General features: G+C 45.0%; 2 protein-coding genes across 4 annotated transcripts; one reads left to right on the forward strand and one right to left on the reverse strand.

The window, feature by feature from the left end:
* Window positions 1-7,319: 7,319 nt before the first annotated feature.
* Window positions 7,320-13,798, reverse strand: LOC311427349 (endoplasmic reticulum aminopeptidase 1-like; the record flags this gene model as incomplete). Its single annotated transcript, XM_084504660.1, has 8 exons — window positions 13,640-13,798; window positions 11,816-11,950; window positions 11,114-11,234; window positions 10,598-10,752; window positions 9,932-10,045; window positions 8,115-8,246; window positions 7,449-7,569; window positions 7,320-7,330 (listed from the first exon to the last, which is right to left on the reverse strand). The coding sequence occupies exons 1-8, from the start codon at window positions 13,646-13,648 to the stop codon at window positions 7,320-7,322; spliced, it is 798 nt and encodes a 265-aa protein (XP_084360786.1). The 5' UTR covers window positions 13,649-13,798.
* Window positions 13,799-26,834: 13,036 nt separating this feature from the next.
* On the forward strand, window positions 26,835-47,171 carry MELK (maternal embryonic leucine zipper kinase). 3 transcript variants are annotated; one of them, XM_084504257.1, is made up of 18 exons: window positions 26,835-27,008; window positions 27,142-27,242; window positions 27,504-27,589; window positions 28,041-28,157; window positions 28,722-28,865; window positions 30,184-30,252; window positions 31,402-31,494; window positions 32,298-32,396; window positions 34,992-35,060; window positions 35,630-35,728; window positions 36,619-36,705; window positions 37,843-37,971; window positions 40,653-40,799; window positions 41,522-41,747; window positions 43,454-43,547; window positions 43,994-44,165; window positions 45,532-45,635; window positions 46,745-47,171. In XM_084504257.1, the coding sequence occupies exons 2-18, from the start codon at window positions 27,179-27,181 to the stop codon at window positions 46,920-46,922; spliced, it is 1,977 nt and encodes a 658-aa protein (XP_084360383.1). In that variant the 5' UTR covers window positions 26,835-27,008; window positions 27,142-27,178; the 3' UTR covers window positions 46,923-47,171. The 3 variants fall into 3 exon arrangements, with proteins under 3 accessions (XP_084360383.1, XP_084360385.1, XP_084360384.1); XM_084504259.1 differs by having other exon boundaries at window positions 43,997-44,165; XM_084504258.1 differs by lacking the exon at window positions 26,835-27,008 and adding an exon at window positions 27,011-27,043.
* The last annotated feature ends 24,173 nt before the right edge of the window (window positions 47,172-71,344 follow it).

A 71,344-nucleotide genomic window follows, 5' to 3' on the forward strand; every position in this document is an offset into this window, starting at 1 on the left:
TGCACGTCATGATCCCATGGGCCCTGTTGGCCACGAGGGCACACTGCTGGCTCATGGCCAACCTGTCGTCCACCAGGACCCCCAGGTCCTTCTCCTCAGAGCTCCTCTCCAGCAGGTCATCCCCCAGCCTGTACTGATACATGTGGTTGTTCCTTCCCAGGTACAGGACTCTACACTTGCTCTTGTTAAACCTTGTTAGAAATGTTTTAACAATTCGTGTCCATAAAGAACAGTCCTGTCTGCCTCTGGGCCCTGCACTGGCAATTTAATTCTTGAACCACAGATGCAGTAGTGAGAGTGGGTAGCAAATACGAGTACTGCTGGCATATGTCTGTCTATGAGGAAGCCCATTCCTGCTTGTACTTGCTGCTCATCACTGCCCCCACTCAATATCTCCCTATCGAATTAATGTGATTCCAGCGGGTAACCTTACTTCTTCTAATGTCTTAGCCAATTCAGCATGTGTTGGTGCAGGTCTGTGCTTAAACCTCTGGGGTAAATGAGCAAAAAAATGCTCTATTACTTCCAAAGTAAAAGCAAATTTGTCTTGTCCCTGCCATGGTAATGTGACCAAAAGATATCTCGAACACCAACGACAGCCATCCTTTAAATCCTCCTGTATTAAGCAGATTAGGTATGTCAGACAGACTGGGTGCTGTGACAGTCAATGGTTTAGTAGCTGCATTCAACTTTCTGTAGTTTACTGTAAGCCATCATGTCCTTAACACTTGTAACTGGCCGTACTGGAGAATTAAAAGGGGAATGGATTTTTTTAACAGTTTCCCTCTCCACCAAATATTTTGTTAATTCACCTTTCACTGTCATCGCTAATTCTGGGGACAATCCCTTATTATACCCACACCAGAGGCTCAAACAGGTGCAGGAATCACCTCATCACCTACTTTTTTAAATCATTACCCTCATGGTCAACTCAGGGCCAGGAAGGTTTGACAGACCACCATTGTTCCTGTATGTGCTGGATTGGTTGTGATAGATTTAATTTTGTCCATAGTAGCTCATGTGGTGCTATGTTTAGATTTTTAATGGAAGTAGTGCTGATAACAGACCAATGTTTTAGTTGTTTCTGTGTAGTGCGTACACGGAGTCGAGTTCTTTCCTCTTCCCAGGCTGCCTGCTAGCAAGTTGACTGGGAGTACAACAAGAAAAATTTTTTTAATCAACATTTGGTGTGATTTTCAGTATCACAACTGCTATGAGGACTGCAAGAAAAATGCTTGCCAGGTTTGCAGCATAATACCATTAGCCTGAATAAGTTATAAGGCAATAGAAGTCCCCTAGTAAAGGACGGTGTAAATGCCAAAACTTAATTGGACAAGCTGTTTCCTCCCGTGAGCAGATTATTCAGATTATTTCCTGTATTTCCTGTAACTGAAAAACAAACAAACAAACAAACAAAAACAAACAAACAAACAAACAACAATGTTTACTCCAAAATTTATCCATTTTAAGTAGAACACATACTTTAAAAGTCTGTTTCTGCTACAGTTATGTGAAAGATTTGATCCCAAGTCTTCATTCTATACAGTAGAATAAAAAAAAATAAATTTCAAAGGACAATTTTCAGCTTCACATTAAGGCCGGAGTCCACCTCATCTTGTAAGTCTCTTCTACCAGGTTAGAATATCACCACTAACACATTGGTACAATTCCTCTACAGCTAGTCAGCTCAGCTTTTGACATTTTTATTCCAATGGGACAGGAACTGATTCACTTCTTTCAAAGTTTGTGAAAAGTAATTCCCCCACGCTTATTTTATAGCCTGGCTGAGCGACGCACTGAAAGTTTTCCCTCCGCTATCAGAACATTTCAAAGCACGGAGTTCAGCCAGTGCATGAAATCTGTTGTTCAGCCAGACATCTTTAGGGCGAGTCTATTTTGCCTTTCAGAAATTCATAAGGATATCAGCATGGTAGAAAATATCAATAAAGTTTAGGAAACACAATGAAAGGAGGAAAAAGAAAAGGCAAATTTGAGCTTCAGAGCTGTACTGACAGATCTGAAATTCTGTGGGGATTCCGTAGGTTGGAAAAGCACAGCAAAACTCACGCCTGAGAATAAGGGACCATGAGGCTGCCAATACGCTAAGGTTACTTACTGTATCAGCATGCTTAATTACAACAAAGTAACAACGTGTATTTCTTACCTCTGATATTAATTCCGATATACTCTCCCTGCTCTGGTTGTGAAACACGGAAAGCTCTGTCACGCAGTCCTCGTCAAGGTGTCGCTGCTGCAAGAACACGCACTACATTCAAGCATGAGGCTTTCAGGTTGTCTCACCGAGACACATCTGACCATGACACTGTTGTGATATGCCGCAGGCGGAGTCCCTAATTATCCAAGATTTCACATTTTGTATTTTAGTTAGCATCACGGCTAAATGTTGCCGTGAGTAAACGGAGAAAGTCACATAACTTCAGCAACTTCAGCATCTCGGCCCTCCTTGGTGAGAGGTTCTGAACTCACATAGGAAAGGCTGTGTGCAGATGAGATTTTTCACTTGAGTGGAAGCTACACTTTTATCTCTTCTTAAATATGCAAAGCTACATCAGGCATGCACGTCTTTGCCAGAGCCGCTTAAAACTGACGGTGCGTGTGCAACAAGCTGTTCTTTACCTAGACAAACAGCGGCAGCCAGTGGCCAGCAGGAGGCATTGGCAAACAATTGAGAGACGGTCAGGACAAACGCTTTCAAAGTGGCCAAATTGTTAGCCGAACAAGCAACTCTCTGAGACATAGAAATGAGATAAACCATAAGCACGTCCAACATGCTTGTATGAAAACTTGTGTTTTGCTCCATCATGGGTTCCTTTCCACGGAGGAAGAATTTCAATCTTGTCTTCAAAAACCCATTAGGGAGATCCTTAGAAATGCATTGTAGGCAATTTCACAATGCTCAGGGGTTGGGGCCCTTGCTCAGTGAGGAGGGGCTGAGGCAAAGATGTGTGGTCAGACTGCAGAGGAGCCTCAGGGCAGCCTTCTCGTAACTACAAGGAGGGCAGCAAGACAAAGCCAAGCTATCTCAGCAGGGCATGGTGCGATGATGACAAACAGCAGGCACGGTGGTACAAATCACCACAGGGAGATGGCAATTCTTTGGGTGTTATATAAGGGTGTTCTGGTGTCGCACAGACCTTGCTGATGCTGTTTTAAAATAATTAAAAAAGCGAGGTAGGAATTAAAATTAGTTCACTTATTGCGAACCCAGAAGAGTGGCTATTATTAAATTGGGAGAGAAAATACAGCACAAAGAGGCTGGAGATGAGAATGGTTGAATTAAAGGGCAGGGGAATGGGGAGAAAAAGAAACAAAAGAAACAATAAGGCCGCGGGGAAGCGCAGAGAGAAGGAAAAGGAAATATTCTCTACTTCCCATCAACGAGCGATGTTCAGCCATGGCCTGGGAAGCAGGGCATCAAAACACGTAGTGGTTGTTGAGGAGGAACAGCCCCCTGCCCCACGGCAGCTCCCCTGTTTATTGCTGAGTGTGGCATCAGGTGCTCTGGAATGTCCCTTTGGTTGGTTTAGGTCAGCTGCCCTATCGATGTCCCCTCCCCATCACTTGCCCACCCCCATTGATTTCTTTTGATGAAGTGGCCAACCATCTGGTTGCCCAAGGGAAGCCAGCTGATGGCACCTGTTTGGCTTTCAGCACAGCTTCAAGACTGTTTCTCCCTGTCTCCTTCTGGACAAATTGGGCAGCACACAGCTAGAGCAATGCATAATGCGATGGGTGAACAAGGGGCTGACGGGTCGCGCTCCAAGGGTTCTTGTAAATGGGGTTGCATCAGGCTGGTGGCCAGTCATAGGGGCTTGTGCAGGCCTCCGTTTTAGGGCCTGTTCTCTTCAGCGTTGTCCCGACTGACTCGCATGTAGGACTTGAGGGCATATGGAGTCCGTTTAGGCATGATGCTAAACAGGAAGGAGTGGCTGACTCCATCGAGGGGAGGAAGGCTTTGCAGAGAGACCTTGACAAAGCAGAGAGCTGGGCAATCCCCAAGCATATGAGGTTTAGCAAGAGCGAGTGAGGGATTCCACGCCTGGCAAGGGGCAACCCTGGCTGTATGGACAGTCGGGGGGACGAGAGGCTGGAGCGCAGCCCTGCAGAGAGGGATCTGGGCGTTTTGGTCGATGGCAAGTTGAACGGGATTCAAGCAGGGGCCCTGGCAGCCAGGAGGGGCAACAGCATCCTGGGCTGCCTCCAGCACGGCATCGCCAGCTGGGCGGGGGCAGGGATTGCTGTGCTCTGCTCTGCGCTCTTTCAGCAGCGCCTCGAGTCCTGTCCTGGGTGCACTTTTGGGCAGCACACTAACAGAAGGACATCAGGTTATTGGAGAGTGTCCAAAGGAGGGCTTCGAAGTGGTGAAGGATCGGGAGAGTAAGATGGATGAGGAGCACATGAGGTCCGCGTGTTTGCTCAGCCTGCACGAGACTGAGGGGAGGCCTCATGGCGGCCAGCAGCTTCCTCACCAGGGCAGCAGAGGGGCTGGCGCTGAGCTCTGCTCTCTGGGGCCACTGACAAAACTCGAGGGAATGGCAAGGAGATGGGACAGTGGAGGGTCTGGCTGCAGGCGAGGAGAAGATTGTACACCAACACGGGGCTTGGCCACTGAAACAGGCCTCCCAGTGAAGTGGTCATGGCAGCCAAGCTGCCGGGGTTCACCGAATGTCTGGCAAGTGCTTTCAGACATGTGCTTTGGTTTTTGGGGGTCACCCAGAGCGCTGGGCTCTGAGGTCACCCAGCGATGGGCTGTGAGGTCAGCCAGCAATGGGCTGTGACCTCACGGCCCTCGCTGCTTATCTTGGGGCGCCGGCAGAGCCTGGCCCAGCCTGGCTCGTGCCTGGACTCCCGCTGAGCGTGTGTGCGAGGCTTGGAGTGCCGAGCAAGGATCTCTCGTGAGACTTGTTGGAGCTGTGCTGTGGGGCCGTCGGCAACTGCTCTCGGTGCCCGTCCCCGCAGCCAGTGCCTGCGTTTCCCCGGCCCTGCCTGGCTCAGGCAGCCGGGGCTGTGGAGGGAGTGCTCGCAGCAGTGCAGGTGAGCTGTGCGGGGACACGTGCCCCGGGGCTCGGCTTGGGGTTTTGTCCTGCTGAGGGGCCGGGGCACTGCCGCTGCCTGCCCTGGCTCAGCCACTGACCCTGACCTCTCTCCTTCTTGCAGCGCACATCAGCTGTCGCAGCGGTGCCAGCCAGGGGAAGCAGCTCCCCATCTGCAGCTCTCCCCAGCCCGCTGCAGCGAGCCGACACCATGGCAAGTGAGGCCCAGGACATCACTTGCCCTGTGTGCCAGGGGGTCCCCAAGGAGCCCAGCTACGTCCTCCCCTGTGTGCACCACTTCTGCTTCGGGTGCATCATGCGCTGGGCCAAGAGAAGCAGCACCTGCCCCCTCTGCAGGCAGCACATCACCTCCATCCGCTACTCCATCTGGGCGGAAGACGACTTCCTGGAGGTGCAGGTGGCCCCCGATGCAGAGGCGCAAGACGACAGCCCCCAGGACGAGCAGGGGGCTGCAGAGCCCATGCCCCAGCCTGCCGTGAGAGGCCTCCCGCCCGAGGAATGGGCAGCCCTCTTCAGGGAACACCTAGAAGTCCTCGGTCCGCTGCGCTCCTGGGTGCGCCAGCAAGCCAGGGAGCTGTTCGACGCTGCCTGGTGGGACCAGGACATGCTGGAGGCCAACATCGTCGCTTGGCTGTGCCGCTGTGGGCTCGATGAGCACGCCTTGGTGCAGGAGCTGCAGCCGTTGCTGCAGGGCCACACGGTGAGCTTTGTGCAGCGGCTCATCTCCATCATGGAGGAGACGTGCAGCGAGGAGTTCCTCGAGGAGCTGGGCTTCCTGGAACCGCGTCCTGCCAGCCAGCTCTACGTGTACAACGGCCCTGAGGTGGACCTCGAGGGCTCCCAAGACACCTGGGAGCCCGAAGACAGCCTGGAGGCCACCCCCAGCCCTGCTGCCTCCCCCCGGGACACTCCTGTCACCAGCCTGCTCTCCTCCAGCAGCGCGGAGGATTCGGACATCGAGGAGCTGCCCAGCACCTCCAGTGCCGCCCTGCCTGGGGGTCCTGGCCACCCGCGCGCTGCACCCATGCCTGAGGAGCAGGAGGAGCTCTTCTCAGAGCCTGAAGAGGAGGAAGCAGAACAGGCTGCGGTGCCGGGCACAAGCCACGGGCCCTCTCCTCCTGGCCAGGGCAGGGACAGCTCACCTGGGGGGCCGCGGCGCCCCCCGAAGAGGAGAGCCGACAGCGACCCGGACTCTCCCCAGCCCTGCAAGAGGCCCCCGCGCCTTTAGCAGGGCAAATGTGGTTGTCATCCCAATAAAGAGTTGTGACCCTGCCACAGACAGTGTCTTGGTCTTCTTCATAGAATCACGGAATCCTACAGTCATAGAAATGTCGAGTGGCTCAGGTTGGAAGGGGCCTCAAAGACCACCTAGTTCCACTCCCCCTGCCATGGCCAGGGGTGCCACCCACTGGATCTGGTTGCCCAGCCTGGTGATGGGCAATGCCTGCCCACTCGCTCAGGACCCGCAGATCCATCTCCTCAGGCCCCCTGGCCTTGCGCATCACCATGTTCCTCCTTCCCCACCCTCCCCCAGACCCCGCAGGGTGCAGAGCAGCAGCGCCGACCCTCCCAACATGGCCGCCCCGCTGCGCCTCCCTCCCTCCCTCCCTCCCTCCCTCCCTCCCTCCTTCCCTCCCTCCCTCCCGTTGGGCGCCGCGCTTAAATGTCCGTGTTTGCACTTTTAGGTGGGTTTGCAAAGGTAAAGCTTGGACGACATCTTCTTACCGGTGAAAAAGTTGCAATAAAAATCATGGACAAGCTTGGATACGTAAGAAGAGGAGGAAGATGGAGTGCATAGACAATGAATTTAGTAGCTAAGAACTTCATAAAAACTGCTGTAAATTTGTAAGCTCAGCATAGTTAAGTTTCGATTGGAACATGGGATATCAATGACAACTCTGGCTGTTCTTTTTCGGGACACTTTTACATAGTTAGTGACATCTCTTTAAATAGTGCTGTTTTCCGGTCAGCCCTAGGCACAGAGGTAGGATTTCTGTCTGTACACAAACCGATGCCACAGCACAGTATAGTAACATGAGAGGACTCAGATAAATACCAAACTCTCAAGTACTGATGAGTAAAAAACTAGATGCTTACTGCATTTGAAGATGACTGTTGATTCCTTCTGCAAAAGCCATCACCTTGTTGTTCACTTTTATCGGTACCTGCTGTGGGACAAATCTGTAGAAGAAAGTTTTGGTCATCTGTTTTTGATATCATTACCATAAGTATTGGTCACAGGCCTCATTGATATACTACAAAAACACACTATTCACAAAAAGCTATGAAATTTGGGGGGAAAAAAAAAAAAAGTAAAAAAAAAAAAAAAAAAAGAAAAAAAAAGAGAATAAGAAATACTTGCATTTGTCATACTGTTCCACAAATCTTCACTTTTTGCGTTTTGATAGCTGTACTTCTGCAGGTACTGCACAAGTCCAGCTTTAAAAACATCATCAGTCAGGTAGTCTTTCAACATATTTAATATATAGGATCCCTGAAAAAAAGTGTGACAAAATGTTTACAAAACCACTCCCTAGATAGCAAGATGCTTCTTTCAGAAATTTTTCAGCAGGCTAACCTAAACAGCAGTTCAATTTTGTATGTCTGTCTGATGAGAAATAATTGGGGTTTATATATATTTAAACGGTAATTTGGCTTTCCTTATTTCCTTAAATATATTTTGGATTGAGTAAAATATGTTATTATTTTTTCAATTACTATATAGAGCAGGCTCCAATGAAAAACGCTGGTTGGTTTAAGCACCTAAAATAATGTTTTAATGTTTAAATTGATACACAATAGGTAAGAAGGGGCAAAAACCTCCTCTTTTTATAGATGGAACAGGAAACCACAATTTGAACTACATGCAGGAGTTTTGGACTAGGATTGAGATAGAATATAAAGATCAGAACAACATTAAAAATTATATTAACACCACGGTTCAGGGATGTTTTGTATAAAGGACTGACTGAAATCAGTACAATGCAGATGTATAGTACAATCAGTACAACTGAGAATGAAATCAGTTACAGATTTTACCTTCACATAAGAAACATCATCAAACATTTCTAAAATTTGAGCTGGATCTTCCACAGGAGTAGACACAGGATGTAATGAATTTAATGCATCCACTTCCATGGCATCAAAACAGTTTGATAAGAAATAATCTTCCTAATAGGAGACAAAAATGATTATTACTACCAAATTTTGCTTAGTGACTACTGAATTCCTATTAGTTCATATTTCAGTCCATTCTACATGATGTTGAAATCCCATAAGGAAAGCCAAACATATCTTTGGTTTCATTACAGAGCTGGACAGGATAGGCAAGGCAAGGCAAGGCAAGGCAAGGCAAGGCAGGGCAAGGCAAGGCAAGGCAAGGCAAGGCAAGGCAAGGCAAGGCAAGGCAAGGCAAGGCAAGGCAAGGCAAGGCAAGGCAAGGCAAGGCAAGGCAAGGCAAGGCAAGGCAAGGCAAGGCAAGGCAAGGCAAGGCAAGGAAAGGAAAGGAAAGGAAAGGAAAGGAAAGGAAAGGAAAGGAAAGGAAAGGAAAGGAAAGGAAAGGAAAGGAAAGGAAAGGAGAAAGGAAAGGAAAGGAAAGGAATATAGAGAGGCAAACTACCTCTACCCTTCTAAACCAACTTTAATACTCCAGCTAGTGAGACTTAAAAATAACTCCAAAAAGACATGCACACGTTCCAAAAGTTTGATGACAAAATGAATGGTTAGTAACCACAAAACAAAGCAAAGGGGAAAAAAAAAAAAAAAAAAAAAAAAAAAAAAAAAAAAAGCAAATGATGAATTCCTTCATTATTATATTGCTTCATTATTTTTCCACTGCAGTTTTATGGCAAGTTTCTGCATAGATCTTCCCAGTGCACTGTTCGTTTCACTACTTTGAACTAGGCATACTTGCAAAGTTTCATATATTGAACCTGTGCTAAAGCTAGCGGGAGGATTTGGGGGTCTTCGTTAGGATTTAAGTCTGACTATACATGAGGGAAAAAAAATACATAATTTCATAGAATCATAGAATACCCCGAGTTGGAAGGGACCCATAAGGATCATCAAGTGCAACTCCTGGCACCGCACAGGTCTTCCCAAAAAGTCAGACCACATGACTAAGAGCACAGTCCAATCGCTCCTTCAACTCCGACAGGCTTGGTGCTGTGACTACTTCCCTGGGAAGCCTGTTCAGGTGTGCGACTACCCTCTCGGTGAAGAACCTCTTCCTGTTGTCCAGCCTGAACCTCTCCTGCCACAGCTTGACACCATTTCTGCAGGTCCTATCACTGGTGATTACACAGAATAGGTCGGTGCCTGCCTCTGCACTCCCCCTCGTGAGGAAGCTGTAGACCGCGATGAGGTCCCCCCTCAGCCTCCTCTTCTCCAGGCTGAACAGGCCCAGTGCCCTCAGCCTCTCCTCATACGTCTTCCCCTCTAGGCCCTTCGCCATCTTTGTAGCCCTCCTCTGGACACTCTCCAACACTTTTGCATCCTTTTTGTACTGCGGTGCCCAGAACTGCACACAGTGCTCGAGGTGAGGCCACACCAGCGCAGAGTAGAGCGCGACAATCACCTCCCTTGACTAACTAGCAATGCCTTTATACTTTCCGAAGTCTAAATAGCTTTTGAAAAGAGAATATACTTTGATTGCAATCATTAACTTCCATCACCAGTTTTTGAAGTAATTAGATACAATAAAATCAATATTCTTACCCTTCGAGTTAAGATCAGACAATTCTTTCAAAGGGAAAGCAAAAACTATTTCACAGCACAAACATGCTTGGCCTTCACCCTTACAAATTAGTGGACTTAGAATGCAAATATAAAATAAAAATACAGTAAATGCTGCTTACAGCTTTCAGTTCTGGATGGGTAATGTTGACCGACACAAACTCCATGAATTTTGCAAACCCTTCATTTAACCACAGGTCATTCCACCACTCCATGGTAACTAGGTTGCCAAACCACTGAAACAACAGCAACAACAATTTTAATTTAAATACACGGTTTTTCACAAAAGCTGCTACTGACTGATATGAAATTGAATTTATAGCATGTCACTGACATTTAAGGCACATTTTTGTAGTAATGCAGCTTACTCTGGCCTCTTTCTATTTCATTTCTTATTTTAATGGTAATACTCTACAGCATGGGTTTCCATTACAATTCCATGAAACTTTATACATAAACCAGGTTTGATAGGAGAGCCACGCATAAACCTGTAACAATTCTTAACTTTTTTACCTATATTCATGGCTTGCAATTAATTTCAAGGGTTAGCAATGGTGCAAAGTCCCCAGAGCACTACAGCTACTGAACTATACAGATTTTGGTTACAGCCCTGCATGTCTATGAAGCCCAACGAGACTTTATTGGGAACAGTCGCGTGATTCACGGATGAACACCCTCAAACCGAAACAGCTCTTTTCAGTCTATATTCTCAAATATCTCTCCATCCACACAGCTGTGACAACTCTGTGGGTCCCTTCTGATCCTTTATTGTTGCTCCTAAATCTCACCTGATGAGCCAGTTCATGGGCTATTATCATAGTAATCCAAAGTCTAGAAGATGCTGAGGATTTATCAGGGTCATACAACAATGCGGATTCCCAATATGTGGTCAGTCCCCAGTTTTCCATAGCACCAGACTGGAAATCAGGAATAGCTGCTAAATCTGGTGGAGGGGGGAGGAAGGAGGAGGGGGGGAGGGTAGCATTAATAAACTGCTAGGATTGTTTGACCCAGTAAAGAACCCAGTCACCTGCTCATCCCACTTCACAACAGCTCCCACATCACACCTTCTTTAAGGCTTCTCCTAAATGTAACAGCAAAAACATACCTTTAACAAGTTCTCTATAGAAGGATTTTCCATTCTCAGTGAAGCTTTTCAACATACTCTTAAGTTACACGAAGCAGACAGTTTAAAAACATGGGAGCCAAAATTGTCCCAGTCTTACCTAACTCATTGATTTTATGCAATTTTACTCTCTATTCTTAATGCTATTCTTGAATACATTAAATTAGGTAACACTTACCTTGTTTAGGTAAGGGATATGAAATGCTGAAGTAATCCTCATAAAAGTCTAAAAGTTTTACTGCCGCATCCAGGGCATAATCAGCTTGGTGGATCTTCTCTGGTACCGTGTATACAGAAATCTACAGTAAACAAGCAGGCAGTATTTAAATGCCAGCATCAAAAGTTTACAGAATTTGTTCTTTAACATAGGTGCGTGAGTGGTCATGAAAAGTGACAGTAGAGCACATACCTAACAGCTTTCATACAAAAGTTACTTTTAAAAAATCCAGATACAGATATGTTCAAAATTAGAAATGAGAATTTTACTTTATCCTCCAGAACCACCATGCCTGTAAAAGGACATCTATACCTTCCATCCCCTACCAAGACAGAGCTGTTTAACTACCACTGTTCTGTTTTATTCCTGATTCTCCTATAAAACTATATTTAATTTCCTTTTAATTAAACAGTCTTACCTGAAACAACATTACCAATGCACGTAAGTATATAAAAAGAAAGCATATTACCAAAAACTTTTGGAATTAGTAAAATTAGTCTTAATGCAAACTAATAATCCAATTACAAAGTCAACGTTTTTCTCTCCTCTCGTTCATGTAAAACTTCACAATGTATAAATCCAACAATTTAGCTTGAAAGTACACTATATGTTTCCATATAGATTTTGTTATAAAATAAGCTCTTAGAAAATCAGAATAGTTACATTAACTCCATGACTGGATATTTTGCTGATGGACTTGAAATCGGAAACAATAAAGGCCACGAGGTAGGTACTCATCTTGACACTGGTATCAAAATGGTCTTCAACAAGCCATGAATTTATATTCACAGTCTTCATCTAAAAAAAGACAAGCACAGCTCATCATCCGGTAGTACCTCTAAGGACTTTGGCACCAAAAATCAATGTGTTTCTTTTCAGTTGCACTAAGACAATTTTAAAGACAAGTTGGAAAGAAGTCAACCTTGTGCCAGCCCGTCCCCACACAAAGAAAACAGAAACATACAGGTAGTTTCACTCGTAAGTGTTACTTCAACATTGCTAAAACTAGATAAAGATACTCATTCAAAAGCTTTAATTTTCCTCAGTGTCTGCCAGCACATCGATCTAATTAAGATCACACTTGAGTTGATCAGAAGTTGTCTAAATCTAAACATCACTTGTTACACATGAGAGAAATAAATTACTCCAAACAATGACTCAGCTCTCTCAGATATCTATTTCAAGACAAAATGAGTCGCCTGTTAGAGTTTTCCCTTTTGATTCGCCTTAGGTAACTAACATAGACTTGGAGTATATTTAGCCACATTGGAATACTAATACTGGCACCCACCATTCATTCATTATTTTATCCACTTTTCAATGCAAGAACTGTTTTGTTTGATAGTTTGTTTTTAACCAACTTCCAAAAGACTTCATTTTTTTGAAATGTACTTGGTGTATGGGGAGGCGTTATTCCCTCATTTAAAAGGGTTAGTTTCCTGGCAAATAACGAATCAACAATGCAGAAGAATTTGTGAAGAATCTCTTATGCACAGAGTAAGACCAAATGTATGACATGTGACCCACCCTACATACGCCTACATATTTGTAACTGCAAACCATATTTGTAGGTATTACACATACTCCACTTTCACAGACATTTTTTGAAGGCCAAAATAACCTTTTTTTGTTGTTGTTTAATATATATATATATATATATATATATATAGTTATATATATATATATATATATATATTGTTATATATATATAATATATATATATAACAATATATATATTATATAATATATATAATATTATATTATATATATTATTCAGGACCATATATATATATATATATATAAAAATATATATATATATATATATATATATATATTTATATATATAATATATAAATATATTATTATTTATCCCTGGAAGTCTTCTATCCCTGGAAGTCTTCAAAAGACGCTTAGATGTACAGCTTAGGGATATGGTTTAGTGGAGGGCTGTTAGCGTTAGGTTGGAGGTTGGACTCGATGACCTTGAGGTCTCTTCCAACCTAGAAAATTCTGTGATTCTGTGATTCTGTGATAATATATATAATATTATATTATATATATTATTCAGGACCATATATATATATATATATATGGTCCTGAATAATATTGTGTCCGTATTCAGATACATTTTAATATTAATTCTTATAGAATATAAGATACATTTACACTTATAGATACATTTTAATATTAATTCTTAAAATCTAAGACAAAGACTGAAAGCATTTTATGGGTAAAATAAAGGTTAGCGAGATTACATTGTTCTCAAACCACTGCAGAGAACAGGAACCCCTAGGATGCAACATCTGTTGCATTCCTTTATAACTGTGTATCAACACTACCAGCAATCATTTACTCTCAGAAAAGAACTGACACAATCTTTAGCTCAATATTCCCATGAACAGCAACTTCCTAGGTATTCTCTTCTCCTTTTACTTTCTTTTTTAAAGGTCATCAAGCAACAGCACAACATTGAATGTATCCACCTACAAGGGGCATATTGGACAGCGCAAGGTGCTTTGGTTCCCTCCTAATCTTAACTGAAAATCTGGCTTTGAAAGCTGCTTCATCGAAACACGGGAAGGCTGTTCTTGCAAATGTTGGCTCAAAATGCGTTGCTGCGAGCACTCTAAGGAAAAAAGAGAAAACCTTTAGTCCACATGCCTTCATATGCACAGTGTTCACCACCTTGTGTGAAAATCAAGTAATTTCACAGAATCACAGAATTTCTAGGTTGGAAGAGACCTCAAGATCATCGAGTCCAACCTCTACCTAACGCTAACAGTCCCCACTAAACCATATCCCTAAGCTCTACATCTAAACGTCTTTTAAAGACTTCCAGGGATGGTGACTCCACCACTTCCCTGGGCAGCCTGTTCCAATGCCTAAAAACCCTTTTAGTAAAGAAGTTCTTCCTAAGATCCAACCTAAAACTCCCCTGGCGCAACTTTAGCCCATTTCCCCTCGTCCTGTCACCAGGCACGTGGGAGAACAGGCCAACCCCCACCTCGCTACAGCCTCCCTTGAGGTACCTGTAGAGAGCGATAAGGTCGTCACTGAGGCTCCTTTTCTCCAGGCTGAACAAGCCCAGCTCCCTCAGCCGCTCCTCGTAGGACTTGTTCTCCAGGCCCCTCACCAGCTTCGTTGCCCTTCTCTAGGCCCGCTCGAGCACCTCGATGTCCTTCTTGTAGCGAGGGGCCCAAAACTGAACACAGTACTCGAGGTGCGGCCTCACCAGAGCCGAGTACAGGGGGACGATCACCTCCCTAGCCCTGCTGGCCACACTGTTCCTGATACAGGCCAGGATGCCGTTGGCCTTCTTGGCCACCTGAGCACACTGCTGGCTCATATTCAGCCGACTATCCACCATCACTCCCAGGTCCTTCTCTGCCTGGCAGCTCTCCAACCACTCGTCTCCCAGCCTGTAGCTCTGCAATAAGCGCCCCAGGTGCAGGACCCGGCACTTGGCCTTGTTGAACTTCATGCAGTAGTCCTCAGCCCATCGATGCAGCCTATCCAGATCCTCCTGCAGAGCCTTCCTACCCTCGAGCAGATCGACACACGCACCTAACTTGGTGTCATCTGCAAACTTACTGAGGGTGCACTCGATGCCCTCGTCCAGATCATCAAGATATTAAAGAGGACCGGCCCCAGCACCGCGCCCTGGGGGACGCCACTAGTGACTGGCCTCCAACTGGACTTGGCTCCATTCACCACGACTCTTTGGGCCCGGCTATCCAGCCAGTTTCTAACCCAACGAAGCGTGCGCCACTCCAAGCCAAGAGCAGCCAGTTTCTTGAGGAGAATGCTGTGGGAGACGGTGTCAAAAGCCTTGCTGAAGTCAAGGTAGACCACATCCACAGCCTTTCCCTCGTCCACCCAGCGCGTCACTTTGTCATAGAAGGAGATCAGGTTCGTCAAGCAGGACCTGCCTTTCATAAACCCATGCTGACTGGGCCTGATCGCCTGCTTGCCCTGCAAGTGCTGCGTGAGGACTCTCAAGCTAACCTGCTCCATGAGCTTCCCTGGCACTCAGGTCAAACTGACAGGCCTGTAGTTTCCCGGGTCTGCCCTCCGGCCCTTCTTGTAGATGGGCGTCACATTTGCTAGCCGCCAGTCAACTGGGACCTCCACCGATCGCCAGGACTGCTGATAAATGATGGACAGTGGCTTGGCCAGCTCCTCTGCCAGTTCACTCAGTACCCTTGGGTGGATCCCATCCGGCCCCATCGACTTGTGCACATCCAAGTGCCGTAGCAGGTCACCAACCAGCTCTTCATGGATGGTGAGGGCCACATCCTGCTCCCCATCCCCTTCCACCAGCTCAGGGTACTGGGTATCCAGAGAACAACCGGTAGTGCCGCTAAAGACTGAGGCAAAGAAGGCATTGAGCACCTCCGCCTTTTCCTCATCTCTTGTAACTAAGTGCCGTGGTTCCGCTGGAGTGGGCAGCCGAGCTCCGCCACAGCCGCTCTCTCACTCCCCCTCCTCAAAGAGGAATGGGGAGAAAATATGTGAAAAGGGCTCAAGGGTTGAGACAAGGATGAGAAAATCACTCAGTAATTATTGTAACGGGCAAAACAGACTCGGCATAAGGAGATAGTAAGATTTATTGCCTATTAACTAACAAGCTAGAGAAGTGAGAAACAAAGGAAAGAAACCAAAAGCACCTTCCCCCCATCCACCCTCTTCCACCTCCTCCCCCCAAGCGGCGCAGGGGAACGGGGGAATGGGGGTTATGGTCAGTCTACAGCGCTTCTTCTCTGCCGCTCCTTCTCGGTCACTCTCGTCCCTTGTGCTGTGGGGTCCCACCCACGGGATGCAGTCCTTGATGAACTGATCCGGCGTGGGCTTCCCACAGGCAGCAGCTCTTCCAGAACTGCTCCAGATATGGGTCCGTACCACGGGGTCCATCCCTCAGGAGAAAACTGCTCCAACCTGGCTCCCCTACGGGCAGCAGCTCCTGCTGGGTCACCTGCTCCTTCGTGGGCTCCTCTCCACGGGCCACAGGTCCGGCCCGGAATCTGCTCCGGCAGGGGTCTTCCACAGGCGGCAGCCTCCGTTGGTGCAGGGCCACCTACTCCACCGTGGTCTCCTCCACGGGCTGCAGCGGGGGACCCTGCTCCACCGTGGTACTCCATGGGCTGCAGGGGGACATCCTGCTTCGCCATGCTCCTCACCACAGGCCGCAGGGGACTTCTGCTCCGGCGCCTGGAGCACCTCTCCCCCTCCCTCTACACTGACCTTGGCACCTGCAAGGCTGTTCTCTCAATCCCGGCTGCTGTGAGGCGCAGCGTTTTTTTCCCTGTCTTAAATATGCTCTCACAGAGGCGCAAAACAACATCGCTTACTGGCTCAGCTCTGGAAAACAATGGGGCCCTTCCCAAACATGGGGCAGCTTCTAGATCTTTCTCACAGAAACCACCCCTATGGCCCCCTGCTACCAAAACCTTGCCACGTAAACCCACTACACCAAGTTTCCCCCCGCATCCAGTAAAGGATGGAGATTCTCCTTAGTCCTCCTTTTTGTGTTGATGTATTTATAGAAACGTTTTTTGTTATCTTTAACGGCAGTAGCCAGATTGAGCTCCAGATGAGCTTTGGCCTTCCTAATTTTGTCCCTGCACGGCCTCGCTACATCCTTATAGTCCTCCCTAGTGGCCTGCCCACTATTCCAAAGATTATAAACCCTCTTTTTTCTCCTAAGATCAAGCCACAATTCTCTGTTGAGCCAGGCTGGTCTTCTTCCCTGCCAGCTCGTCTTTGGGCACGTGGGAACAGACCGTTCCTGCGCCATTAAGATTTCCCTCTTGAAGAGCGCCCAGCCTTCCTGGACCCCTCTGCCCTTCAGAACCGCCTCCCAAGGGTCTCCACCAACCAGTGTCCTGAGCAGCTCAAAGTCAGCCCTCCGAAAGTCCAATACAGCGGTTTTACTGGTCCCCTTCCTGGCCTCGCCAAGAATAGTGAACTCCACCATTTCGTGGTCACTCTGCCCAAGACAGCTCGCGACAATCACATCCTCCACCAGTCCTTCTCTGTTTGTGAAGAGAAGGTCTAGCGGGGCGCAACCCCTGGTAGGCTCACTAACCAGCTGCGTCAGGAAGCTATCTTCCACACTCTCCAGAAACCTCCTGGACTGCTTTCTCAGGGCTGTGTTGTGCTTCCAGGATATGTCAGGGAAGTTGAAGTCCCCCACGAGTACAAGAGCTGACGATTTCGCAACTTCTGCCAGCTGCCTGTAGAACTCCTCATCAGTCTCCTCATCCTGGTTCGGCGGTCTATAGCAGACCCCGACCAGGACGCTAGCCTTGTTGTCCCTGCCGATCCTAACCCAAAGGGACTCGACCTTGTCATTCCCAGCCTCGAGTTCTACAACATCGAAAGGCTCTCTAATATAGAGAGCCACAGCCCCACCCCTTCTGTGCTGCCTGTCCCTTCTGAAGAGCTTATAGGCAGGCATTGCAGCACTCCAGTCATGAGACTGGTCCCACCACGTCTCCGTGATGGCAACCAAGTCGTAGCCTGCCTGCTGCACGATGGCTTCCAGCTCCTCCTGTTTGTTACCCATGCTGCGCGCATTGGTGTAGATGCACTTCAGCTGGGCCATTACCTTATCCCCCGGCCTTGCCATTGCTCCCCCTGGCACAGCCCCAACAATCCTTGCTTCAGCCCCATCCCCCTTCCTACCTAGTTTAAAGCCCTCTCAATGAGCCCTGCCAGCTCCTGGCCCAGGATCCTTTTTCCCCTAAAAGATAGCGACCCGTCTGAGGCCATCAGGCCAGGTGCTGAGTCAAGTGCCCCATGATCGAAAAAAAACAAGATTTCTGCGTTGGCACCAGCCCCGGAGCCACGTGTTTAACAGGTGGGCTTTCCGTGTCCTCTTTGTTCCCCTCCCTGCCACCGCAGGGATGGATGAAAACACCACCTGCACTCCCGCTCCATCCACTAACCGACCCAGCCCCCTAAAGTCTCGTTTGATAGCCTTCAGGCTTCTCTCCTCAATGTTGTCACTGCCCGCCTGGACTACCAAAAGAGGATAATAGTCAGAGGGGCGTACCAGGTTGGGAAGCTTCCTGGCAACGTCCCTGACCCTGGCCCCAGGGAGGCAGCACACTTCCCTACGGGTAGGGTCAAGCCGACAAATAGGGCCCTCTGCTCCCCTAAGAATCGAGTCTCCAACAACAATAACCCTCCTGTCTTTCTTGGTGGAGGCAGTCCTGAGGCGTGGAGTCGACCTCCTCGCCCTAGGCATCCTCCTGGGCCCGACCATCCTCTCTCTGCCCGACGGCTACAGGGCAGGGGGTCCACCCCCATTTGGGATGTCTCACCTCGGTACCTCTCCTTGAGGCCCTGCAGGGAGTTACTGCACAAGTCTATCTCTCGCTCACACTCCCTGATGGCCCTCAACCTCTCCACCTCCTCCTTGAGCTCCGCCACCATGCGGACCAGGTCATCCACCTGCTCGCACCTCACGCACGCACTTTCTCTGCCTCCCGCCAATGGCAGCAACAGGTTCAGACACTCCTCGCATCCGGAGACCTGAACTGCTGCATAAATTTCACATTTATGAGATAATTTAAGTACTTTCAAAATCTTTGGCATGCTAAGAATTATCATTTCTCAATCAGTGGTGGGAAACAGAAGTGGATACATAAAGCTTCTTGACCAACCCCCTGATAAGGGGTTCTGCAATAAGAGACAACTTGTCAGAGCCCAGCGAGTCCCCGGACTCTTCCTCTCCCATCACTGCAGGACGGCTGGACGTGTTGGTGGATTAAGGCCTGCTAAGGCTACAGCCAAGAACCCCACAGCCCAGAAAAGGACCCAGCTCTCCAGCTTCACACAGGGCTTCGCCAGCCATCAGCCTTCCTTGCTGCATGGGCACACAGCTGGCTTATGTTCAACGTGGTGTCCACCAGGAACCTCAGGTCATTTTCTGCCAGGCTGCTCTCCAGCAGGGTGCCCATAGCATGTCCAGGTGCCTGGCGTTGTTATTCCACAGGTACAGGACTTGCAACAGCTCCACGAGATTCCTGCCAGCCTTAAAGGAGTCCTTGCAAAGGAGTTCAAATGAAAATACGCTCTGTCATCACGGTGGGCTGGTGGTCCGTTCCAAGCGTTTCTAACCACTCCTGTGGCACAGAAGTAAGTTCCTGGGTCCATGTGTACCACTGCTGAAGGACAAAACCACCCAAGGAATGCTGGAAACTCTAGGATGACCAAGGCAGATGACCAGAGCAGAACAACTACCAAAAGAGTTTCTCACCCTAGAGATCTTTTTACTAGAGATCTGCAGCAAGAGCAGATCTCTAGTAAAGGACAACAGGCTCAGATATCTCTGCAATAAGAACTGACAATGGAAAAGAAGGTCCTCGGTGGTGGTGCTGGTAACCTCTCCCCAGGAGCATCACCAACATCAGGACGAAGGTACAATTTGAGATCTCAGATACAGACCTGCTAGCCTGGTAGCCCGATCTTTTTCTTCTCACAGAATCACAGAATTGAAGGGGTTGGAAGGGACCTGAAGAGGTCATTGGGTCCAACCCCCCTGCCAAAGCAGGTTCCTCAGAGCAGGCTGCCCAGGGAGGCATCCAGATGGGCCTTGAATATCTCCAGAGAAGGAGACTCCACAACCTCCCTGGGCAGCCTGTCCCAGTGCTCCGTCACCCGCACCATGAAGAAGTTCTTTTGTATACTCATGTGGAACTGCCTGGGCTCCATTTTGTGGCCATTGCCACTTGTCCAGTCCTCACAAACCACTGAAGAGAGGTTGGCCATGTTATAAACATAAATAGGATCCCTCCCTCAGTCTTCTTTTCCCCAGGCTGAACAGACCCAGGTCTCTCAGCCTTTCCTCATAGGGAAGATGCTCCAGGCCCCGTATCATCTTCCTTGCCCTCAGCTGGACTCTTTCCAGGAGATCCCTGTCTTTTTTGTACCGGGGAGCCCAGAACTGGACACAGTACTCCAGGTGAGGCCTGACCAGGGCAGAGTAGAGAGGGAGGATCACCTCCCCTGCCCTGCTGGCCACGCTCCTTTTCATGCACGTCATGATCCCATGGGCCCTGTTGGCCACGAGGGCACACTGCTGGCTCATGGTCAACCTGTCGTCCACCAGGACCCCCAGGTCCTTCTCCTCAGAGCTCCTCTCCAGCAGGTCATCCCCCAGCCTGTACTGATACATGTGGCTGTTCCTTCCCAGGTGCAGGACTCTACACTTGCTCTTGTTAAACCTTGTTAGAAATGTTTTAACAATTCGTGTCCATAAAGAACAGTCCTGTCTGCCTCTGGGCCCTGCACTGGCAATTTAATTCTTGAACCACAGATGCAGTAGTGAGAGTGGGTAGCAAATACGAGTACTGCTGGCATATGTCTGTCTATGAGGAAGCCCATTCCTTCTTGTACTTGCTGCTCATCACTGCCCCCACTCAATATCTCCCTATCGAATTAATGTGATTCCAGCGGGTAACCTTACTTCTTCTAATGTCTTAGCCAATTCAGCATGTGTTGGTGCAGGTCTGTGCTTAAACCTCTGGGGTAAATGAGCAAAAAAATGCTCTATTACTTCCAAAGTAAAAGCAAATTTGTCTTGTCCCTGCCATGGTAATGTGACCAAAAGATATCTCGAACACCAACGACAGCCATCCTTTAAATCCTCCTGTATTAAGCAGATTAGGTATGTCAGACAGACTGGGTGCTGTGACAGTCAATGGTTTAGTAGCTGCATTCAACTTTCTGTAGTTTACTGTAAGCCATCATGTCCTTAACACTTGTAACTGGCCGTACTGGAGAATTAAAAGGGGAATGGATTTTTTTAACAGTTTCCCTCTCCACCAAATATTTTGTTAATTCACCTTTCACTGTCATCGCTAATTCTGGGGACAATCCCTTATTATACCCACACCAGAGGCTCAAACAGGTGCAGGAATCACCTCATCACCTACTTTTTTAAATCATTACCCTCATGGTCAACTCAGGGCCAGGAAGGTTTGACAGACCACCATTGTTCCTGTATGTGCTGGATTGGTTGTGATAGATTTAATTTTGTCCATAGTAGCTCATGTGGTGCTATGTTTAGATTTTTAATGGAAGTAGTGCTGCTAACAGACCAATGTTTTAGTTGTTTCTGCGTAGTGCGTACACGGAGTCGAGTTCTTTCCTCTTCCCAGGCTGCCTGCTAGCAAGTTGACTGGGAGTACAACAAGAAAAATTTTTTTAATCAACATTTGGTGTGATTTTCAGTATCACAACTGCTATGAGGACTGCAAGAAAAATGCTTGCCAGGTTTGCAGCATAATACCATTAGCCTGAATAAGTTATAAGGCAATAGAAGTCCCCTAGTAAAGGACGGTGTAAATGCCAAAACTTAATTGGACAAGCTGTTTCCTCCCGTGAGCAGATTATTCAGATTATTTCCTGTATTTCCTGTAACTGAAAAACAAACAAACAAACAAACAAAAACAAACAAACAAACAAACAACAATGTTTACTCCAAAATTTATCCATTTTAAGTAGAACACATACTTTAAAAGTCTGTTTCTGCTACAGTTATGTGAAAGATTTGATCCCAAGTCTTCATTCTATACAGTAGAATAAAAAAAAATAAATTTCAAAGGACAATTTTCAGCTTCACATTAAGGCCGGAGTCCACCTCATCTTGTAAGTCTCTTCTACCAGGTTAGAATATCACCACTAACACATTGGTACAATTCCTCTACAGCTAGTCAGCTCAGCTTTTGACATTTTTATTCCAATGGGACAGGAACTGATTCACTTCTTTCAAAGTTTGTGAAAAGTAATTCCCCCACGCTTATTTTATAGCCTGGCTGAGCGACGCACTGAAAGTTTTCCCTCCGCTATCAGAACATTTCAAAGCACGGAGTTCAGCCAGTGCATGAAATCTGTTGTTCAGCCAGACATCTTTAGGGCGAGTCTATTTTGCCTTTCAGAAATTCATAAGGATATCAGCATGGTAGAAAATATCAATAAAGTTTAGGAAACACAATGAAAGGAGGAAAAAGAAAAGGCAAATTTGAGCTTCAGAGCTGTACTGACAGATCTGAAATTCTGTGGGGATTCCGTAGGTTGGACAAGCACAGCAAAACTCACGCCTGAGAATAAGGGACCATGAGGCTGCCAATACGCTAAGGTTACTTACTGTATCAGCATGCTTAATTACAACAAAGTAACAACGTGTATTTCTTACCTCTGATATTAATTCCGATATACTCTCCCTGCTCTGGTTGTGAAACACGGAAAGCTCTGTCACGCAGTCCTCGTCAAGGTGTCCCTGCTGCAAGAACACGCACTATATTCAAGCATGAGGCTTTCAGGTTGTCTCACCGAGACACATCTGACCATGACACTGTTGTGATATGCCGCAGGCGGAGTCCCTAATTATCCAAGATTTCACATTTTGTATTTTAGTTAGCATCACGGCTAAATGTTGCCGTGAGTAAACGGAGAAAGTCACACAACTTCAGCAACTTCAGCATCTCGGCCCTCCTTGGTGAGAGGTTCTGAACTCACATAGGAAAGGCTGTGTGCAGATGAGATTTTTCACTTGAGTGGAAGCTACACTTTTATCTCTTCTTAAATATGCAAAGCTACATCAGGCATGCACGTCTTTGCCAGAGCCGCTTAAAACTGACGGTGCGTGTGCAACAAGCTGTTCTTTACCTAGACAAACAGCGGCAGCCAGTGGCCAGCAGGAGGCATTGGCAAACAATTGAGAGATGGTCAGGACAAACACTTTCAAAGTGGCCAAATTGTTAGCCGAACAAGCAACTCTCTGAGACATAGAAATGAGATAAACCATAAGCACGTCCAACATGCTTGTATGAAAACTTGTGTTTTGCTCCATCATGGGTTCCTTTCCACGGAGGAAGAATTTCAATCTTGTCTTCAAAAACCCATTAGTGAGATCCTTAGAAATGCATTGTAGGCAATTTCACAATGCTCAGGGGTTGGGGCCCTTGCTCAGTGAGGAGGGGCTGAAGCAAAGATGTTTGGTCAGACTGCAGAGGAGCCTCAGGGCAGCCTTCTCGTAACTACGAGGAGGGCAGCAAGACAAAGCCAAGCTATCTCAGCAGGGCATGGTGCGATGATGACAAACAGCAGGCACGGTGGTACAAATCACCACAGGGAGATGGCAATTCTTTGGGTGTTATGTAAGGGTGTTCTGGTGTCCCACAGACCTTGCTGATGCTGTTTTAAAATAATTAAAAAAGCGAGGTAGGAATTAAAATTAGTTCACTTATTGCGAACCCAGAAGAGTGGCTATTATTAAATTGGGAGAGAAAATACAGCACAAAGAGGCTGGAGATGAGAATGGTTGAATTAAAGGGCAGGGGAATGGGGAGAAAAAGAAACAAAAGAAACAATAAGGCCGCGGGGAAGCGCAGAGAGAAGGAAAAGGAAATATTCTCTACTTCCCATCAACGAGCGATGTTCAGCCATGGCCTGGGAAGCAGGGCATCAAAACACGTAGTGGTTGTTGAGGAGGAACAGCCCCCTGCCCCACGGCAGCTCCCCTGTTTATTGCTGAGTGTGGCATCAGGTGCTCTGGAATGTCCCTTTGGTTGGTTTAGGTCAGCTGCCCTATCGATGTCCCCTCCCCATCACTTGCCCACCCCCATTGATTTCTTTTGATGAAGTGGCCAACCATCTGGTTGCCCAAGGGAAGCCAGCTGATGGCACCTGTTTGGCTTTCAGCACAGCTTCAAGACTGTTTCTCCCTGTCTCCTTCTGGACAAATTGGGCAGCACACAGCTAGAGCAATGCATAATGCGATGGGTGAACAAGGGGCTGACGGGTCGCGCTCCAAGGGTTCTTGTAAATGGGGTTGCATCAGGCTGGTGGCCAGTCATAGGGGCTTGTGCAGGCCTCCGTTTTAGGGCCTGTTCTCTTCAGCCTGTTCTCTTCAGCGTTGTCCCGACTGACTCACATGTAGGACTTGAGGGCATATGGAGTCCGTTTAGGCATGATGCTAAACAGAAAGGAGTGGCTGACTCCATCGAGGGGAGGAAGGCTTTGCAGAGAGACCTTGACAAAGCAGAGAGCTGGGCAATCCCCAAGCATATGAGGTTTAGCAAGAGCGAGTGAGGGATTCCACGCCTGGCAAGGGGCAACCCTGGCTGTATGGACAGTCGGGGGGACGAGAGGCTGGAGCGCAGCCCTGCAGAGAGGGATCTGGGCGTTTTGGTCGATGGCAAGTTGAACGGGATTCAAGCAGGGGCCCTGGCAGCCAGGAGGGGCAACAGCATCCTGGGCTGCCTCCAGCACGGCATCGCCAGCTGGGCGGGGGCAGGGATTGCTGTGCTCTGCTCTGCGCTCTTTCAGCAGCGCCTCGAGTCCTGTCCTGGGTGCACTTTTGGGCAGCACACTAACAGAAGGACATCAGGTTATTGGAGAGTGTCCAAAGGAGGGCTTCGAAGTGGTGAAGGATCGGGAGAGTAAGATGGATGAGGAGCACATGAGGTCCGCGTGTTTGCTCAGCCTGCACGAGACTGAGGGGAGGCCTCATGGCGGCCAGCAGCTTCCTCACCAGGGCAGCAGAGGGGCTGGCGCTGAGCTCTGCTCTCTGGGGCCACTGACAAAACTCGAGGGAATGGCAAGGAGATGGGACAGTGGAGGGTCTGGCTGCAGGCGAGGAGAAGATTGTACACCAACACGGGGCTTGGCCACTGAAACAGGCCTCCCAGTGAAGTGGTCATGGCAGCCAAGCTGCCGGGGTTCACCAAATGTCTGGCAAGTGCTTTCAGACATGTGCTTTGGTTTTTGGGGGTCACCCAGAGCGCTGGGCTCTGAGGTCACCCAGCGATGGGCTGTGAGGTCAGCCAGCAATGGGCTGTGACCTCACGGCCCTCGCTGCTTATCTTGGGGCGCCGGCAGAGCCTGGCCCAGCCTGGCTCGTGCCTGGACTCCCGCTGAGCGTGTGTGCGAGGCTTGGAGTGCCGAGCAAGGATCTCTTGAGAGATTTGTTGGAGCTGTGCTGTGGGGCCGTCGGCAACTGCTCTCGGTGCCCGTCCCCGCAGCCAGTGCCTGCGTTTCCCCGGCCCTGCCTGGCTCAGGCAGCCGGGGCTGTGGAGGGAGTGCTCGCAGCAGTGCAGGTGAGCTGTGCGGGGACACGTGCCCCGGGGCTCGGCTTGGGGTTTTGTCCTGCTGAGGGGCCGGGGCACTGCCGCTGCCTGCCCTGGCTCAGCCACTGACCCTGACCTCTCTCCTTCTTGCAGCGCACATCAGCTGTCGCAGCGGTGCCAGCCAGGGGAAGCAGCTCCCCATCTGCAGCTCTCCCCAGCCCGCTGCAGCGAGCCGACACCATGGCAAGTGAGGCCCAGGACATCACTTGCCCTGTGTGCCAGGGGGTCCCCAAGGAGCCCAGCTACGTCCTCCCCTGTGTGCACCACTTCTGCTTCGGGTGCATCATGCGCTGGGCCAAGAGAAGCAGCACCTGCCCCCTCTGCAGGCAGCACATCACCTCCATCCGCTACTCCATCTGGGCGGAAGACGACTTCCTGGAGGTGCAGGTGGCCCCCGATGCAGAGGCGCAAGACGACAGCCCCCAGGACGAGCAGGGGGCTGCAGAGCCCATGCCCCAGCCTGCCGTGAGAGGCCTCCCGCCCGAGGAATGGGCAGCCCTCTTCAGGGAACACCTAGAAGTCCTCGGTCCGCTGCGCTCCTGGGTGCGCCAGCAAGCCAGGGAGCTGTTCGACGCTGCCTGGTGGGACCAGGACATGCTGGAGGCCAACATCGTCGCTTGGCTGTGCCGCTGTGGGCTCGATGAGCACGCCTTGGTGCAGGAGCTGCAGCCGTTGCTGCAGGGCCACACGGTGAGCTTTGTGCAGCGGCTCATCTCCATCATGGAGGAGACGTGCAGCGAGGAGTTCCTCGAGGAGCTGGGCTTCCTGGAACCGCGTCCTGCCAGCCAGCTCTACGTGTACAACGGCCCTGAGGTGGACCTCGAGGGCTCCCAAGACACCTGGGAGCCCGAAGACAGCCTGGAGGCCACCCCCAGCCCTGCTGCCTCCCCCCGGGACACTCCTGTCACCAGCCTGCTCTCCTCCAGCAGCGCGGAGGATTCGGACATCGAGGAGCTGCCCAGCACCTCCAGTGCCGCCCTGCCTGGGGGTCCTGGCCACCCGCGCGCTGCACCCATGCCTGAGGAGCAGGAGGAGCTCTTCTCAGAGCCTGAAGAGGAGGAAGCAGAACAGGCTGCGGTGCCGGGCACAAGCCACGGGCCCTCTCCTCCTGGCCAGGGCAGGGACAGCTCACCTGGGGGGCCGCGGCGCCCCCCGAAGAGGAGAGCCGACAGCGACCCGGACTCTCCCCAGCCCTGCAAGAGGCCCCCGCGCCTTTAGCAGGGCAAATGTGGTTGTCATCCCAATAAAGAGTTGTGACCCTGCCACAGACAGTGTCTTGGTCTTCTTCATAGAATCACGGAATCCTACAGTCATAGAAATGTCGAGTGGCTCAGGTTGGAAGGGGCCTCAAAGACCACCTAGTTCCACTCCCCCTGCCATGGCCAGGGGTGCCACCCACTGGATCTGGTTGCCCAGCCTGGTGATGGGCAATGCCTGCCCACTCGCTCAGGACCCACAGATCCATCTCCTCAGGCCCCCTGGCCTTGCGCATCACCATGTTCCTCCTTCCCCACCCTCTCCCAGACCCCGCAGGGTGCAGAGCAGCAGCGCCGACCCTCCCAACATGGCCGCCCCGCTGCGCCTCTCTCCCTCCCTCCTTCCCTCCCTCCCTCCCGTTGGGCGCCGCGCGGCGGCCGCCATTGGCCCCGTGCTGCCGGCGGGTGGGCGGGGCGGGCGGTTCAAACGGCAACGGCCGCGCCGGGCGCTGTGGCGGAGCGGTGAGGCGGGGGTCGGGCCCGGCGGGGGGGTCCCGGTGGGTCCCGGTGGGTCCCGGTGCTGCAAGCGGCCCCTCCGCGCCTCGGGGCGTGCTGTGAGGGCAGCGCAGCCACGCGTGGCGCTTTGTCGTTGCAGGTGCTGGGCAGAAGGGCAGGCGCCCGCCGGCCTCAGGATGTCCGTCAGCAGCGATGAGGAGATTCTGAAGTACTACGAGTTGCGCGAAACGATTGGGACGGGTAGGAGTGCCCTCTGAGCAAAGACACCTGATTGCTGCCTGCCTGGCCGCTCTGGCAGCTGTCTGAGCACAGAGTGACTTCAAGCCCGTGAATTTTGGAGCAGGGTTCTGAAGCTAGTTGGCAGCCCATCACTCAAATCGCCTCTTCCTCTAATGAAGGCATTGCACGCAATTCGTGCTGCGTACTCTGCTCTGCAAGCGGGATTAAAAGGATGAAAGCATGTTATCACGCTGTGTTAAATGTCCGTGTTTTCACTTTTAGGTGGGTTTGCGAAGGTAAAGCTGGGACGACATCTTCTTACTGGTGAAAAAGTTGCAATAAAAATCATGGACAAGCTTGCTCTAGGGGTAAGTCAAAAACATTTAACATTTGATAGCATCATCTGTTTCTTGTGCAGTTCTCAAGAGCAAAGGGGTGCGGTACATAAAGATGCTGCCTACTAGCCCTCCTGCCTTTTAAAGGATGCTGTAGAGTTCAAGGAATGTTGTTAACAAAGCACCGGAAACGTTGTGCCTTCTTGTGAAGCGGGCAGTATTCACTCGCTGTAAAATGGAGGAAGTTGAAAATTATTACAATAATTCAAACAAAATGCTGATGAAAACACTAGTTATTTTATGTCTTCAGGTTTTGCTGATCAGGATTATATGGGGGGAATGGAAGAGCTGTAGATGAGTTAATGTTGAATAATTTACTGTCAGAAACATGCTGTGAAATTTTGACTTCTGCAATAGTCTGCAATAGTTTACTGTTGTGTCAAAGTAGTCATCAAATTCATACCTTATGTTCATGGTCTCTTAGGATGACTTGCCTCGTGTTAAAACAGAAATTGATGCCATGAAGAATTTAAGTCACCAACATATTTGCCGGTTGTATCATGTAATAGAGACATCCAAGAAAATATTCATGGTCTTAGAGGTAAGAAATAGTGTTTTTGCCACGCCTGAGGTTACAGTACACGATCTGTCTGCTTTAGCAGTATGTGATAATATAACAGTAAAGTTGAAATGATGCATTTCTTAAGAGGTTACCTAACTGATGAGTTTGTTCAAGATTCATTGCTTTAAACATTAAGCTGAAAATACATATTCTGTCTTCTCGTAAAAGCCACTCTTTGGTGTTCACAAAAAGTGAAATAAGTTTAATTCCTACCTCGCATTTCAATTATTTTAAAATAGCATCAGCAAGGTCTGTGAGACACCAGAACTCCGAGGTGATTGTCATCTCCTGCGTGATTTGCACCACCCATGACAAGAGTGTAATGTCTTGGATACAAAATTTGAGGCAAGGGTCAGACTTCTTGGCTTGTGTGGTTTGCTGCAGTGGTGACCCATGCCAAACTTTTGGATACTGATAAAGCAAAGGGAATATGTAGAGAGTCCTATAGCTGCTGTCCAGTGCTTTCTGTGATCTCATTGCTACTTAGACTTCCTGGATATGCTCTAAACATATTCTCTTTTGCACTTTACCTTCTTATTGCAGTATTGTCCTGGAGGAGAGCTGTTTGATTACATTATTTCCAAGGACCGTCTTTCAGAAGAGGAAGCTCGTGTGTTTTTTCGGCAGATTGTTTCAGCAATTGCTTATGTTCACAGTAAGGGATATGCCCACAGGGACCTCAAACCAGTAAGCCTGAATAGTAGTTGCATTTTTGTAAACAATAACAAATGATCTGATGTCTTCTGGAAATGTATTGTTTCTGCTTGCTACTGTGTGCCTCAGCTGAGCCGGATGTGGCTGACCCTGAGAAGGGATTTTCCTCTGAAATAGAACATAGTACTGAGAGTACTGCATTCAGCTCTGAGGCCTCCAGCAAAAGGACACAGAAGTATTAGAACAAGTCCAGAGGAGGCCACAGAGATGATGAAAGGCTGGAGCACCTCTCCTATGAAGTCAGGCTGAGGGAGTTGGGGTTGTTCAGCCTGGAGAAGAGAAGGCTCCAGGGAGACCTTTTAACAACTTTCCAATACCTAAAGGGGGCCAAAGGAAGGCTGGGGAGGGACTCTTTGTTGGGGATGTAGGGATAGGACAAGGAGTAGTGGTTTTAAACTGAGAGTGTAGATTTGGATTAGCTATAAGGAAGAAATTCTTTACTCTGAGGAGTGTGAGACACTGGAAGAGGTTGCCAAGAGAAGCTGTGGATTAAGACCAGGCTGGATGGGGCTTTGGGCAGCCTGGTCTAGCAGGAGGTGTCCCTGCCTGTGGCAGGGGGAGTGGAATGAGAGGATCTTTAAGGTCCCTTCCAACGCAAACCGTTCTGTGACTCTCTGCTCATGCTCTAAATGGGAGCAGAGCAGAGATATGGAACTAATTTGGATGTTGGTTAGGCATTTCTGTTATGCTCTTTGTTCCAGTATGCACCTGGAGAGAGCCTTGATGGTGTCAATCTGTTGTGCACACTGTCATGGTTTTGTGCCTCAAGGAACAGAGTCTGATAGCTTAAATGAAGGATACGTATAGACAGGGTGCAGAATAAGATGCACGCTACTGGCCCCATCCTATAGCTTCTCTGTCTTTGCAGATTAAGCATTGTTTTAGTGGTTGGAAGATTTGAGTGTTTCTCCACAAATTGGTTAGAACTTTACATTTTTTAGAGATGCTGATATCTCTGAGAAAAGCAAACCCTTGGAGCTCAGGCAATTTCCCAGACAGCTGATGAGATCTTTGTCTCCAAAGAGCTTTTCTCCAAAAAAAAGAAAGCGCTGTTTGTGCCTTTTGCAAGGAATTGGCTTCTAGACAATGAGCTGGTGAATCCGGAGGAGGATACGATAACTTGGGTTGGAAGCGACTGCAGCGGTCTCTGCTTGAACCTGGTGCTCAAAGCAGAGTCAGACGCAGTGTCTGAGGGCTTTATCCCGTGCCATCTCCAAGCCCTAAAAAAAGAAAAGGTGGTTCCTCAGATGCTCAGCTGAAAAGCATTGCTTGCTGCTTTCTCTTTCACCAGGAAAATCTGCTGATTGACGAGGAACATAATCTGAAGCTGATAGACTTTGGACTCTGTGCAAAGCCAAAGGTAAGAGTACCTGCTCGATCCAATACTATGTGCACCAAAGAAATGCGTGTTTGACCACAGAATGCAATGCAGTGACTTGCCCAAACACCCTAAAGTAAAGCCATTGATGTGGTTGGGATGCAATTACTGCTTCCTTGGAAGGGACTGAACTGCGCAAGAGAACAGTTAACAGCTGTGGCTCTGAGCAGTCTGTTAAATCGTTTTCTCCATGTAGACCTGATATTTTTGTAATCTAAGGCAGAGATCATCTGGTATGTACAGCACCTTCTGTCTCATACAAGGGCCCGTGATATCAGATTGGCATGCACTTTTCCTTCATGCATTTTTCACCTGTGTATGTCTTTCTTCAAAAGATTTTTGTGGAGATGGATATTGTGGATAGAACCAACAAGTTTATACAGGTGACAGATGCAGATCCTCTGGTTCTGTGTGTTTGTACTGAATTGTTTCTTGATCCTAGAAACAGTTCTGAGGAGCCTTTTCTGTTTGCCTTTTTAACATGCAAGGTGGGTGCTGGTGAGGATCAATGTAATGAGGAGACAGTTTTAGGGATTCCAAGGGAGTTATTCACCCTCAGCTTGTTTTACTTGACTCAATAGAGCAAGTTAGAGCATCATGCTGGTAATCAGGACCAACAGAGCATCAGTTCAGTGGAATAACATCATCTTATTGTGATCTGTGTAGAAGACAGTGCATGTGAAATAATAACATGGTTTTGATAAGGAAGTGTTTTATCAGTGGGTCTTTGCAAAGTTATTGCACTAAATATTGTCATAAATAACCATCTAGCCTCATGCTCAGTAGCTCTTAGATCACTTCGTCACAGGTTTGTATCTCTTATCTGCACGTTTGCACAAGGAATTCATCTTAATAGATGAGGAGCTAAGGAAAAGAATGCATCTTGCCAAGGAACATAGATAAAGGAGCAGTTTGGGATCAGAACATGTTTGTGGTTTTAGATGTTTATGGTCTTAGACTATTTGCTTAGTAAATCCATAAGTTACAACAAAGCAAAATAAAAGGTGAACATAGATGCATTGCAGAAAAAGAGGGAGCCTCTGATGCTTCTACTGTGTCAGTACTAGATGACATAAAGCGTGTTAGAGCCAAGGCTTCAGTGTGATTATTCCGATTTCTGTGTTATTCTAGGGAGGCCTTGATTACCATCTGAACACCTGCTGTGGAAGCCCAGCGTATGCAGCACCGGAGCTGATTCAGGGCAAAGCATATATTGGATCAGAGGTATGTAGCAGAGTTTTAGTGTGTGATTTTTTTTTTAATTTTTTTTTTCTCCTCTGGTGCCCTGTTTGTAAAGGCAGTGAAGTTGGGGTATGCTCACTTGGTTTCCCTCCTGAATGCCCCTGGACAGCATTACTTTGGTACTTCCCACAGCTGCCTCAACTAGCCTTAGCAGTCGCAGACTCAAACAGTACCGTTGGCCACAGGTCAGGTAGCTGGCTGGTTTATCTCTGGCTAATCCTTACCTACCTCCACCAGTTGCTCCATCTTTTAGTGCCCTACAAAACAGCAACGTTCTTCTACTACAAAATCTTTGAAAGAGCAATGTCCTCTGTCAATTACTCCTCACTTGTCACAAATTTTTGTGCAATCTCAAAGTTCTAATGATTTGTCAGGCTTTTCTTTAGCTTGCAAGTTGTGCATGAAGACTTGGTCCCTTTTTGTTGCACAATGTTGTAAAAAACAGAGTGCAGAAAATGTGAAGAGGTTTCTCAGCTTTGATTTCATACCTGAAACTCTGGGACTACTTGCAATTTGTTAATCTATCCAAAATGCTGTAATGGGAATCCCTTCAAGCTTCTTAAGTTGCTTTGCTATTAGGATGGAGTCGGTCTTTTGTTTGCTCTCATAGCTTTGCACTGTTGTTGTTGGCCTCTGATTCTTGTTTTTTTTTTTTTGTTTAAACAAGATGAGCCTACTCTTCATGAAGTGTGTGGGGACTTTGCCAAGGGCGGACCATATGGTCTGTCATGAAGCCCTTTTGTATACATCTGCTTTGTGAACATCTACGCGCTTTTATTTTTTAGGCAGATATTTGGAGCATGGGTGTACTGCTGTATGCTCTGCTGTGTGGCTTTCTCCCTTTTGATGATGACAACGTCATGGCAGTCTACAGGAGGATAATGGTAGGTGTTGGTTGTGCTAGGAGGGACATGGCTGAGTGTTGCTAGAGGTTTGCATTTCTGGTGACAGAACCTGCTAGGCTTTGCCTAAGGCAAAAAGGCCTTTGTGCTGAATTTTGTCCCTTTCTGCTGCTCTTCCTAGCCTTTTGTGCATTTCTTCCATTGGCCTTCCCGGTACACTAGCCTGGTGCAACTGGTGGATGATAGCAAGTGGAGTTTCAGAAGAAGAATTTTCTTGTCAATGGGCTGGATTTTGGGGGGGGGATCCTTCATCTGCTTTCTCCATATGCTGTGACAGAACCGTAAATCTGCCATCGGATTTTCCAAGATTGACTGTTCTTGAATACCAGCTATTCTCCTCTCTGGGAAAGGCAGGATTCTGCCACTGCTATTGAGATTTCCTCCTCCAGAATGAGCATGCAAAGAGCTTTCTTCCATTCGATGCTTTTCCTGAAGAGGGCTGAAACCTAGGTGCAGCATTGTAAATGTCATCCAACAAGAGCTGAGCAGAGGGCTCAGCCCCCTGGTGTGTTGGTGCTGCTTCCTAATTCAGCCCACGGTAGTGTTGGGCATCTTTTCTGCCAGAAGACACCCCTGGCTTACATTCAGTGTGCTGTCTGTCAGCACTTCTTTGTCCAGAATGAGGAGGAAATGCAAGACCCCATAAATTGCCTCCAACAGAAAAGGCTGAGTAAGTAGTAAGTAACAGCACTGAGTTGTTGGTTCTGTTTCCCTGTAAATTCCTCCCAGTACAGCTGAACAGCTGCTGTTTGGCATCCTGTAGACACCTCCACAAACCACTTGCAGGCTGCCAGCAAATTTCTGTTCACAAAGCCTCCAGTAAGCCAGCGGAGTGTGGAACAGCTGTGTTGGCTGAGGTCTTTGGCTTCCTCTACCTGCTTCTCCTTCCTTGACCAAGAGATTGGTATGACTGGAAAGTAGAGCATCCTGAAGAGGATTCAAGGACTGTGGTGGTAGGAGGGGACAGGAGATCTTTTGGAGTCTTCAAGGATGGTTTCTGCGGAGTTGAGGCCTCACTTCACGAGAACCAGGAGCTGCATTCTTTGGAGAGGTGAAACATTGGCCAGTGGAACTTGTTGAGGTGAACAGAGATGAGCAAGTTTTAAAACTCAGTCTGAGTGCAGTGGAAGAGGGAAGCCTCACAGGTATTAAGATGCAGGCTTGCTATTACTGCTCTGAATTTGTTTTAATTCTGTGTGGCTGCGAGATGAAAATTGCTTGAAATGGAGACACTTAGACATGCTTGTGGAATTTAATTTCACAGGTTACAGATGCTGAAATGTACTGTAATCTCAGCTCAAGGCTGTTGGAAGGCTGCTGCTTGAATCTAGGCTCTACAATTACCTTAAAGGAGGCTCTAGCGAGATGGGGACGGGTGTCCCCAAGCACCAAGCGATAAGACAAGAGGAAATGGCCTCCAGTTGCTCTGGAGGAGGTTTGGCTTGGCTATTAGGAAAAATTTCCTCATTGAAAGAGTTGAGAGGTATTGGAACAGGCAGCCCAGGGAAGTGGTTGAGTCACCACTCAGGAGGCATTCAAAAACCATGTAGATGAGGTGCTTGGTGACATGGTTTAATGGTGGGCTTGGCAGTGTGAGGTTAAAGGATGGATCAACTGATCTTAGAGGTCTTTCCCAACCCACGTGATTTCCCAACCCACATGGTCCTGTGGTTGGAAGTAGGATCACAGCGCTTGCACACATTGTTTCTTTCCCTGGAATGTTCCACATCTCTTCATTTGGGAATACTTAAGACAACCAAGTACGTGCTATAGCTCCTGCAAGAAGAAAATACTTCTGGAGTGATCTTATGCTTCTGGTAGCTCTTGCGAGGCATTTGCCTTCCAGCACTGTCCTCAGTCAAGGAGATGCTACTTGTTTTACCTTGTGTCCTGATCTGTAGTGATATATTAAAAGCAAAATGGGTAATGGGGCTCCTTGGATCCACATGCAGATCATGTGGATTTGATGCCTTACTTTCCCAGTAAAGCTGCACTGTGAAATCTGAAATCTGCCCGCCATCTGTTTCTAATGATATCACTAACCATGTTTGTGAGGATGGAACAGGAGGTCTGGTGAGAGCATCTGCAGGAGTAGCGTGCTCCTGATGGATGGACCCCATGGTGCAGACCCATATTGGAGCAGTTTCTGAAGAGCTGCTGCCTGTGGGCAGCCCCCGCAGGCTCAGTTTGGGAAGTACGGCATCCCCTGCAAGGGACCCCATGGGGAGCAGGGACAGAGAGGGAGGTGTAGGGAGCAGCAGGGACAAAGCATTATGGACTGACCTATTCCCTTGCATTGCTCAGGGGGAGGAGGTTTTTAGTTCTCACTGCTCTAGTTTATTACCATTTGTCAATACATTACATTGATCTTCATTACACCAAGTCTGTTTTTGTTATAACGGTATCTGGTGAGTGATCTCCCTGTCCTTATCTCAACTCTCAAACATTTTTTGCATGTGGCTGTTCTTCCTTTTTCGCTGAAGAGAGATGTCACTATCACCTAAGTAATTTAATAATCCTGTTTGACCTAACTATTCAAGGTTCATTCTACACCCTCTTTATTTTTTTTTTCCACAGAGAGGAAAATATACTATTCCAAAGTGGCTCTCTCCTAGCAGTACACTGCTGCTTAGCCAAATGCTACAGGTAAAGGTGCTGCTTCTACTCAGATAGGTCTACAAAATGCTATTTCATTAGGTCGGAATACTACATCTATGAAGTACTTAGAAAATATTTGGTGTTTGAAGATAAACTCTTATATGTCTGAATCTTTGAAGGAAAGGTTAGCCTTGTCTTCTGCAGAAAATTCTCATGCAAGAATGTAATAATAGTTCATGGATATAGAAATTAAAATGTAAATAATTAAATGAAGTCTTGAAGCACCGTGCATTTGGGTGTTCTATTGATACAGCACAATTAAGAAGTGTTTATAAATGAGATGTTTTATAAATGAAGCTGAGCATATTAAATATGCCTTCAGGCTACGTCTAGGCAGTGTAGTCCCTGCAGAATGTTACTGGAACATGTACTGTAACCATAGGTGCTGTAACTGTTATTCACAGCTCAGACATTTAACCTTCCTTTTGGTGGGGTTCTGAAACATTGTTGGTTTCTATTCTATCCGTTCTAAGCACCCAGAAGGTCTGAATAAAAGATAAGTTTTTTCTTCTATTCTCACAGATTTGTGTAACAACTTGATTCTTCCTGCCCACTAGGTGGACCCAAAGAAGCGGATTACAGTTAAGCATCTGTTAAGTCACCCGTGGCTCATGGAAGGTTATTCAGATGCTGTCCACTGGCAAAGTAAATACCCAGTAAGTACACTTGCCAAGGAGGTTCCTTGGCATTTCATGTAATCTTATTTGTCACAACGGTACTGGTTCTTTGCCATTTCTTTTGAGGAGGCATTTCAAGGTGTGTTGTCGTTGTATTCTGTAGTTGATGCTTAATTAGCAAAACAGCTAGCTTCTCATCAAAATGTGCAGAATTTCTGTATATGAGCAGCCAGTTGATTCTCCAGGCTCCTTGGTCAATACTTTTGTTTAGGGGGTAAAAAACAAGTATTATTATTTTTCTTGGACATGCTTATGGTTTATCTTAATTCTAGTTCTCACTGAGAATTGCTCGTTTGGCCAACAACCTGACCTCTTTGAAAGCATGTTTGTCCTCTCTGTACTTCAACTCTTTTGATGTGTGTGAGTTGAGGATAGTGTGGGGGCTTGGGGGAAATTCCAGCTGTCACCAAGCGCTGATGAGCGGCTGATGCTCATTTGCAGCCAATGCCTCCTGCTGGCCACTGGCTGCCGCTGTTTGTCTAGGTAAAGAACAGCTTGTTGCACACGCACTGTCAGTTTTAAGCGGCTCTGGCAAAGACGTGCATGCCTGATGTAGCTTTGCATATTTAAGAAGAGATAAAAGTGTAGCTTCCACTCAAGTGAAAAATCTCATCTGCACACAGCCTTTCCTATGTGAGTTCAGAACCTCTCACCAAGGAGGGCTGAGACGCTGAAGTTGCTGAAGTTGTGTGACTTTCTCCGTTTACTCACGGCAACATTTAGCCATGATGCTAACTAAAATACAAAATGTGAAATCTTGGATAATTAGGGACTCCGCCTGCGGCATATCACAACAGTGTCATGGTCAGATGTGTCTCGGTGAGACAACCTGAAAGCCTCATGCTTGAATGTAGTGCGTGTTCTTGCAGCAGGGACACCTTGACGAGGACTGCGTGACAGAGCTTTCCGTGTTTCACAACCAGAGCAGGGAGAGTATATCGGAATTAATATCAGAGGTAAGAAATACACGTTGTTACTTTGTTGTAATTAAGCATGCTGATACAGTAAGTAACCTTAGCGTATTGGCAGCCTCATGGTCCCTTATTCTCAGGCGTGAGTTTTGCTGTGCTTTTCCAACCTACGGAATCCCCACAGAATTTCAGATCTGTCAGTACAGCTCTGAAGCTCAAATTTGCCTTTTCTTTTTCCTCCTTTCATTGTGTTTCCTAAACTTTATTGATATTTTCTACCATGCTGATATCCTTATGAATTTCTGAAAGGCAAAATAGACTCGCCCTAAAGATGTCTGGCTGAACAACAGATTTCATGCACTGGCTGAACTCCGTGCTTTGAAATGTTCTGATAGCGGAGGGAAAACTTTCAGTGCATCGCTCAGCCAGGCTATAAAATAAGCGTGGGGGAATTACTTTTCACAACTTTGAAAGAAGTGAATCAGTTCCTGTCCCATTGGAATATAAATGACAAAAGCTGAGCTGACTAGCTGTAGAGGAATTGTACCAATGTGTTAGTGGTGATATTCTAACCTGGTAGAAGAGACTTACAACATGAGGTGGACCTGATTCTAAAAATTGTCCCTTGAATTTGAATATTTTGAATAAGGGAGAGTAGTTCTCTCAATTAAGTTTGTGGCATTTACACAGTCCTTTACTGGAGGATTTCTAATGTGTTATAACTAATTCAAACTAGCAATACTATGCTGCGAGCCTGTCAACAATTATACCTGTGGTACTCATTGTAGTCAAGCTGCTGAAAATCATACCAAAAATAAATGTTGCTTGGGGTTAGGCTGGAACATGACACAAAAAAAAAATGAGAGTCTGGTTGAAATGCTAGGCAAATCTGAATTAACAGGGGCTTTGCCATTCACTTCTGTGCAAAGATTCTTGTCTTGGCCTTAGTTTTCACTCTTAATGTTTTTATTATACAGTAAGTTTCAAGCACGAAGAAGTGTCTTCTATATTTCAAATGTGTTGTGTGAATCAGCTGAAGTTTGAAACTATCTGAACATGATCAAACTTAAGTGTTACACGTCAGGTGGAAAAAAAAATCAGAAATGCAAAACTTTTCAGAAGACTGAGCTTACCGTCTACTTACAACTTTTCCAAAGACATCTAAATACCTTTGTTTTCTAGTGGAATTACGACCAGTTGTCAGCAACATATCTCTTGCTTCAATCCAAGAAGGCTCGTGGCAAGCGCATTCGCTTACGGGTTCCATTGCTAACAGAGCATGCCAGCACAACTCCCTCAGCAGGCCCAGAGGTAAGTTTCAGAGTTCAACAGGACAACATTCTGATAAAAATGTTTCCATGTCAACAAAGTTCTGCCTGGGAAAGCAGATTGATGCCCTAATCATCAGTAAGAGAGTATGTATGCAGCCAGCTCACCTACATGTTGGATGAAGGGAAGGTGGCAGACGTTGTCTTTCAGGATTTTAGCAAGGACTTTGATTCTGTCCTTATGGCATCCTTCTGGTCCAGCTATGCTATGAAGAGGTGAACACTGCTCTGGGTGATGAAGAGGCTCAGTGGCAGAGCCGAGTGTTGTGGTGAATGGGCCTACTGGCTGGTAGACAGCTAGTGGTGTTCCCCAGGGCTCCATCCTAGGGCCAGTCCTGCTCAACATTTCTATCCATGACCTGGATGCAGGTGTGGAATACATCCTTAGGGAGTTTGCTGATGATACTCAACCAGGAGTGCCTCTGACTCCCTGGAGGGAGGAGAGGTCTTGCAGAGGGATCAGGACAGACAGGAGCATTGGCATCAAGTTCAGCAAAGGGCAATGCCGGGTGCTGTGCTGGGATGGAGCAGTGCTGAGGTTGGGCACAGATGGGACAAGTGGCTGGGGAGCAGTTCAGCAGGAGGAGACCTGGGGATGCTGGTGGCAGCAGGCTCAATGTGAGCCAGTGGTGAGCCCTGGCAGCCAAGGGGGCAAACCTGTGTTGGGGTGCATGAGACACAGCCCGGTCAGCCCACCCAAGGGGGAGCATCCAGAGATGGGCAACAAAGCTGGTGAAAGGGCTGGAAGTCATGTACTGTGAGGAGAGGCTGAGGACATTTGGGTTGTGTAGTTTGTAGAAAAGGAGACCAAGGGGTGACTGCATTGTTCCCTGCAGCTTCCTGAGGAGGGGAAGCACACAGGGAGGTGTTCACCTCTGACCACTGAGAACTAGTGGAAGGATGTGTGGGAACAGTACCTTGGAAGGTTCAGACTAGATGCCAGGAAACATTTCTTTGCCAAGCGGGTGGTCAAAGACTGGAACAGGCTTCATAGAGTTGGTCATTGCTCTGTGCCTGTCAGTGTTCAAGAGGCTTTTGGAGAATGACCTCGTTAATATGCTTCAACTTTTGCTTGGCACTGAAGTGGTCAGGCAGTTGGAACTGATGATCTTTGAAGGCCCCTTCTGACTGAATTGTTCTGTTCTAAACAGTTCAGTCTCCTCATTGTTTGTTTTAGCCAGCTGGGCTGCTACTACAAAGTAGTACTACTGGAACAACTAGTTGGGAGTACCACAGAGAATCTCCCTTTAGCAGCTCCTGAAACCAAAATAGCCCATTCTTTGGCCTGTGTGAGTGTTCCAGATTGCCTTTTGTGATCGCAACCTTCTTACTTTTCCGTATTTGTCACTAAATATTTTTGCACCTTGTTAGTTTTTTGGCTTAGTAAGGAAGGTCTTCTGAAACATCCTGGCATGTCATCCAGGCAGCCTACTTTGAAATGACGTGGATACTATATAAGTGGATGGTTAAAGGGCAGAGACCTGTTCCTCCTCATCTGCTTCCTTTTTGAACAGAATCTCTGAGAGGAGTCAGGTTATTTTGAGTAAAGGAAACATTTTTTATTTTTTTATTTTTCCTGAGGAATTCGAATCTTAAGTGCTTTTGTGTGTAGCTAGTTCTTAATTTTTGTTCCTGTGCTTTGGCAGAAAAGTGCACATAGGTTGCTTCAGAATTTGTCTGAAGTTGCTAAATTGCTTGCAATATCGTATGTAGTATGCAGCCATCTGTAATGTCAGCAGTAATTATGCTTGACAAACTCAAAAGCATTCAGTAAAATTTCAGACTTAGTGTAAGCCATTCCTTCCTTGACCTCTGAACTTCTGTATAAAAATGTTAGCTAGCTAGCCGAACGTGCTATTCTCTGTAAAGACAAGCTCTCAAAGTAAATACATTATTAGGCATCTAATTCACTTGAAAGTAAATTATTTCAGTTCATTCATCCAGCTGCTCTGTAATACAGATGAGATTCCTAAGATTAGTAGTGCTGCATAACAGACTATGTATCATATGTGACTTCAGCAAAGTGGTATGAAACAAGTCCTTGGGAAAGGGGCTCCCAAAATCAAAAACTAGAAACTAAGGATCCTGTGATATTGTTATTGAATGTGGTGTGAGACATGAAAGTGAGAAATCTTGACTGAAGTTGTGAATTGTATGATTTAGTAAATCATACTTTGTCTAGGCTTGCATGTAGGTGAAGTCTTCTGAATGCTGGTTCAAGTGTTACTGTGGATTCTGCAATCACATGTTTTGGATGTGATGTGTTTACTGTTATCTGTCCCCCTTTCAACCTTCGCTGCCTTCTTCTCTGGGGTTCTTTCCAGCTTATTATTTGGCTTTTGATGAAAAGAGCTCATGGTCCAAGTCTTGAAATCAAAGGCAGGTATTTCTGTGAGTTGCTACTCTTCTTGACACTGGTTGGGAAAGATGTGCTTTGAGAATAATTTCCTATCTGCTCTTGATATAATTGACAAATCAACTGACAAATCTACAATGGCAATATTAAGATCTTATCATAGGCTGCTGCCATGGGAATTTCCATTAGCTGTTAGGAATTTATATATATAAAAAAAAAAAGGCAGTTTTAGATGTTACTGATTTTTCTTCTGATGAAATCTCACTTTTAATACTGCAATGAAATCTCAACCGAATCTTTCTTTTCAGTCTGAAAAAACTGTGACATATGGAGATGCACCAGGCTCGAGTGAAATGCCGTATGCATTTGGATCCATGGAATTTTCTGATGCAGCTTCACTGTTTGAAGAGTCTCCATTGGAAGAGTTTATTCTAAGTAGTCACGGAACAAAGCAGGTGTTTGAAGAACTAGTGTTAGTTCCTTAAAGAAAAAAACAAACAATTCTTAATGCAGAAATCTTTTTCTCGTTGTACATAACACTTATTAAATATTTCAACATTTAGTGTTCCATGGCCAAAAAAAGTTACAGACTGAGTAAAGAAGTATGCTCAGCTAAATAATTAAAATGATTAATATTTAACACGATTAATTTAATGAGAACCTTAACTGTGACCTTTAGTTTGCATAAAAACAGCACGTAAAGGAATAAGCAAATGAGTCAAACAGGATTTTAAAACACATTGCGAAATAAGGCATAGCTAATGAGATTTTGGAGCTAGGCTAGAGCTGGACAGGTCTTTGAAGGTACAGGAAGAAGTTCAGTATTGGCAAGAAAATCCACAGTGAAGCAGTTCAAATTTATAAGCTTAAACCAAATGCAAATTCATAGCTGTGTTTAGATTAGCTGGTGAGGAATAAATACTATTAAATATGGAAGCTGGAGAATTTAAATGATCAGATAAAAGTCAAATGACTCAATCTGTCAGAAATCAAGTCATTGTAGGAGGGAATGTAGTACTGAAGATTTTAACTGTTTTGCTCAATAGATGAGTAGTGTATAATACTTCTATAACCATTGTGTCTGACCTGCTTAGATTTTAGAATTTCCTTGTCAGTAACTTCCCTGAATGTGATCAGAATACAATAAAAAATGTTTTTTTTGTTACATCTCTGGCAGCATTCAAGGCATGATGCTCAACTGGATAATACGGAATTCACACTGTCAACTCCAGTGACAAGAAAAGTGGCATCAAAGAAGCATGCAAACAAAGAGAATGTTGATACAGAGTCAGCGTTAAAAAATGAAATGCCCTTTGCGCTTCCTGCTCCAAAGACTCCGCTCGGAAAGAGTCAGATTGAGAAGCAAGGACAAGGCATATCCATTCAAGTACCTGCCTGCAAAGGTATGTTGTGTGTAACAAATGAAAACCAAGAACATGTGTTGCTTAGGAATACAGTAAATTAAAATATGAACACAATATTTGTGTATCCAAAGCATCTGTTTCTGTAAGACTTTTGTTTTGTCACAGTATACAGTCACCAGCCTGTACATCAGACAATGTGCTGCAAGAGGTTTAACCATATGTCAGGGAGTCATACTCTTATGTTAATTACAGAAGTCATTACTTCTTACAGTTTCATGTGAATGTGCCTTTGAATGCACTTTGGGAATCAAGTGTTGTATTCCTAAAACTAGCATATGTTTCTGCTTTCCCATGAAGGTTTAGAAGATTTCTTCATTCTTTGTTTTTTGTTTGCTATTACCTTGAGTGAAAACAAAGCTATGCTTTTAGTCATCTGGTTTTATTGCTTTTAGCTTTTAAAAGAAATCTAACTGCTGGATTTCTCATGGTAGCCTATCTATTTTCACAGTACCTGTCCAGAGTGGCAGTGAAAGTACTTCTGTTAACAATGTGAAGTCTTACAGTTATGTGATGGACCACAGAAACCTGCGTACATTATGTCAGCTCATCTAAGTTCCAAAAAAGGCCGGCCTCAGCCTTCATTCTTATAAAAACTGGCACATCCTGTATACCTCTTACTGTTTCCTTCAACCATTGAAACTAAAGTTTTGGTGTTGATTCTGTAAATGTTAATTCTGTCATTCAATACTAAGGGCTCCTTACAACAGGAGACTTTTCTGTTCTAGATAATAGGGGATATTGTTGAGAAACACTAGGTGATTGCAGGATGACACTACATTATAAAGGGTATTGAACACATCACTGTCCTTCGTTAAGTATTTAAGGAAGTATTTAATGGCTAGTAGTTCGTACAAGTTTGATTTTTGTCTTAAGATTATATGTGGTAACTTGTGATGTTTCTCTTCATGGTAAGTTTAAAAGGTTAAAGTAGGTACTTCTGAATTGAGAAATGCAGAAATATGGTTCTAGCTCATTTTAGTTAGACATTCCTGAGAGTTAAACCAAACTTTTTGTTTCACTGAATGTTCCTACATTCAGGATAGGTAGGAGTAATTCCTAGGGATAGCAAGTGGTGGAAGTAGCAGTTAGTAATTTTGAGATCATCATTGTCTGGGGCCAAATGCAGTGCTATAACACTGAAACTTGGAGCATTTAGATATGGTTCAATTGTAACAGCTCTTATATGGACAGTTTCACTTATGGTTTACTTCTGCACATTTGAAACAACTCTGCCAGTGTTGATAGTGGAACTTTTTATACTAATATGTAGTGTGTATTATTAAACATGGCTATATCATTCACACCTTTTCATATAAAGGAAATGACTTGGTTTGGAATGCAACTGTTTAACATAGCAAATTCCTCAGTATTTATCATAGGACCAGTGGCAGAGCAAGAAAGCACTTCTAATCCTCTTTTCTTCCAAACTCATAATACTGAACTGCATGGTCACTCAAAGACTTGACTTGTAGAGATCTAGGGAATTCAGCCTCAGTTTTACTTTGTGTAGCAGGGATAGTCTTGTTATATTAAAAATATGTTTTATTACTCTGAAGATGCAGGCCAGAGATAGATAGGGGGCTGATTTTAAAAAATAAATCACTAATTACAAGAAATCCTGAATTAAGAAAAATCCTGTTTCAAAAACATACCTGACCTGTTTTGGCTTGAATGTTTTCTTTCAGAGAGCCAGTTCACAACAGTCACCCCAATTAAGAAACCCAAAAATCCAGCAAATACAAACGAACTGACAGCAGCTGAGGTTCTTCCTGAGAGAAGGTAAATGTCCAGTTATTTGTATACATTTCTGATTTAGAGCAGTGCTACCTTAATCCATGAACAGCTTAGGAAGCCTTGTTTACAACAGCAAGCTGTATTCCCACTATCTGGGTTAAAACCTTCCTAAAACCTTGTTCTATATTCACTGGAAAATATTGAAGGCAGAAAAAAGTTTTAAAACTAGAAGTCAATTATATTCAGAATTCATTCCTGTTTTCTGTAATGTAAATTCTTTCTTGTTCCAGTTCCCTAGAGTGTGGTTTTCATATAAATCTCTGAGTTTAAAGCTCAACTGACTTTTAAATAGAAACTCTCTTAATACACTACACTTGGTTTTATTTACTTCATTCTGTCAGCTCCGGTAATACTGTAATAATGTATTTGATATAGCTAGCTTCTGAATACTGACATAAAACAGCTAATTACATTGTTGTTTTTTTCTTTAGCAGGTGTCACTCAGTGGAACTAGATCTCAATGTAGCTCATGTGGATAGCAGCCAAAAGAAGAGAAAGGCCAAGATATTTGGAAGCCTTGAAAGAGGCCTAGATAAAGTGATCACAATGCTTACGCCGAGCAAAAAGAAACGATCCACTAGAGATGAGCCAAGGAAACTTAAGGTATGGCTGCTGGGGAAATCTGATGTGGAAACAGAGGAGAGTTATTGAAAACATCCAGTACCTTTAGTACTGGCCTTGTGAAAACTTCTGTGGTCTGACTTGCCTGCACTCTACAGAAAAATTGCAGTTGCTCTTCCTGCATTTCTGTTACTGTGATAATTGCCCCAGTTATTGCCAGGGGAGTCAGTGCTAGTCTGAGCTCAGGCAAGTTGCCAGCACATCAAGTTGGGGATTTGACCATTGCTTTTTGTGTGCCATATAATCAAATAAGAGGGAAACAGGGTGGGTTTAAAGGGGAGCCCTAGTTGAAAATGTTTAATCACGTTTTTGTAGAAAGCTATTGCTAGCTCTCCCTCTGATGCCATAAAGTGAGTTTTGATTATATCCCTTGCTCATTTTTTGTATTCTAGGAGTGATATATATGGGAAGGTATTCCAGGACAGTTCTTAGAATTCAGGAGAATCTGAGATTAAGCTTAAAACCTAAAGAACTGCAGCCTGTAAAAGAATTTCTGACGCTGTCAGCATAATTTTTGATTTTCAAAGTTTTGATGTCTCTTCATCCAAACCAGTTTATTACTACTAGTTCTTTAAACAGCCTTAGAATAAAAAGTTCCTTTGCACAGAACACTTTAACATTAAATTAATAACTTCTACCTACCAAAGTTGATTCATAGGTTTGGTATTAGTTTTTCTAGATTATAAATGCATTGGCATAACACTAGACATTTCCATGCAGTGAACAGTGCCATATAAATCACTTAAATGGAATTTATATTTGAACAGAAGTTGTCTCTTCAAAAGAGAAGTTCAAGAAGTCACTTAGTGGACAAGTCTATTATGTGCAGCATTAAACCTTGAAATAAACAAAACTATAATCATAAACTTATGGGTAGTAAATAACCTTGTTTCCTTAAATGCTGTGATGCCTTAAGGCTAGAAAAGCCTCATGGAACCGTGTGTGTTACTTGATACTAGAAGCACCGTCTTGGCTAAGCAATAAAGGATAGACAATCTCCCAACTAAAGGGTGCTTTAAGCACAGTCTTCTGTCTGTCTTTTGTAATCCTGTCAAGCAATTACTTCCGGTTATATATAAGACTCTTTGCTGCCCTGGCCCATCACTGCTGTTTTGGATTTTATGCCGGATTAGAGATTGTGCATGCTTTGATATTAATTGTCCAGAAGTTCACCTCTAGTGTTTTTGCTGTTAACTACAGTGCCTTAATGATAATAGGGATTTGAAGCCTTCTTGTCAATATGGTTATATGTTCTAAAGCTTTCTGTATGAAAAGTTTCCATAATATCTTCGGTTTGGGGAGAAAGATGACTTTTCTTGACTTTTTTTAATGGGCTGACTACTTTTAGGCACACTATAATGTTACCACTACTCAGCTGATGAATCCAGACCAACTGTTGAATGAAATAATCGCCGTCCTTTCAAAGAAGCAAGTGGAGTATGTTAAAAAGGGGTAAGTGGAAACAAGGATGACTTCTGCATATACACATCTAAATAGCCAGTACCCTAGTCCTTGATAAAGCAAAGTATTTAAATTTACATTCTTGGCCACACTCTGTGAAATATGATGCTTTCTGAGAAAGTATAGAGAACATTAAATGTTTATGTGTGATGAAAATTTCCCACACAATGCAAAATAATGTTACATGAGGTCTCATAGAGCTCTTTGACAAATATTAAACAGTAATGGTGAGGTGACACTTAGAAGCTGATGTGAGTTTTGTCTATTCTTTGTGAAATTTTAAATATAAAAGGTTGGTTATGACACAAGTTAGACACATTGGGAGGGTAATGTTGATACCTGTAACCCTTATTATTGGCAGTAAAAACATAAATATTTGGCCAAGAGATCAGTGTATTTTTAAAAGCTGCAAAGAATCCATGCTTTGTGCAAGTTTATTTTAAATTTTAGGATTTGCTAATGAGATAAAGTACTCAGACTAGTGTCAATTCCTATTTTTGATCCAAAAATTAATATCTATTTGCTAGTTTTCCAATGCATGAAATAAATGTCTTGTATCGCTCATTAATATGTATCTTCTGAAGTGCTTGAGTATTTAATTGTCCAGTATGTCAGAATATGCCTGGACCTGTGATGCTCAAGCTCAAAATGTGGGCAGGTACATAACTACAGAGAAGAGCCCCTCTCTAGTGTGGTGATTTAAATTTCAGAATCAGTTTTTCCATTTCTCATACTAGCAAGAGTCGAGCTGTAGCCAGCCTCTCAGCAGTGGTCTCTGCAGAGAGGAAACCGGTCTCTAGGTAAAATGCAGGAACACCCCAGTGCCTTCCAGCTCTGTGCTCCATGAATCAGGGTCTGTGGCAGCAGTTCCCATGGCTGGGGTAGGCCTTTACTGTCATCTGTTTGTACTTGGGTACAAACGACAGCACTGTAGGACTGATGTATTCAAAACTCTCAGTTGACTTCACTATGGGTTGTTTTCTTAGTAATATGAATACCAGTAGGGTAATTTCTGTAAAGCACTGTTACTCATTCAAAATGGTATTTCAAAACAAACATTAAACAATTAAATGATTTTATTTCTCCTTTGTTTTGTACAGTTATACTCTGAAATGCCAAACACAGTCAGATTTTGGCAAAGTAACTATGAAGTTTGAGTTAGAAGTATGTCAACTCAGTAAACCTGAAGTAGTTGGTATCAGGAGACAACGGCTTAAAGGTGATGCTTGGGTCTACAAGAGACTGATGGATGACATTTTATCTAGCTGCCAAGTGTGACTGGTTGATGCACGTGCTGAGAAAGAAGCAGTTTTGAAAGAAGCAGGCTTTAATCATCATTCTAAAAAGATCTGTTTCGGAGAGTAATTATTGATCACATTCACAGCTGTATTTGAGAATCTGTCTTGTGTTTTTTAACCATCCCTCTTTGTATATATGTTTCCATCATCTTTTCCCTTTATAAGAAACTTCTCAACTTTTGGTATCTTAACTCTTCTGAAATAAAAATTTAAACTGTCTTTACCCCAACCCTGCTTCCCCATTTTTCACATACGCAAATATAAAAGGTATTGGTGTTCATATACTGAAGCTTATTTTGGTATAATTTCAGTTATCATGTACATGTGGTACAGAAATTCATTTGCATAATTCTTTTCTTGTCTCTGTTTAAGTAGGATTTATGGAGATCATTAACTAAGTCACAGCTGTGGTTCCCAGAGTTACAGTATATGCTCAGTGTCATACCAAATAGAACTGTCTTCAATAAATGTGAAGTCAAGAGGGCTAGGATTTAGAGTGCTATCCCATATAAAACATTACTCTAGCTCATTAGTAAGCCTCAGTGATGCTTAAAAAGTGTATGTACTTTCTGATGCTCTTGTGTTAAGTGGTCGTCGTTGTGTTAAGGGTAATGTAACACCTTTGAATTTGTGAATGGAATCATTTGCAACTTACTGTTTAAAGACAGCTGGCAGTGATGTTAAGGGAGGTGAAGAAGTGATGGGAGTCCTCCAGCCCCTCCTGCCCAGCTCTTCTCCCGTCCCTCTTAGAAAATGTATGTTTTACAAGCACTTGATATGTCACATAGCAGCGTTTATCCTTTAGCCTGCATCAGCAACATGTCAGAGCATGAGCAGCAACCACACCAGTGTAAATCCAAGTACTAGCAGTGAGAGGACAGTTTTGTTGAAGCCCTTCTATATACTATTTTCCAGTACTCTCTAGGCAAGCTGCTTTTTTTTTTCTTTTTTTTTTTTTTTTTTCTCTCCAGAGCTGAGTTATCATTTGTCTGCTTTTTAGGTAGATAAAGGGTTTGGGAAGTGTTTACTGAATTTCAAGAAAAGGTAGAAATGTATCTGAGGGTGTGTGGGAGGAGAGGGCTTCCGTTCCTCTAAGTGTTTTTGGTCAAGAACCTTTCAGATGCAAAAGGATATAAGAAAAGGGCAACACCATGAATAAGGAAAATACAATGACACAAACTTGACCAGCAATTGCTAGGAAAGCCAACACTGTGAGCCAAACCTCGTCAGTCATGGATGGATGTACTTGTAGTATGTGGAAGTATTTGTCTCAGTAAGGTTATCTGAGGACCTCGGCACAAGGGAAAATAAGGAAAAGGGGGAGTCAGAAACAAGAAATAGAGGGATGTAAATAGTGAATGTCGACAGACAGACTGTGCCCGTGTGTCTAAGGTACGTGCTTGTCTCCACTGCTGCCTGAACCTGCAGCTGTGTCCCCTGGCCCAGTCAGAGAAGCTGGGCTCCAGCAGACAGCCAGAACCATGCTGGGTGGCACTGGTCTGTGCCGGGCAGAGCTGCTGGAGGAAGCAGCCACGTGTTTAACATCCCTCACCAGTGCTAATATACAAATGTAGGTAGTGAAGCCCACCCAGTGAAGGATATCTTATCAGAGGTGTGTGACCAGCACATGAATTGTGTTTGTGTTGATAAAAGCATACCTAATCTATTGTTCCAACAAATTAGTGTTAAAAGTTTCATATCAGCACTTAAATAATGTCTGTACCTGGTTCCTCCAGCTGGAATATTGATTTTTCTATTTGATTTTTGGATGTTGAAACTTAAGCCTGCTAAATATCAGATGGAACTCAGCCAAAAATGCCAGCAGTGCATCCAAGGGCAGTAGCTGGTCCATATCTGGAGTACTGCAGTACTGAACAAACTGTTTTTTGCTTGTTTTCTTGCTTTTTTGTTTGAATACAAACTTTTCCCCAAGAATTTGGCTTCTGCATGGAACTTGATCTGAATTGCAATAAGGATAGGAAAATAGAAGGGCCGATTGAATGATGCATATTGATAAAAGTCTAGTTAATGAACAGTGTGATATGTTTTAGATCACCAACCCCAACTGCAAAGCAAATTGGATGCAGAATTGAAATATTGGCTTGCTTTTACCTTCCTTGAGTTTATATTCAGAAATTAATACAGAATTATCCTCATCCTTAAATACCTGTACTGCCAGTAGTTAGGAGAAAGTTCTGCTTGAAAATTGTGTGGTCCCTAAGAATGAGAAGACGGATATTATGAAAGGACAAACAGTAATTAAGATGTCTTGTTCCTTCGTTCTTTTTAAGCTAAAAACAATTGGGAGATAATTGATTCAAGTTGTCTTACAAGCTCTGGTGTGTGAAATACGGTTCCTCTTCATAAGCTACAGCCTTTTTTTTTCTTCCTAATGTTCCTTTCTATGAATGAATGACATCTGGCGATAAGAATCGGCAGAGTGGGCAAGAAGCAAGATTCTTTCCTGTTGTTTATTTTATTTTGTTTTGAAATTAAACTAATACTTTGCTATTGGTATTTTTTAATCTTCTTTTTTTTTTTTTTTTTTTTATCGAGAATGCTGGAATTCTATTTCAGCTGGTCCTTGGTGGGGTTCAGAAGGAGACAAAAATGAGAGTTAACCAAAAAATGAGCTGTGTGGGTAAAGAGGAGCATGGATGGTGTGCCAGGCTTACAGAAGCCCCCACAGGCAGGCACACGGGGCCAGGATGCATGTTTTGCTTCCCTGAGTTCTGACCGCATGTCTTGCAGCCTGCCAGGTTGTATATCATCATACCTATTAGTCAGTCTTGGAATCAGTTGGTATGCTGTGCCTAGGAAGCTATCCTTACTTCAGTCTCTTAGCTAGGAACCTCTTTTAGAGGTCAAACTTAATTTATGTTCGTTGCACACAAATGTGCTCATAGTGTTACCACTGAGCGTAAGTCTTATCTCTCTGTGATGCTACAATTTCTCCAAGTATATAAGAAGCCTTGACTCCTATTTGTTTACCACTCAAAGGTGTAAATGTAAAGGCATTAAAGCCCTTTCTTAAAAATTCTAGCATACACATATATATATTTCATAGAAAATACCATTCTTATATTGCCTGCCTCTTTTCTTCAGAACTTCTCAAAATTGGGTGCTTTAACAGAGGCAGGCTGTGTGTGTAAAAGGAAGCTAACGAATAGAAATTGTAACTAGCCTCTGTTAAGGTTGGGACAGAGTTGTGTGATTTCATCAGAGAAAAATAAAATTTGGAGGAGAATGAAAAAAACAAAATATGTTAACATACAGAAGCTAACGTAGTGACTAAGTCCATAGAGTCAGAGTTGGTTAAACACACCACAAAGAAAAACAGCACAGACTTGTTTTCCAGGCTTGGTCAGGGTAGAAGCTATTAGTCTAATTGCTTACACGTTGTTTAACTTAATTAAAGTTACTGTATTAACTAAGAGAATTCCTGTTCTGACATCTGTAATGTATGAAAATAGCAAAGCGTTGCACATACAAATAGGAATGCCATATGGGAAGCTTATCAAATATCAAAATGCAACCAAGTTTTGTTGAGAGAGACTGATAAAATGTTAGTTGCATCATTAGAACTTGTTGCTAACCACCAATCCCTAAAGATTTAGGCTCTGGGTGCTTGAGAGCTATAATAGAAAGGTGGCTTCAAAAAAGCTGTGCATTTTCTGTCCCCAGAGCCTGTTGAAGACCCAGGAGGTATTTTCTGTGACCTCAAAATACTTGCAGATGTTCACAGATCCATTTTCTCACAAGTCCCACATGGAGTATTTCTCCTTCATCCAGGTTCACTCATTATGTGGGACTGCACATTGCTCATTTACAATCTACACCGAGCTGTTAAAACTTACTCACCATAGTACAAGAAATGATACCTCACTAACCAGTCTCTTATTTAGTCCGATAGGCACCGCTTACAGATCTGATGTGTGTGTAAATACCTGAAGGGAGGCTACAAAGAGGACAAAGTCAGCCTCTCCCCATGACAGGACAAGAGGAAATGGGCACAGACTGAAAGACAAGATGTTATATACACACTTAAAAACAAGCTTTTCATAGTGAGGATTGTCAAACACCAGCACAGGTTTCCCAGAGAGGTTGTGGAGTCTACATCTTCGGACATATCCAAACCCCAACTGGACATGGCCTTGAGCAACATGCCCAAGGTGACCCTGCTTGAGCAGGGGAGTGGACTGAGTGGTCTCCAGATTCTTCATGTTTCTGTGAAATCCAGAGCACAGTGGCAGTGAGTGAAGCAGGCATAACTTTTTATCTTGCTCTTTATTAAATCTGACTTTGAGAACAGCAGCGCTTCATTCCAACATCTTAAGATCTTTTAGAATCCCAAAAGCCATACGGGCCCACATTAAGCCTATTGCATGAGAAACAGTGCATGAGTATGGTGGGGGTTTTTTTGGTTGGATATGTGTGTTTAAGTAGATTTGAATTACCTGACTCACCAAAAACACTGTCTATTTCTGAAAGCGTGTTTTCCTACACTTAAAACTTTGACTAGTCCCGTCTTCCATAAGTAGGGATATTGCAAAGAACAATCAATTTATACTGTATTTTCTAGGAGAAGATGAAGATTGTAGTGTTAGATAACACTATCATAGCCTTTGAACAACATGCAGCATAATTTATATAGTTCATCAAGTTAAAAAATAGATCAGGCAGATGTATTTATTTTTGTCAGTCAGCTCTAACAAAATCATGTAGATTCAGACACCCTATCAACTGTTTCCTTGGCTTAGAATGAGGGCTGTGCTTCATTAGAGAAAATCATTAGAGAAATCCACTGTCATTTCTGTTTTCATCGTATTAGGTTTTTGGCAGAGAATTTATTCAGTTTCTAATATATAGTTATTTATGTGCTACTAACTAGCTTTTCTGCATTCCCCAGAGAAAGCTACATTAAAAGTCCTAATGTGACACCATATATTTTTACTAGACTAGAAAATAGTTACAATTTTAATTTAAATTGAAATGACTGTGTAATGGCTGGACAAATCATTCTCATATCCCTAGAGCTCTTAATTGCAATTCTCCATTGTATGTATGCATAAATTTTCTTTTCAAGTGCTCATTCTGAAATACTTACTAATTTTTTTTTGTATGTTCTGTACTCATTTAATATTTTTTTTATAGCTAACTACTTCATGATTAAACTTTAATGTTAAATATAAATGGTGGAAGCAATAAGCCTGTTCAAGTGTTGGGAAAATACAGTCTGTTTATATTTTTGGATGCCTTTAATTCAGTGAACTTCTTTTTGTGGAAGGACAGCAAAGAAAAACAGTATTGCTTAGAAATGCTTTACCCAACAACCCCCCAAAGACCAATCCTGTAATCTTTCTCTTGCATCATCCGTGTTCTGATTCAATTTGTAATATTGCTGGAGACCTGTCAGTAATTAATGATTTGCTGTTTATTGCTGCCCCTCTGCCAGAGGTTGCAGACCCTGCTTGCCCTGACAGTGCTCTGCTTTTGGGAGTGCCCCCCAGCATCCCTCAGGCAAGGTTAAATGGATTCCTACACCCATGGCTTGTTCAGTTTGCAGTGCTGATTGTGCTGGCAGCAGGTTGGCAAGGTCCACGTTAGCTGCCCTGTAGGCAGACGTGGGACTGTGCTAGTTCCAGCAGGGTCAGGGGAGAGCAGCCAAGGGGCAACCTCATGCCAGGTGGGAGTTGGCACCCATCACAGCCTAGGATCTCAAAAGGAAGCTGTCTGCCCCTGTTTTCTGTAGGGATACCTCCATTTTCAAAGTTCACCTGAGACACCTGTGACAGCCTGTCCACCACGAAAGCTCTTGGGGTTTGAGGTTTTGTTGTTGATCAATGCCATGGTGATACTACACTCTGCCTTTCAGCACACTTAACAATAGTTTTTTTCACCCATAACAAGTTTTTCTTCCAAGTGCCCTCTGACCCACATTCTTGTGTCCCTTCTCATCTATATGACCTTCATCCTCATCTTCCCTTCCTGCTCCACCAGTTTCACCTTCCCAAAGACTTTGAACTTTCCAGTCGGTGACAGCTCTGACCTCCTTCATCTCACACCCATGACCTCCTTTCCCTGTATTCTCTTTTTCCTTTGGTAATTCCAGTGAAATCAGTAAATTGAGGTACAGTAGCAGGTTTCTAGGATTTGCACCTCTCTTGACTCACATCAGGCCTTTCCCTGGAGTGAGGGAGCTGGGTCTTCCTGTAAAGGTCTGGTCAGAGGGAGGATGCTCTGCATTTGGACTCACAAAATCCCCCTCCCCCCACCAGGAACAGGGAGACTCACACAGCTTGGGAAATGCTAGCAAAGTTCTGCAGAATTCCACAAGTTTGAGAAGGAATATAGCAGCAGGCACAAAACAGGCAGCATTATGCAGAACTGCTTTTGCAGCAGAAGGAAAAGCAGTGTGTGTTTTTTTCAGTGTGAAAGATGCTCAGGATTTGCCTTGAAAAATGTTGCTGGCAAATGTTAATATTAAATTTGTATTTGCAATCTGAAATTTCTGATCAAAGCTATTTTTCTTGAACACTGTTAGCTATCCGGGAAAGGAGGAGGTCATACAAGACATCCAGCCATGCTCCAACACTCATTTTCTAGGTTTGGGTTTCACAGGCAAACAGAAAATGTAACTGAGTTGCTGGATGTGTCAGTCTTGAGTGTTAGCAGAGAGAAATAAAGGTAAGACAAAGCAGTGAAGTGGCTTCCTGACATTGGTAGTGGCATCTTCATTTTGAAATGTGAAGATCTGCAATCAAATCCTTCAAACACTTTCAGTGGCCTCATCCCAATATTTTGTAACATCTTACTGCAAATACTCAGAAAAATATAGATTCTCTTTTAATTGAAAGTTCTGCAGTTAGAAACTCAACTATTTTGTGTAGTAATAAGTTTTCAGTTCTGTTGAATTTGTGGAGTAAAAAGGGATCTTAACATTAAGGTCTGGGCTGCTTAGAACAAGAACCCTCTTTCATATGCACCTCTGTAATAAAAAACTAAAGCAAAAGATAACAGACTGCAACGAGCCCACGAAAGGTGATTGCTTGTGCATCTAAAAAAAGAAAGGGAAGCTGCACTGAGCCTGGAAGGGGTGTCATGAGATTGGGACCTGCAGCTGTGTGGGCGTCGGATGAGATCCGATTCTCAGAGGTGGAAGAGCTAGGGCTCAAGGTCTGGTGTGGGAGCAGCTGTTGTGGTGGACAGGCCTCTGCAGCTGTATCTTAGGTGAATGTGCATTTAGTGCCCCAGACCCTGAATTTTTGACCACTGCTGCTGTACTCTGATGGCCAATCATGCAGACCAGTGGTGACACCCTGAGCTCTGCAGCCGTCAGAGCTGCTGTGTGCTGGTGTGGGGACGTGGCTCGTGCATGTTGCTATCAATCCTGGGCTCAGCACCATCCTTGCTGAGGTTGAGGATGGTGACAGTGGCAGGGGGTACCACCTGCACACCAGCTTCTTGAGCCCCAGTGGGCTGGAGGGGCAGTAATCCCTGTGGTGAGAGGTTTGCAGACCGTGTGGCCCCCTGACGTGCCGCAGACCTGATGCTGCCTGCATGTCTTCATTGGCAGGGGTTTTCCCTGCACCCTTGTGCTGACCAACCTTGTCTTCCCAGGGCTTGGAGTGTAACTCAACTGTTTAACTCATCTGAGTGATGGGCCTACTGGTTTCCCTTCCCTTTGAAAAGCTAACCGGGAGCCACTGCATGTCATCCTGGGTTGAAGCAAAACATGATTCTTCTTGACGTTGTTTTCAGGGTCAGGGGAGATGTTTTGTTCAACCTGAAGGGAAATGCATATCTTGACTTTCAGACAGATCTCTCTCAGAAAGGAGCTGGCTCCACAGCAGGAGGAGAGAATCATTTCAGCATATCCATAGCAGATGATTTTGAAAATAAATAAATAAATAAATAAATAAATAAAAAATAAAAATCATGATGCTCAAAGACATTCCCTTCCCCCTAAAAACAAACAAACAAAAACAACAAAAACAACAACAATGAAAACACTTTCTGGACCTTTGTCTTGCTCACTTTGGCTCCAGAGACTTCTGGGGACCACAGAAGCAAGTTATGAGTCACCCACTTGTCTATGCTGCTCTGAGACGTTGTGAGATAATGTGTGATGGGCAGCATGAAATGATGTATTGGTTTTCTGTGTTCTGTGGTGCTTTCAAATCCTGTGGTCCTGTGTGTATGTTTTTTTTTGTTTTGTTTTGTTGTTGTTTGTTTGTTTTGTCTGTTTTGTTGTTTTTTCTTTTTTGTTTGTTTGTTTTGATTGTTTGTTTGTTTGTTTTGTGTTGCTTTGGTTTGGTTTCCTAATACACTGTGATTTTGCAATTTGGACCAGATCTTAAGACGCATAATCAACTTGTTTTTCATTTTATTTTCTCTCTCTGATTTTCTGCAACCAGTTTATAAACCTGAGGTTTAGTGGGGCATCTCTGTCCCCTTTTCACTTTCCTTAGTTTATACATCTCACTAAAAATGTGGTGTCTGGAGCTTGTGAGTTGTAAATTGTTGCTTAGAGTGGGAATATTCAGATAAAATCTCCATAAGGTGATTGCTATCATCTTATACTCTTCCTTTGACATCCCACACTGCTCACATTCAGATGGTTTCAATAGATTTATACAGCTTACTTAATTTAATTCAATTTTATTTTATTTTATCTTGTTAGGGAACGTCATTCTAACTGCTTTTCATGTATATGGTTTCACTTAGCAGTGGTCTTAAAGAAAAAGCTAATTTCTTCTCAAAAAGGAAAACTCAGGAGCTTTTACAACCCCCACACAAAGTATAACAAGAGTGGCCAGTGAGTTTTTGGTGTATCAAAGAGAATTGATTAAATTTGATATCAGGGACTGTGCAAGGTAAATTAATTAAATTGACTAAGTAGGGCTCAGGTGGTCACAGCCAGGTCATGATGATCTCTGGGTTGCTGCTGGCATGCCAAGTTTTATTAAAATGATAGTTACAAAAGAAGAAGATCCTGCTTACTATGCACAGAACAGAAAGAAGGAAAAAAAAGGTTAATCAACAAATCATAATCATATAAATGAGCACAAGCTCATCTTGAAAAGCAATTACTTTTCTGGGCAATTTCATTCAACAATGGTGGGCTGTGCTCTTGTATCATGTCTGTGGCAGAGACACAATTAGCACCAAGATGGCCTCATTATGTCCTATCAAATGTAAACAAAATAATAAAAAAAAAAAATCCCTTGCAAGTACATCCTGTTTGGTGATTTTTGAGTATTAATACATTTTATGTTAATTTAATCCTAGAATGGATCTTTAAGGGTATGCCTTGTAAATAATTAGTAGAACTCCATTTAGAAGCAGCACACCAAACCTTTCCCCTGAAGGATGCTGAGCAGTATGTTGTATTTTCTGCAGTAAGTTATATGAATATTACTTCAGATGCAGCTTCTCTAACCTCAGCATTGATTCCTCTGCTGAAAGGAAAAAGCCAGAATTTCACCACATTTGAAGCTCCAATGGCTTTATATATGGCTTTATATATATATATATATATATATATATTTTTTTTTTTTTTTTTGTTGAGGTTTTGAATTTTCAGCAACATGAAGTACCTCTGTCCTTCCCCAGCTGGTGACACCATGTCAACCCGATGGGGTTGGCGGTGCCCAGTGCTTGTGCAGCACAGCGCTGGTTTGTCACTGTGGCCCTGACGGTGGCTTTTCTCCACAAGCCCTTTCTTTATTATTAGTATTTAACTACAGTAATTGAGTGAGCAGGACAGCTGTGTGCTCTTGTGCCATGCACCTTACCTCACACTTACCCTCGTAACCTTGGCAGTCACTTGCAGAGCAGGAGATGCTGCATGCCATCCTCCTCGTAGCCCATCCCTACCACCTCTGCACCTCCCTCAGTGTCTGGGACTCTTCCTGCCTCACCCCAACAGCAGTACCCCCATCTCCCCTTGCAGAACACAGCCAGAGAAATTCCTGTGCAAAACATCCCTGGAAACACTTCTTTCATTTCCCATAGCAAAGAGCTGGGCCCAGCCTGCACTTGTGGAGCACCATCTGCAGATCTCCACAGGTTCACACTCCAGTCACAGCCTGGTTCTGTGGCCTGCTGCCTCCTGAGCACGGCCTGGGGAAGTTCAAGCCTAGAGCTGTTCCTGGTTATCTGGGGACTGCTGCCACGTGCAGGTGAACGAGGGCCAAGCACGCACATCTGCTTTTCTGAGAGGTTCTGCCTTCCCACCCCCCGGCTAGCTGTGCTTCATGGATAGCAGCCTGTCCTGGAAGCACGTCTGTCCGTACAGACTGTATTTTAATGTTTCCCAGAAGTCTATGGCTTTTGATTTTCCTTGAGACTGAGGGCATATAGACAGCACTGCATGGCTGAGCAAGGGCCCAACAGCCTCAGGGAGTGGAAATCAGATCCTAGGCTGTGGGCAGGGCAGAAAGGCTCCCAGGGTGCTGCTCAGACCATCAGGGCATGGACACGGAGCTGGTTTGTCAGTAAGATCACACATGCCTGTGATTCCTTCTCAGAACTTTTCTTCTCTATGTTTAATACTTTGCATTTTTCCCTCCTTTTGCCACTTTCAGCATTCATCCTCAGAGGCTTCTCTCTCCTGGTGCTGTGGGAACCCCTCTGCATGAACCAACCACTTGTGCCGCCCTCTTCACCCTCACCACTCCTCTCATCCTTTTCATGAAGCTTCTCTGGATTCATTTCCCTGTTGGCTGGAGATTGCTGGGGCATGACTGTAAAAGCCCACAGTGCCAGCATGGCAGAAGACTTTCTTTACAAATAATTTTCAATGATCTCTTGCTTCTAGGAGCTGTATCTGTGGCAGAATCCAAAAAGTAGTACATTTACATCCTTCACAAAATCTTCTTCTCTCCTGAGCCTAGCAAAATCTTCTTCTCACCCAGCCTAGGCACATTTGGGAAAGGGAATCTCTCTACACATGGCTGTTCTTGGAAACAAAAAGATCTAGGGCTTGGTGTAAAAAACTGAAAAATATTGAACCTATCTTTTCCCTTCCCTATCTTAGTGCAGAAATGCACAAAGAGGGGGGTTGATTTCTGCTCTTCTTCCTGGGTGATCAGAGGTGTGCTTCTTACCCCTCCCAGCCCTGGTCTCCTACATATCAGATAGTACCTGCACTACTCTTCCCTCTTCTGGCTCCCTTCATGTGTAACTGAAGAGACTTTGGCTGTAGTAAAGTAATCAATACCCGATGGAGGAGAGAGGACACATGCACAGAGCATATATCACAGTGGCTCCTCTTAGAGACCAGGATGAGGTGTGGACAATGTGCTCTCTATAAAGTATGAGTACATGTTCTCAGTGCATGTATTTCTGAGTGTGGACATTGATATTTCTGTCCAAGCATTCAAGTATTACATCATCAGAAAGACTGTCTCTGTGAGGACAACTGTTACAAGTAACAGACCCTGTTTTTAAATGCATATCTAGAGATTATTATTATTATTATTATTATTTTTAATCTGCCTACATATCAGCAGGCTGTAGAAATGGCCTGACCTCATGAAGTTCAGCAAAGGCAAGTGCCCTTTGACCTGCCCCTGGGGAGGAACAACCCCACGCATGCATAACTGTTGAAGCTGCCCAGCTGGAAAGCAGCTTTGCAGAGTAGGACCCGGGGATCCTGGTGGACACCAAGGTGAACATGGGCCAGCTGTGAATGACAAGGCCATCCTGCTGAGACTGTCTCCAGCAGATCCAGGAGGTGACCCTGCTGCTCTGCTCGGCACTGGTGGCACACCTCTGAGGTGTGGCATCCAAGTCTGGGCCTCCCAGAAATGCAAAGGTGATGGAGGAACTGGAGCATCTCTCCTATGAGGAAAGGCTGAGAGAGCTGGAGACTGTTCAGCACAGAGTAGAGAAAGCTCAAGGGGATCTCATCAGTGTATTATTTAAATACCTGAAGGGAGCTGCAAGGAGGATGGAGCCCAGCCATTCCTGATGGTGCTCAGTGCCAGGACAAGAGACAATGGGCAAAACCTGAAACACAGGAGGTTCCCTCTGACCATGAGGAAACACTTCTGTGCTAGGAGGGTGACTGAGCACTGGAACATACTGCTTAGAGAGGTTGTGGCATCTCCATCCTTGGAGATATTCAAAACCCAACTGGCAATGGTCCTGGGCTGCTCACACTAGGTGGACCTGGTTAAGCAGGGAGTTTGGGACAGGTGATCTCCAGGGATTCCCTTCAGTGTTCAACATTATGAGATTCAGCCCTGGATTTTTCAAGGAAACAGTGATTAGTGTAAACTTTTACCTTTATCTTGTTTCTGTAAGGGAGCCTGCACTGAGTCTCAGATTTCTAAGGCAATGGAAAAGCCTTGATTCAGACAGGAACAGGAACCAGTACAACTCACTGGTAACTTAGACTATTGAGTAGAAAGCATGTCTGTAATGCTTGGTAGGCCAGTTTATTATTTATTTATTTGTGTCCTAAAACAAATTATGAACAAATACCATGAAACAGATTAAAGTCGTGGTCAGGAACCAGGAATCATTCCATGTCTCGTGTTTCCTGACATGCAAACATTTCTCCTGGAAAAAAAAAAAAAAAAAAAAAAAAAAAAAAAAAAAAGGAATGTTATTGTGTGTTATGATTTTGTTATTCTGGTCCTTATTTGAAAGCTATTTATTTATTTTCAGTGAGGTGTGGATATTTCTGTAACTTTGGGTGGGAACATGTTTCTATTCCTTTCTTGAACTTATCAAAGCAAGAGTGCCCATTTCTTATATGAGGCTGTTAGTGCATTTATTTGTCTGTCCTTACTTTTGTTGCCACAAGAGGGCATGTTTACTATTTCAGTAAAATGCAGCGGGAACGAAAAGCAGAGGTCTTTGTGTATTGAGGATTTATTTTTTTTTCTCTTCCCTTCCTAAAGTATTTGGTACATTACTGGTGAATAAACTATTAGTCTATTTTGACATGGATAATCATGCACCAGGAGGAGCACTTTTCAATCTGTATCATAGCCGCATAAAGCCGATAAAATCTTTCATAGTAAGTCCAAAAAAGACCTCTCAAAACAGTTCTCTGTTCAGGATGGCACTCCGTAGTTACAGATGAGATACAAAATCTGCATTTGCTTGTGGCTATAGCCGTATATAAAGAAGTCCAAAATTGTTACCTGGTCAACAATTCCCACAAAAATAAAACTTAATAGATGTAAGATCAGTTAAGCTAGATTTGGAAGACTGTGTAGATCTTGTAAGCTTATGGCAAGTCACTGTGCCTGCAGAAAGGATGTATTGGTCAGTTGGAGTCCAAAGGTTAAGCCTTGTGTCTGAAATCCTTGAAAGCACATATGGTAAATTTTCTTAGAAATGGATAGAGATTAAGCAAATTTGATTATAAATGAATTGAGAGTGAAACCTCACACCACACTGAAGAAGCCATAACTGTACAACATTATGGAGAGAGATGTCCTTGCCTTTTTTAAACTGTTCTAGAAGAGGGATATAATTATCTGGTAAAACCTATTGGTTATCATTTTCTATTAGTTCTATAGGACACTTCCATTATGGAAGGTCACTTTTCTCCAGATATTATATTGTATTTTGTACAACAAAGTACTCATAGAATGTGACATTTGGTGTTCTGCAAAATAAATTATGATTCTTGTCCTGTGAGAGAAGCTAAAAATAGGCAGGAGAGAGCAGACAGATACTTTACAGCATATGCCATCTTCAAATACACAGCAAAAACTCCTATCTCATGGGGGTGGAAATCTTAACACAAATATGTACTGCTTTTTGACTTGCTAATGGATGTTTTGGAGGGGATTTTTTATCTTGTGACATTTTCATTGCTCCATGGTTAATAAATATCAGCTCCACACATTGTAACAGTTTTGTCTGCCTGCCTCTTGCACACAAGTGAAAGATGGAGGAAACGCACTTGTTTTATACCAGTGATAACAGAAGACATATTTTTAGTTTTATTTTCATGAAATTTAGCATTTGATTGGACAATCCCCTGCACAGAGCATTATGAAGTTGCATCCTTAAACTCGTGTGATTACCACATTCTGCTCTGTATGGTGCTATGGAAGACAGGATGTTGTGGAATGAACTGTGTGCCATAGTGCTCAATTCCATGTTCAAAATCCATGTTGCTTTGCACAAGTCCAGTGCTGAACTCTACCGTAATATCTAGTTCTCTAAAATTGAGTGCATGCTAGAAGTTTCTGACTTTCTTCCAGGAAAAGTACTTCAGGATTTTTTCCTTAGTAAGTTGATATTTTAGCCAATTTCCCTAACACCTACTCCAATTTCCTTGCTAAGAAAGAGCTTGATAAGTAAAAAGAAGAAACTGCATCTTATTTGCAAGACTTAAATGGAATATTTTTTAGGCTGGGCTAGCAGATCTCTCATTACCTTTGATCAGGCTGTTGCTCCTGCTTATGGTCCCCTTTGTTCATTTTCTCTCTCACAGTTTTTAGGATTGGATATGTTTTATGATGGTGCTGCTGGGCCCGTGCCATTTGTTAGCAGTTACACAACATCATGTGCACACAGGAGATTTGTGCACACATTTCTTACTAACCACAGATGAATAAAAACTTGCATTAATAGTGAAAAGTAAAATATTAAATCTGTGCCTTATGCAAGGGTGATTGATAGCTTCCATTACAATCCATTAGATATTTTATTCTTGTTAAATGAAGAGCAGACAACTTTGTCAAGTATTTTTAGTTCCCCCTGGTCGTAGTGGCTCAATCTATTCTCAGGGATGTCCTGTAAATGGCCACATATGGCTTTGTGTCTGTAGGAGTGATGACCGTACAGCTGGCTTTCATTGCCCACCAATTTACCAGAGCCCCCTTTATTGTGAGTCTGACAGCACCAGGGAGCTTTGTAGAACTAACAAAATATATCTATTGTCTAATTGTCTATTTATCACCTTCCAGGGATTTGTGGGCCTCTCATCTGAAAGCAAAGGGGGGACGGACTTGAACAATGATCCTTGTCAGGGCAGTTGCTCACTTTAAATTAGGGTCTCATTGCTAAATAACTAATTTAGTCCTGCTATCAGACAGAAAAAGTGGGTATTCAGTGCAAAGTGCCAGCTGGGGAATTGATTATGTCTCCTCTTAGTGTGCATGATAAAAGTGCTAGACCTGACCACTCCTGAAGGTGGAGGTAGCTCCTTGGAGGCAGGCAGCTTTTTGTCACGGAGGATTAGCAAAGGATCCACCAAGCAGAAACCCCCGAGCAGCATAGGTGAGGAAGAAAAGTGGTTTAGGACAAAGTGTTTTTTTTTTTTTTTTTTTTTTTTTCTGTTCCTGATCAATGTTATAGCAACGGAAGAAACATATGTGCTTATTCCTTTTCATAACTAAATCTTGGAAACTATTTATTTAGCTCTCTGAGATGAGTGCTGACCTGCCTGAGTAACCTCAGTACTGAAAACTGGAAACTGCAGTCTTACATTAAGTTCCTTAAGCTGTTTCCAGTGCACAACAGAGGGTCTGACAACATCCAGAAGACACCATCCCCTTTCAGCCTTTCCTTCTCCTCTTCTGTGCCCCAGCCCAGGCATACCTACTGCAGACAGAAGTTTTCAGAAACAGAGAATAGAATTTTTCACTCTGTTCTGTCTCTGCAACAGATGGAAATGCCTATTTCCCCAAGAGAATGACACTTGGTAAATGCAGGCCAGCATAAACATGCACTTATTTCCTTTGGGACATTTGTCTCCCTCCTTGAGTCTCAGTATGGCATTGGCTCTCCTCTGCCTCTAATCCAAAGATCAGTGGAGGAATGGGCAGAGGCAGGATCTTTCTTGATTCAAGTCTCAGATTCAGCTAGTACTACTTAGGTTTCCATTTAACGCTGATATTCATTACTCCAGGGAAGGAAAATATATGAAGTTGAAACACCTTTTCCTTCTGCTCCTGCAGGTTGGGACAACTGGACCATGCGATCCATGGCTTATGAGGTCCTTCTGTGCACCCTTTGCTTGCTTACCTCTTCGTGCTTGATGCACTTCACATCCTCTGGATCATTGGCAGCAGCTATAGTAAATGACCACAGTAATCAGCAGCAAATGCCAGTCTTCTCTTCAGCTAGTTTGGACAAGCCAAGCTTGAAGGGGTACTTCTCTTACCCTCTGAAGCTTCAGTTTAGCAGATCAACCTGCTCTCATCCATAGTATCTACCCTTAGTGTCCTAACTTTAGTTGCTGCACGCTCTTCTATTCAAAAACCACAGATGCTGGGGGGGGTTGAAGGAAAATTATTTTATTGTATTTTTTTTCAAAAATCCACATCCATTTTCAGCAAAACCAGCAACTCTGACGCAATGACAGGATTTTCCCCTGTGGCCTCTTTACTGCAGCACCAAAAGATAAAAATTCCCTCTTCCCCTCAAAATACTGCCTTTAGAAATAAATTTTTCAAACCTGACTGCATCTCTTGCAGGGAAAAGCTCTGTTCCTTTCAGGAGTCAGGCTACTTGGCATAAGATTAGCAGAATACGGACTGCAATATTCCTGTTTAAAATAGTTCCTCATTCCAGCCCAGTGGAGTCCTGATGCTATGGGGAGACAGCAAAACACAAAATCTCCAGAATAGCTGGCAGGCACATGGACACTATGTGCAGAGCCAGCCACTGTGCTTTTAGCAGCTGCCTAGCCCTGTACTGGGCCTGTAGCTCAAGAAAGTCAGGAAAAAAAATAAAATAAAAAAAAATAAAAGGTAGCACACAAAGCCTACGCACAGTGTTGCTGTCAAAGATATATGCTGTCATCACTCACCAGGACACGCCACGTGACACGTGGTTTGGGCAGTCTACTGTGACAGCACATGACAAGCACACTGGTTCCCAATCAGACACCCACTGCTCGCTGTGCTCAGCCCACAGCAGCACAGCGGTGCCTGAGACATCTGCACTTCCTAACAAGAGGGGAGCTGGTTACAGATATTACTGTGCAAATCCTGCCCAGTATTTCAAAAAGTGCTCCCATAATAATAAACTACCACATGCTACTGTGGAGGTCTTCATACAGACAAAAAGTGCAGAAGTTTTTACCTACATCTTCTGCCCTGGTTATTTTTCAAGAAGCTGGTGTACACCCAGCTGTAAAACATTTCATTTTCCATGTTTCAAGAATTTCTGTTTCATTCTGAAGCCTTTATGTATTTAGTAATTAAAACCAATAACTGGACTTATGCCTGGTAGCCATTAGAAACTAGCTGAGTGACTTGTGCTGATAACACAGAATGTGTTAGAGGGGCCATCTTCACGTGCTCAGATCAGATTGGGTGGGACAGGCTGGCAAAACCGTCTTTGTTGAGTGAGGATGACTCAGATACACCCACAGACAGAACAGCCAGGTGGATGTTCATGGGGGTAATGGCTCTGTACTGTATTCCCATCACATTCTGTACACAGGCAGATGGTTTGTTTCTTCTCTGGCACACCCAAAATGGTTTGTTTAACTTACAGTCTTTCTACGGTCTCTCCCCTCCCATTGAAATATTGTGAAATTTATTCTCCTTATAGTAGGGCTTTTGAAATGTACCCTGGGGACAGCCCTTTCCCCTTCAGTGTCTGCCTCTCCTGGCCCCATGCAGATACTATCTCTCAGGGTTGGAGCCAAACACCTGCTGGCCAAAATGTCCTGTTCCAGCCTTCCTTATCCCCAGCCAGGCTTGGTTACCCAATAATTTGATCTGACATTGGATTTCCAGTCTAATATTCTGTAGTCAGGACCACAAGGTAGACAGGAAAGGGAGCAGCATATGTGTGGGACACCAAAGAGCACTCTGGGGCACAGCTCTCCATCTGCCTGGGTGCAGTGTCCCAGCTCTGCTTGCCGCTGTGAGCAGTTCAGACAATCTCTATACACAACATCAGGCTTTTTCCTATTGGTTACCATTCCTTACCATGCATTTTTAATAGTTTTAGCACTGTATCCATATGCTATGCATGTGGAATATATATCTATACACCAACAGCCTTCTGTGTACTTTGCATGCTGTTTTGGGGAATTTCCTCCTCTTACATGTCCTACCCTGGAGGCACAACGAATGTCTTGTGTACCCTGATTTTTCTGCTTGTTAGCTGCTGCCTGGCTGTTTATCAGTGAGCTCCTCAGGCTTCCAGCTGCTTTAGCTGCACTGGTGCTTTCCATGTGACACGTGCTGCTGGCTTCACCAGCACTCATGGCATTACGCCTTCCTCCTCAGGACAGATCCTTTAAATTCCTTCATATGGTGTGGGGTTGTGTCCCATAAGGCACTAGATAACAGTGGGAATGGGGAATGTGTGTGTGTGTCTGCTGTGACCCAGCCTTTTGCAAAGCACTGGGTGATGCCTGGCTGGCACCTTGGGATGTGCTGGCACCACTTCTAACCCCTTAGGTAAGCCATGCGGGGCTGAGCAGGGCTGCCCAGCCTTGCCTGACAGAAGCACTGAGCAGTGAAGGCAGGAGCCTGCCTTTTCCCTGCAGCCGGCATCCTACAGGCATGCGGGGTGCTGCAAGGAAGGAGGACCTCCAGCTCCCGGGCAGGCAGGGGTGAGCAGTCAGGGCATGGGTCTGGAGACTGAGACATAGGGAAGGCAGGATCAGCCCCGATCGCCCTGCACCCATGCTTGAGCCAGCAGCATACTGAGGAAAAAGCAGGTCTGGGGGGCTCAGCAGCCTGCTGGTGTGGTTGCTCTGCTTCTGCACCCTGCACCCTGGCTCTTCTTGCCTTCCTGCATGCTGAAGGATGAGGAGGACTCTGGCTCTGGCTGGGATAGGACCACAACATACCTATTCCTGTTGTCCCCAGCTTTACTTCTCTGTCCCAAAATTTCCTTTCAAACCTCATAAAATGTTTCTCCTCTTACGACTGCTTGATTCTTCCTGCCTAACCCAAGCTTCACTTTAGTCTGCAGGTCTTTAAACCTGGTGTGACTGTATACACAGTGGATCATCTGTCTCCCTGCTGGAGCATTACCTAGGGTAGTGCCCACCATTAATCAACAAGTGCAGCAAGAAAGGACTGTTCTTCTAAAACTGGACACAGAAGGACCAGATGGACTTCTGCATTATGTGACTCTTCCCAGACTGAGAGGTGACTGTGCGGTCCCCAATTCACTTATGGTAGAGACCTTCAAACTTTTCTCCGAAAAGTGATAACTGGGTTTCCATTTCTCTTGTTATTTTGGCGTCTGACTGAATGAATCCCCCTTCCTGATGAAGGGCCTGGCTTACAAAAGGTGAAGGGTGACATGCATGGATTTTGAGGTCCTTGTCTGACCAAAGGATCATCACAGAGGGAGCCTGGAGAGGAAAGATAAAAATCAACACTGACATATTTGCAGTACTGCATCCCTCTTTGTTGCAGGAGAGATTTACAGCTGCCCTATGCACCTTGATATGCTGTCAAACTGCCAGGAGGGAGAATGCACTTAAAAGATGACATCAAAATGTCAATGATGATACTTTATATCATTCACATTAATATTAATTAATAAACAGGACATACATAAATATTTTTAAAAATCAGTATGAGGGATAAATGTTAGTGTGTTAATAGAGACATGAACTGTAAAATTGATACGACAGTAGAGAGAAATAAAGTTTGTGACATAAAACAAAAACCCATAAACCCATGGCACAGTCAGACTTGGAGCTCAGCATGGGACCTAGAGGCCACTGGAGCCACATGCTATGTGCATGGCTTGCCACATTCATCAAAGGGATCAGGTCCCCTGTGGACTAGTGGATCACACAGGACATGTTTTCACCCGGTGTTCCCAGGGCTGACTCTGTGTGATCTATGCCTTTCTGAAAGGTTTTCGTGGAGACGATGATAACTGTTTGAAAACTGAAGGCAGGTCACATACTGTCCACAGGCCTTTCCCAAATGGGGTTTACCTCTGGATGATATAAATGTTGTTCTGACACCAACAAGTAAGGAAGGATAGTTCCAAGCTTCAGCATTTGCATGATTTCTCCTGATTGAGACAAGATAATGATGCAGTTTAATTCTTTTCCTGTCTTTTGTGACTGGAAACATGCTGGCTTCCAGGTTTGCATTTCTGCACACCTAGTTTGAGGCAGTGTGGTCTATTTCTGCAGGACAGCAGTTGACCCCAGGTGGGTAACATGAGCAGTGGAGAGGACAACCCTTAGCCTGCTGCAGGGTTCTTACCTCAACAAGGAACAGAAGTTCTTGCATGCACTCAGGTTAATGCTTCTGTGTCTCCACTGCTTAGGCTTCTCACAGCTTTGACTACTGAATCTCATCCTAGTCTGGGTGATTCAGCTGTACTTCTCAGAATCACAGAACCAGAGAATGGTTTGGGGTGGAAGGGACCTATAAGCCCACCCAGTTCCAGCCTCCTGCCATGGGCAGGGACACCTCCCCCCAGCCCAGGCTGGCCCCAGCCCCATCCAGCCTGGCCTTGGGCACTGCCAGGGATGGGGCAGCTACAACTTTAGTCACCTCTCCAGGACTACAAGCAGTCAGTGTCATATGGACATTTATTATGGATTTTACTTTTTTTACTTTGATATGAACTCCCCCATTTATAGCCTACTCCTGATCTGCGAGCTCAATGGCACAGTGTACACCCTTCCCCATTGTCATGCCCCACATATATGTGTCAGGGTGACCATGGAGGGGCTGGGCTTGTGTGAGCAGGACAGAGAGCACGGCACCCTCACTGTGCTCTCAGGCAGCAGTGGAGCACCTAGCTGTGACTGGCTGTCTCTTCTCCATGGCAGCTACCAGGCTGCAGTTGAGCTGTCAAGGCCTCTCCATTAAGCACATGATCTAATTAAGCAAAAAGACTATGATGGACAGGGGATTACTGGATGTTTGTGATAGGCGGCAAGGCACTGGGCCAAAAAACTGTCATTCTACTATCTGTGAAAGAGAAACTGGATAGGAAAAAAAATAGCAACTGCATTTGTCGCAGCAGCCAGCTGTGTAACCCACTGGAAGGCTGAGTTTGTGCTGGTGGTGGCACGGCTATGAGAGCTGCTGAAGTCTGAGACAGAACATTTTGAAGAGAAATGAGCTAATCTGAATCAGGAGACTGGTTGTAAGAGGTGCCAGGCCTGGAAAACAGTCCGTTTGTTATGATCTTTCTGGCAGGAATTTCTCCATTCCGTTGTGAATGCTTTCCAGCCAGACAACGCAGTATGCCTGGTGACTGGTCATGACGCTCTTTCCACTCCACAGCGTAATGAGAGCCCATGGACTGTATGTCCTACAGAGGCAGTGAGCACAGCAGCGACCTTGTGGTCTTGCTAACGAGCCTTTCTAAATTCCCTTCAGACAGAACAGGAGAACCTGATTAGCAGTAGCGGTCCCTTTTCTGGGGAAAGGAAAAGAAAGCCCCGGGACGTGCTGCACAATGCAGACGGAAGGAAAAATCCATGGCTGGTTCTCCTGGCTCAATAGTGTCTCTCTAGCAGGTGGATATGAGAAATGGGAGGTGCTCAGATACAGCCTCTTGCAAATCCTGTCAACTGCTGTTCAGACAGGAGAGTGTGTGCGTATACAAGCACAATCAGCAGAGGATATGCAGCAGGTACAGCAGATCTTCACAGTGATGCAGAGCCTCTAAGAAGACCAAAGCCTATTACCTTTGAGTCTGGAAGAGCATGGTGCTGTTTTTAATGAAGGTATGATATCCCTACCTATGATGGTAGGAAAGAATTGAGCAATTATAACAAAGTAGCCCCAGTACATGTGGTTCCTGGGGGCAAATAGTCCTTTAACTCAGCAAACTGTAATTTGGCAAGAAGAATCACTCAGCCATGGTCACTGTTAGTCCTCTTGGGTTCATCCAAGTAGCATGATGGCTGTCAATATACACATGCTCATGCAGGTTCTTCACAGTTGATCTGTTTCACAGGATGATAGCATTGTTCAGGTCAGAAGGGACCTCTGAAGGTTTGTAGACCAACCTCCTGGTCAATGCAGGGTCAGTGTGAGGTCAGACAAGGTTACATAGGATCCATGGTGGTCTTGAAAACATCCAACAGTAGAAAATGCATAACCTGTCTGGGAAAGCTGTTACTGTACTGTTCTTAGGCAGCAAAATCTTCTTAAATCATAATTTCAACCTCTCCATTAAAATGAGATCCTGTTGTCTCTTGCCCTCCCACCATGCACAACTGTGAAGAGCCTGATTCTTGCCTATTTATGGCCTCCCTGTAGATGTTGAAAGAATGCTATTAAATCCTGCCAAGACCAACTCATTGAGACAGTTCCCTCATCCTACCATCCCTGGCAGAACCTATGCTGATTTCTGTAAAACATGTGGCTTTCAATACTTAGGTGACTTACCACAGAAAAAAATAGATAATACCCATAGAAACAAATGCCTTTGTCACACAATAAAGTGAAAGGCTGTGACCAGCCTATGGATGACAAGGATCTGTTTGTCTGAGATGCTACTCCTTGTCAGTTAAAGCCAAAGCCATTAGAGTTACCTGCATTCAATCCTTCTCTTCAGCAAAAGAAAACTGCAGACGGGCATTGTCTCTAAGTACCTCCCCATGTGCTCTCCAGTCTTCTGTGTATAATCACAGAATGTCTAAGGCTGTCAGGAACCTCAGGAGATCGCCTGTCCCAAACTCCCTGCTTAACCAGGTCCACCTAGTGTGAGCAGCCCAGGACCATTGCCAGTTGGGTTTTGAATATCTCCAAGGATGGAGATGCCACAACCTCTCTAAGCAGTATGTTCCAGTGCTCAGTCACCCTCCTAGCACAGAAGTGTTTCCTCATGGTCAGAGGGAACCTCCTGTGTTTCAGGTTTTGCCCATTGTCTCTTGTCCTGGCACTGAGCACCATCAGGAATGGCTGGGCTCCATCCTCCTTGCAGCTCCCTTCAGGTATTTAAATAATACACTGATGAGATCCCCTTGAGCTTTCTCTACTCTGTGCTGAACAGTCTCCAGCTCTCTCAGCCTTTCCTCATAGGAGAGATGCTCCAGTTCCTCCATCACCTTTGCATTTCTGGGAGGCCCAGACTTGGATGCCACACCTCAGAGGTGTGCCACCAGTGCCGAGCAGAGCAGCAGGGTCACCTCCTGGATCTGCTGGAGACAGTCTCAGCAGGATGGCCTTGTCATTCACAGCTGGCCCATGTTCACCTTGGTGTCCACCAGGATCCCCGGGTCCTACTCTGCAAAGCTGCTTTCCAGCTGGGCGGCTTCAACAGTTATGCATGCGTGGGGTTGTTCCTCCCCAGGGGCAGGTCAAAGGGCACTTGCCTTTGCTGAACTCCATGAAGCTCCTGTCAGCCCGTCTCTCCAGCCTCTTCAGGGCCCTCTGGATGGCTGCATGAGCCTCTGACATATCTGCTACTCCACCCAGTCTGTGTTATCTGCAAACTTGAGAGAGGATATGCACTGCCCCAACATCCAGATCATTAATGAAGACATTAAACAGTAAATTAGATGTTAAACTGGACCCAACATTGACTCCTGGGGCACACCACTAGACTTTGTGCCACTGGTCACCACCTTCTGAGTCCAACTGATGAGCCAGGTTTCAATCTACCTCATGTCTGCCTGTCCAGCTCACCAGCTTCTCTATGAGGATCTTATGGGAGGATGTATGAAAAGCCTTACTGAGGTCTGGGTAGACAATATCCATTGTTCTCCCTTCCTCTACAGATTCAGTCATTTCATCATAAAAGGTTACCAATTTGATCAACGGTTACCCCTTTGGTGAATCCATGCTGACTAGTCCTGGTAATTCTCTTTCCATTTCTGTGCCTGGGAATGGTTTCAAGGATTATCCTCTCCATCACCTTCTCAGGGACTGAAGTGAGGCTGACCAGCATTTTATTTTTTTTTCTGGGTCCTTCTTTTGCTCTTGTTCAAGATAGGAGTGACATTTACTTTCCTCCAGTCTTCACAACTTTCTCACAGTCTCCAGGACTGGTCAGAGATTTTTGAGTGGCCATTTAATGACAACTGCCAGCTGCCTCAGCACACAGGGGGCATTCCTTCAGGTCCCATTGACTTCTATATACCCAAGATGTGTAAATATTCCCTGACCTGTTCCTCTTCCACCAAGGCAACTTCTTCCTTGTTCCAGCTATTCACCTCGGTCTCTGGGACCTGGACTTTCCAAAGGCTGGTCTTGCTGGTAGAGGCTGAGTCAAAGAAAACCCTCAGCACCTTAGCCTTTTGTAAGTCCACTGTCACCAAGGCCTCCATCACATTCACCTATGTGTCCACACTTTCTCTAGCCTTCCATCTATTACCTTTGTACTTCCGCATGCACTTCTTTTCTTTGACTACCCTAGCCAGATTCAATTCTGCTTGAGCTTTAGCTTTCCTGACTTAACCACTGGATGCTTGAACAACATCTCTGTGTTCCTCCCAGATTACACATTCTTGCTTCCACT

Source organism: Aythya ferina (genome assembly GCF_964211825.1).
Source record: "Aythya ferina genome assembly, chromosome: Z".
Classification (NCBI taxonomy): Eukaryota; Metazoa; Chordata; class Aves; order Anseriformes; family Anatidae; genus Aythya; species Aythya ferina.

Bases quoted from the DNA above. Each gene is read 5' to 3' on its own strand.
- MELK (XM_084504257.1), top strand. From the start codon at position 27,179: ATGTCCGTCAGCAGCGATGAGGAGATTCTGAAGTACTACGAGTTGCGC. The intron at 27,243-27,503 runs GTAGGAGTGCCC...TTTCACTTTTAG, and splicing joins GCGCGAAACGATTGGGACGG to GTGGGTTTGCGAAGGTAAAG. The intron at 37,972-40,652 runs GTAAGTTTCAGA...CTTTCTTTTCAG, and splicing joins CTCCCTCAGCAGGCCCAGAG to TCTGAAAAAACTGTGACATA.